Raw genomic sequence first — 72,089 nt, 5'->3', positions numbered from 1 at the left:
TTTTTTTAAATAATTTTAATTGAAAATTTTGATTACAAAAGACCTCTGGTCTCAATTGCATATTAATCTTTAAAATCCTCTGAATCAGTGTATGTATTTTAATACAAAATTGTCTAGCCTACCAAGCAGATGTCTCTTCTTGTTTGCATTTCTAACATAAATTTGAAGTGCCTTTATACATTTTAGACAATTTTGTCTGCTGACATATACTCTGGTACATCATTTTATAAAAAGATCTTTAAGTTATAACATAATCAAAATTTCAATCCTTTCAACCATATATATTCTCATTGTTCCATCTATATATTATAATCGAAATGTTCGTCCTGCATACATTCCTTTACTTGTTCTTCTGTTTTAAATTTCAATATGAGTTTATATATGTTAGCAATTGCATGTTCATCATTTGTATACAATTCTATTCCAAACTTAAAATATTAAAAACCATATACTCTTTTGTCTACTTTAAATCTTTCCAATAATTGTAGATAAGAAAGCCATTGGTAATATATTCCTCTGCTACCAGTTCTTCTTTTGATTTTATTTTGCATTTCTCTTGACACTCCCATATCTCATGATAGGTTAGCATTTGTGTTTGTAGATTATTTCTCAGCTATAAAATTCTTCTTGTGGTAAGAATCACAAAGCAGTTTTTGGCTACAACCTGGATTGTCCGTCCCATATTGTCAGCATGTCAGCTTGTATAACATCATGATTTTTAAAATCCATATTAACCTTAACTTCTCCATATCACAATATCCATGTCACCCAAATCTCAGATCTGATCTTTCGAAGTCCAAGAGCCTTCTATTTCTCAGTAACATCCACTCTTTCATCCAAACCAAACAGCAAGGTGCAAAATACAGTTTCAAAACAAGTTAAACCCAATCCTCCTTTTTCCTTTGCATTTCATAACATCTTATATTTAACTCATGGGTTTTTCCCCCTGCCACACAAATGTGTGTATATGTAAGTGTGTGTATGTACATGTCATGTGTGCATATATGTTCATATACACATGTGTATACATATATGTGTATATACACACATGTCTCTGTATAAACATATATACATAACTCTCTCTCTCTCTCATCTACCTATCTATCTATCTATCCATCCATCCATCCATCCATCCATCCATCCATCCATCCATCCATCTATCTATCTATCTATCTATCTATCTATCTATCTATCTATCTATCATCTTCTCCCTCTGCCAGGGTTTGAATACATAAGTTGTCAAAACAAATATTGTCTGAAACAAAAACATCATTCTAGGCAAAACATTCCTGTGCTGGATCTGTGACACGATCAAGGATGATAAACCATTGAACAGGGGTTTTACTTTTGTAGAATTATTTAAAGTATCATAATTGCTCTTCAGCTTTGCGGTCTTTATTCCATAGCCTGGAATTCTGTGGGAGCTATCACAATAATCAAAGAGTATAATATTACAGGCTGGATATAAAAATATCTTTTTAATGACTAGTAAATTAAGGAACTGTCTTGACCTGAATGTAGACCAAACTGAAGATTTACTTTCGTTCATTTATTTTTTAATTAAGTGAAAGAAAGGAAAGAAAAGACTAAATTGTCACCACATTGTTCTGTTCACTGAATTCTCCAGAGCTTAAAATGATGGCTGATTAGATAAAATTTGTAGCATTGTGCAGCAGTACAAGTGTTTACACTTGCATCTTATACAGTCTCTCTCTCTTTCACTCGCTTTCTTTCTGTATAAGCATGAGGGATTATCACAGACTTCTGTGTTCTATTTAATCCTAGGGCAAACTGCACAATATGTTAAATACATAGCAAGCAGTTGTCCCCTTCGTGATTTTGTTCTTTTAAAGAAAGAGAAAGCCATCTCAGGATCACAACCTTCAAAACCCTTTCCTGCCTCTCCCGATGGGGGAAATACCATTAAAACTGTAGTGTAAGCCCTACATTAAAACAATGAATGAAAGAAAATTCTGATCTCCAAAAACTACTATCTGTCCAGGAAATAACAGTCCCATAATCTCTATCTTGAATCTCTATGCTCTTTGTTTATATAGGGCTTTATCATTATATTTTACAGAGTATTTTTAAGAAAAGGAGAAAGTGGATCATATTTTATTGCATTTTGAATTTTATAAGAGTTTTCATTAGGAACTTATCTGGCCTATGTCAAAATCCAAACCTGGGAGAGATATTGAGTATGTGAAAAATTTACTTGCTGATGAAAATCCTAAGATTACAGTGGCAAAAACAAGCAGATTTTTAATTTAATGACTATAAAAATAATAGGGCGGGGTTTTAAGTGTATTATGCAATATTTATTAACTATTTCACTTGTGAAACTGTTTTGTCTAATGCCAAATCTAGATTATATTTACAACTTGCTTTGGGCCTTTTTGGCCGTTAATAACATTGAATTGAAGGAAAGAAAAGGAAAGGAGGGGAGGGGAGGGGAAGGAAGGGAAGGGAAAGACCTGTAAAAAGGACAACAGCAAAGAAAGGGAAAAAAAAGAAAAGAATTTTCTAGCATCTACAACTAGATTAAATTTTCTAATATTTCATTGAGCCTATTTAAATAATTAAATGTACTATATCATTTTAAAAGCTGCAAATCATTGTTAAAATTGAAGTAATATATGTTTAGCAATATCAATAGCTAATACAGTGTAAATTACAACATGATATTAAGAGTTACAATAATTTCTATGTAAGCAGTTAAACACTCTAGGTAAAGAGAAACCCACATTTTTGATGTAGTACAAGTCCATAGATAGAGTGATAATCCAAAAATGATTTCCAGATAAATTCGTTTCTGTATCAGATTTACTTTTATTTTGGACATTTAATGCTCCCAGATCTTAATTAGCCACTGCTGTATAAGGAGCTATGAATACCTTTCCAGTGTATTATTCTTGTAGCAGTTTTCATATGTCAAACTAATTCAGAATTATTTGTGAGAATGCAAGGCTCAGTAATATTTAATTAAAACATAACTGGTTTGAAATGAAATTCAGCTTTTAAAATTTGTTTCATTTTATTGTAATTTTTTCCTCCGAATTTGTTTCAACTTTACAACTTTGTCACTAAATATGGATACACCAGTTTTTACAGAATGAATTGATCAATACTGGAATATATACCAGTAAAACATCTTATAATAGTATCTTTAATAATATTTGATGGGATTTTTATTTTCTACTTCCATTGAAATTCTTATTGTTGCATATAGATTTTTTTGCATCTAAATTTTGCATAATTTACAGAAACAAACCGTGTTTATAATTTACAACAATAATTTTGAATAGTGTCCAAACGCAAACTAGAAGCTAAGGAAATTACTTAATAAGGCAGCCATAATATCAGATTCAAACAGAATATTCCCAAGAGCTTTAAAATTTATTATTATTTATTAAAATTATTATTTTATTCTCTTGTCTTAAAAGTTCAATAATTGTTTTGCTCAACATGATATCCGAGCCCAAGTGAAATTATTCATTAAAAGCATTGGCTGTAATTAAGAAAGTCTTTTTCCTTTATTTCTTTTCCATCTTTGCTCTTTTTTCTGCATTACCTATGCCAATTTGTATAAACTTCTAACAGAGATGTCATTAATAATGTACTTTTGCCATGGGAATAATACAGTGATCCCAGGATGGCCCTGGGAAACATGGTAGTGCCAGAGTTTATTACAAAACTGACCACTTGGTCAGTATTTGTTTCATGTATCATATGGAGCATTTCACTTTCTCCACTTTTAGGAGTTAATCCAGAATAAGAGTTGACATCAACATCCATATGGGCAACTTTAACAGCTGCATAAACCAGCTGTCCAGCTGCTGAACTTGAATGCCATCATGAGCAAATTTTCATGGGTGTGTTTTTGACGGGTCATGAGATAGGCATAACTTATTTCTTGAGTGTACTGTTAGGTGTACATTTACTTCCTTATGAATCCTATGCCCGGCAGGGCACAATCGGATCAGATTTGTAACAGTAATAGACACAGAGTTTCTACTGACCTTGGGAAAAATAATTACTGCAAAGTAAATGTATATGATTTGGTCTTTTGCCTGATACTCAATGTGTTATTAGTTTAGCAAAATGCATTTCCTAAACTAAATATTTTCCCCAAATCTGTACTCCATACGTTTGAAAAGATATTGAGTCATTTTTTAAGTAAAACTAATGCTAAATGTAGTTTAAGTAATAAATAAATAAACAAGTTTGGGGAACAGAAGTAAAACCACTCTACTTTGAAATGTATGCTATACATACATACTCACTTCCAAAGTTGTTTCAACTAATCAGAAATAGTTTAGATTTTTATTGCTGGCACAAAGACCAAACATTTAACAGAAAACATTAGAGAAGAGTTGTAATGTTACAATTTTATTTATCTGATGTAAAGATATCTAGGATTACCGGTACCAAGAAATTCTATTGTTATATTTGAAGTATTTGTTGGTTCTTTTCTTTCTGCAGGTCATCTAAGGCATGGTTTCTTTTTATCAGAACCAGAAAAATATGAGCATAGGCTCTGAAAAGAAGGTGCTTCATTGTCAACAGTCATAGCCAGCAGAAACATCCTGCAACCTTTGCAAATCCTGAACAAGCTAAGGAAGACCAGACCTGGCTTAAATTTGGGTGGGAGATTTTCAGCAAAACTCAGGCTTGTAGACTAAACAAAGAAGTTGAAAAAAAAATCCCCAAAAGAATGCAGTGGTAAACCAATTCATGTGCCAAGAAAACCACATGAGCATATCCATATATATTCACTGTCACTGCACGTGACCTTATTCAGCTGACTTACCTGACCTCAAAAATACTAAGCAAGTTGGACTTGGTTAATTCTTGGATGGAAGATCCACCAGGGAATCCCAGGGCTATAGGTTAGACTAGAAGGTCAGAATACATTCCGAAAAGAAATAATGGCTAACTATGTCTGTATTGTTGCCTAGAAAACAATATGCCTGTTTACTTACAAGGAACCAAGCCCAACTTGAGGGAAACTCAACTATTTACTTGATCTACATTGTCAACATGAATTCAAATCTATATGAAAACAGATCTTTTTTGTTTTAAAACTGAAAAAAAGAAGATATTTCTATGTTGGAAGTCCTCATCTGTGCATATCTGTAGGCTTTCAGAGTTCAGAGAGTAGGATTCTTCAATGTTGAACAAAAGAAGGGATTTTCTCCCTCTCTGCTTGAGAAAAGGCAGAAGAGACAAAACAACAACAATCCTCAAAAGTCCAATTGATGGATAAGTGGGAAAAAAAAACCTGGAATGGCCACAAATACAATGGCAATAATGAGAGATCATTTTGTCTGTCCATTCCTTGTGCCCCTTGAGAAGAACTCAATAATTTTTCAGTTCCTATACTCAAAAGCATATGATAAAATATTTTTGTCACTTTGTTTTGGTGTGTTAGCTCAGCTAAGACATACTATACGCTAAAGCAGCTTCACATCATGTTTTGCAAGGCTTCATTGTTGCCAATGTATTTTAATACCCATCCTTATTATTAGGCACTTCTTATTGATCTACATCAATAGCATGGGGTAGGCAATTAATTTTCCTAAGGGACACATGAGAAACAGGGACTGTTGCGGAGAGCTGCCATGGCTGCCCTGCCCCCAGCACTGATGCCACCTTGCCCCCAATATCTGATGCTGCGCTGATGCCCCATCTTCCATTGACACCACTCAGCCCCCCCTGCTGACATCACACCAATGCCCCACCCACTGCTGCTGATGCCATGCCCTGGTGTTGCCAATGTCCTTCCCCCACCCCCACCAATGCCACAGGCTGGACTGGGACTCCCATAGGCAAGATGTGACCCACGGGCTATAAAATGCCCAGGTCTGATCTATAGGAACATTTGCTAAACAATCACAACTAAAAAATGTTATCCCCACATGCCCAGCCCAATCAGGGATATATTATTTTTCATAGCTTTCCAGGAGGATCTCAATTTAAAGGGAACTTGAGTTCTCTTTGTTTTTGTCCCACCCAGCCTATGATGGAGTTTAAGGGATATCACAAACAAATAAACAAATAAATAAACAAATAAATAAACAAACAAATAAATAAATAAATAAATAAATAAATAAATAAATAAATAAATAAATTGGGAAACTATTTTTTAAAAGGAAGCTTTTACGAAACTTGTATATTAAGTTACATAATCTCTATTTTTTAAATGCCAGAACCCTATCGTTACTTATCACCTATGCCTAAAATTGAGGGAAAAGATAACATAAAATGATTTCTTTTAAACTGAACGTAATGTTTACACTTACCTTGCTTTATAGGTCTAAAGCAGGGGTTTTTGTCTTCAAAATTTTAGTATAATAGAAATCTGGAGCCAGTGGTGGGATTCAAATTTTTTTTACTACCGGTTCTGTGGACGTGGCTTGGTGGTCATGGCTTGGTGGGTATGGCAGAGGAAGGATACTGTAAAATCTCCATTCCCTTCCCACTCCAGGGGAAGGTTACTGCAAAATCCCCATTTCCTCTCGATCAGCTGGGACTTGGGAGGCAGAGAATAGATGGGGGCAGGGCCAGTCAGAGGTGGTATTTACTGGTTCTCCAAACTACTCAAAATTTCCACTACCAGTTCTCCAGAACTGGTCAGAACCTGCTGAATACCACCTTTGTCTGGAACCCCTTCTCAAAAAATTTACTTCAAGAACTCAATTCAACAACCAGAGAGAAGCACAGCTGAACAATTAATCAGTGGAACAGCTTGCAATCAGAAGATGTGGGTACCCCATCACTGGAGGTTTTAAAGAAGAGATTGGACAACAATTTATCTGAAATGGTATAGGGTTTCCTGCTTGAGCAGGAGGTTGGACTGGAAGACCTGCAAGGTCCCTTACATCTCTGTTATGATATTTATTTTTCTCCACCCCTTGCAGTAGAATGCATCTCAGACACATGGAAGGAGTTGGCCTAAACACAAACATCCCCTGGATGGGATGGGGCTGCTGAATGCCAGCTAACAAACCCCTCCCTTGCCATTACACATTAGAAAAATCACCATGGATACTTCTGGCTGCATTTGAATGAATTTTTTCTTTTGTTTTGTTTCTGATCAGGCTTCCTCATGGAGCCTGATCAAAAAACACAAATTGAAAATCCTGTTGTAGAATGTTGACTTTGCAACCAGTCATATCCACGACAAATCTTAAAGGCAGTTGATAGCTTTTCCTGTATTATCACCAAAATGGCTTCCTTTGCTCGAGATTAGAGCTGAGTTATCACTAGCACTACAGGCATCCTTGATTTATGACCATTTATTTAATGACCATTTGAAGTTATGATGGCAGAAAAAAGGACTTATGGCCGTTTTTCACACTCATGACTGTTGCAACATCCCCACAATCACGTGAACAAAATTTGGGTGCTTGGCAGCTAGCATGTATTTATGATGGTTGCTGCATCCTGGGATTACGTTGTCATTGTTTGTGGCCATCCCAGCTGGTGTTTGATAAGTAGTCACTGGGAAAGCCAGATTTGCTTAATGACCATGTGATTTAAAAGCTGCAGCAAAAAAGGCATACCATTGGATTAATAATTGTACAGGTAATCCCTGGGTTATGAGTGTTCCCTTAGCGAACATTCGAAGTTATGTGATAAGCGCCCCATAGTGTTTACAAACAAGTTTCCTTCTGGGCCTTCTTTCTCAATGCCGAACTGCTTGAGGAAAGCTTCAGGGATGAAAAAGGAAGAAGCAGACAAAGAAATAGGCTGGAGAGGAGAAAGATCTTCATCAGGTAAGTCATCCGGTACAGCAGGATGTGGGGGGAGCAATTGTGGGGACCTTGGGGGAGGGGGGAGAAAGAGGTATCTGTGGATTGGGGGAGGCCTTGGGTGGTCTGAAGCAGGTGGCCTGTTCCATCACTAGGCACCCCATGGCTTTCCCCCACCCCAAGATTACTCACGTGCACTCTACGAGCAATGCATTTGATTAGCGAATGTGTGGGCAAAAGGAGGGAGTGATCATGTTCATTGTATGAGATTCACTCCTATGAATCCTCATGTATCAAATGGAATAGGCAGGCTCTATTATATGCGTAACTCAAGGACTACCTTAGGGACAGAAATTCCTAACTGTGATCATAAATTGAGGATTACCTGTAATAAATAAGAACCTGATTTTCTTTTATAATCTTTGTGTTTCTCCACAACCATAATTCTTAAAATTTCTCTCAAAAATGATTGATTGATTTGTTACCAGAATTTGATCAGATTTTCTATCTGTTTCCCTAACAATTCTAGATCCATATGGTTTAGATCCTTAATAATTACCATATTTTTACAAGATAATTGCTCTTGTACTTTCTTCAGAAGCTGTTCTGACCTAGGCTTCCTGATATAGTAAAAAGCACACCATTAGTCCCAAACCCCCCTTTTTTATTTTAACGGCTGTGAATTCCTTTCATTCACAGCACCTGCTGAATCACCAAGAGTTTATATATAGTCCAACAGAAGTCTGCCACAGTCCTTCGGATAAGGCTGGTAAACATCCACCTTTATCTTCTTTGACATGCTGCCAAAGACCTAATTGGCAATTATCTTGGCAAGGCCACACAGAAACACAGCGTCAAAAACAGAGCTTCTAAGTACAAACCAACACCATCCACAACGTTGCTTCCTGCAAAGGCCCACATGCCTTTGCTTTTCCTTTATGTCTTATGGGAGGGCCAATCATCTCCAAGCCTTACTCCTGAGTCGTCAGGAGTTAACTGTTCTTGCCTTCTGGAAGCTCTGCACATGCGTGCACTGGGAACAGGCTCCCCCTGTTCCTCTGCCTCTCTGATGTCTGACTCTGGAGGCTCCAGAGCAGGGGTGAAATGCTCTCGGTTTGGACCGGATCGCCCAATCCGGTAGCGATGGCGGAGAACCAGTAGCAAAAATCCCTGCACCCCCCCAATGCCCAGCATCAGAGGCTGTTTTTTTTTCCTTTTAAAAGCATTTTTTCTACAACCTCTTCAGCTGAAAATGCTTTTAAAAGTAAAAAAAAAAAAAGCCTCTGATGATCTCAGGGCTCAGCTGGGATTGTCAGAGGCTTTTCAAAGCATTTTTTTCTGCAACCCCATTGGCCAAAGAGGTTGTAGGAAAAAAAATGCCTTTAAAAGCCTCTGGCGATCCCAGCTGAGTTGCCTGATCATCAGAAGCGTCTAAAAGCACTTTTTTCTGCAACCTCTTAAGGTTGTAGAAAAAATGCTTTTAAAAGTAAAAAAAAAAAGTTGGCCATGCCCACCCAGTCACATTACTGCCCCCACCACAGAACTGGTAGTAACAAATTTTAGATTTCACCCCTGCTCCGGAGCCTGCACATAACTCCCAGATGGCCCTGGCCCCATCTCTGCCTCTAACGCAGAGCCCTCATCTGAGCCTTCCCCAGACTCCAGGACTGGCCCATGTTCCTCCCCAGCCTCCTCACTGTCTGACTCTGCTGCCAGCTCCACAGGATGCCAGCGGACCACAACAGAAGCCTCCAAGTGCAGTTTGATTCATCTTTTGCTATAAACCCCCCTGAGAAGAGAGGTTGTTTTAATTAAGCGTTTGAGGTTTGCAAACCCTTTGCCCATGTTTGCATTGTAGGTCTACATCTCCATTTTCAAAAGTGGAACCCCATCCTTGCACACACACACACACACACACACACACACAATGGGCCAGTGAATGTGTGCTTGGATATTTAATTGAACATCTGGTCATAAATCTGCCAGGGTGGAAATCTACCCTGCAAAGCAGAAAGTAAAATGAATTTCAGGAGTTCAAACATATAAGAGGAGATGTCCAGTCAGAAACTCCAAAAGGGAATCACATATTATGATAAGCTATAATGGTTTGTGCAAACCCAGACAGTTCTACTTTGTTATCTCAGTTAAGCAAACCATAGCTCAATACAGTGTATAAGCTCATTTCAAAGTGTGCTCCTAAAGCTATTCTGAAAGCATATTGTTTGTGTAGATTTCCCCCTGATATATTAGAAAACTCTTGGGAATTGAACTGCAGTATTCTTTAAAAAAAAAAAAAAAAAGATTGCAAAATATTAAGGTGTGAATAGATATGGCGCTAACTTGTTCATTTCAATAGAAAATCCCTAAGCATATTTTACCCTAGCTTACGTATTCATTCTAACTCATTGTCCCAGAAAAAAAGTATGATTTTCAGTGCCAAGTCATTTATGAAGAATATCGAAGTGGCCTTAGTATAAGTGCTCTTCAGAAAGACAGAATCAGAACAGAGTTACAACCCAAATCATGCAACCTATAAGAAGACTCATGAGTTATTCAATGTCTTAGAACATTCTTTAGAATAAACACAGTTCTGAAATCAGAGTTTCACCTTCCTTAAGCTTCTTTTTCATATATGACTTTTGAAAAGAAAATCAATAAGCGGTGTGAATGTGATGCTAATCAATAACTAACATTTGCTGCAAGCTACCTCATACAAATTTCAATGAATATCACTGCCCTCTGTTCTTCAACTTCTCATGGATAAAGAGCAGAAGCATTTCAAAACGAAGTTTCTCACTTATAGACTTGCTTTGCTTTGGTTCGATACCTTCTTTAGCTTTAAATGCACATGTGTGCTTCCCTTATGCTCACATTTCAGTGGGAAGCTATTTAGAAGCTAAACCAAAAAAATAAAAAAAAATAAAAAAAAATGGCACACTGCGACCAGATGGGATTTTGTGAGTCAAAGTTCAGAAAGCATCCAGCTGCTTTGGGATTTCTGATAACAGATGATATTGTGGCAAGGACTTCCTTACCTATGATTAGCCATGCATCTAAAATTGGAGTGCGTGTATTTTTCTTTATGTCATGGGTGAACTTTTATCACTCCTTGGGTACATATTATTCATCCTTGTGCTGACGCTGACCATAACTTTTGAATGATTCTGGTATTCCATCTGAATAACTGTTAGATCATTCACTTGAGTCCTGCTCATGAAATTTTATTCATCTAAACTTGGAGCTCTGTGGGGGTCAGTCACGGAGACTCCACAACTCAGCACCTGTGGAGTCGATGTCTGATTCATTTCTTTCAAATGTTACGACATTGTCACAACAGAACCCAGAAAATAGCTCCCCTTTTCTCCTACCTCCATTTACTCACTTACTGACCATGGGACAAGCATGTAGATGTGCTAATATCATGCTGCCAATACTCTTACCATGAGACTTATGGCTTTGAGGAAGACTGGAGAAGGAGTTTCTTGGAGGCCAAAAATGCAAGGCTGATACCTGTCCTTTATTCTGTGCTTGGAAATGACTATGAGCAAACAAGTTGCCCAATACACTACAGGATTCAGTGGTTCACAGGTCAGTGTTTTTGGGCAACCCAAACAATGTCTTAGAAGGTTGCATAAATCACAAAATTGTAATTTAGTTTGTGGTTTATTTATTTGAACATCAGATATTATAGGTAGCATTTCCTATTGTGGATTAGATGGTTGTGGGAATGCAGTCAATATGTTCTAAATGTTAGGTATTTATTTGTAATGTCTTGAGTTATCCACAACTTTCTTCTGCTTTTCAAGTTCCTGCTCCATTTGTTACCAATGAACTTCTATTTCTTAGAATCTGTTTTGGAAAAGTCTCCTTTATTCTATCCTGTCCTTCATTTCCTTTACCTACAGCTTTTCTCAGTCATTTTCCCATTCCTTCAAAATGTTTGAATAGCTTTTGGGTTCTATATTCTCAGATTCTCTGGAAGAGTTTTGCTTGTCAATCCCATTGTCTAAAGAAGCATCCTGCAAACTGGCATACCTTAGACATTGAGTCTGCTTATTTCAGAATTCCCATTATACCTACTAACCCTGTGTTAGAATTTTGGGAGTTGTCATTCCAGCACATTTGAGAAAAAAACCCCAAAACCAAAACAAGATTGTGGAAGACTGGCCTATGTACTGAGAATGAGAAAGCTTAAAAATATATATGAAATTTTCTATATTTCTGTCAGTTTGACAAACATGATGTCCATAGTGAGCTGGGAAACCAGAGGTGGGTTTCAGCAGGTTCTGACCAGTTCTGGAGAACCGGTAGCAGAAATTTTGAGTAGATCGGAGAACCGGTAAATACCAACTCTGACTGGCCCTACCACCATCTATTCTCTGCCTCCCAAGTCCCAGCTGATCAGGAGGAAATGGGGATTTTGCAGTAACCTTCCCCTGGAGTGGGGAAGGAATGGAGGTTTTACAGTATCCTTCCCCTGCCACGCCCACCAAACCACATCCACCGAGCCATGCCACGTCCACCAAGCCACACCCACAGAACCGGTAGTTAAATTTTTGAATCCCACCACTGTGGGAAACCAACTTTATGGATACATTGTCACTAAAGATAAATTGCAAGGAAGAAGGAAGAAGAGGAGGAGGAGCTATTTTTGCAGAGGTACCCCTACAAAGATACATTATGCAATGCTGGGCATTTTTAAAGGAAGCTTGCATACTTAGTGATCAACTGAATCCTTGAAAAAGAGATGGCTTTATTTTAGATACTTTAAGTAAGTCATAAAACCAATGGTTTATTCTGTTAGAGCAGAAAGATTGAAAGGGATTGAAAATATATATAAAAGTAATAAATAAGAGTAACAGGAATAAATACTCTTGGGCTATTTTTATTGTAATGTTTATATCAAACGTTTTATTAGGTAGATTCAGAAAACAGGCTTGCAATAGAGAAATGAGAAATTAAGTTTTGAACTCAAGCTAAAGCCCCTATTTTTTTTATATATCAATGTTTTGCGTAGATTTGTTTGGTGCTGCAGACCATTCATGCTTCTATGACATGCATCCAAAATGATCTTAAGGATGCTAATAAACCATCATTAATCTCTTTCAAATGTCTAAAATTCTGATTCTTTGTAACTCTTGCAAGTGAAAGAGTTTTCTTCAGTCTACATTTTTACTGTAGATGAAATGCATGTTCAGGAGAGGTCAGGGTTTCTCTCTGTGTGTCTCTTCTCTCTCTGCATTTAATGGAAGAGACAGCCTGTCCCATCTGCCCAGCCTAATTTCACTCAGCCAACTCACTGAAAAGTCTGGAGTGCATTTTTATAGTTTGCTACATTCAAGGATTTGCTGGGATAAAATCCTTCACAGGACAAGTAAAATAGCACCATGGTAATCAGTAATCTGGTTTTATTTTGTTTTGTTTACTTTTTTTCTTTTATGGAAAACCAGAAAGCTACACTGAGGAGGCTAGAAAACCCACTGACAACAAATCTAAAGTAGAGAGAATATGTGGTGATTGGCTGATGTCCTCCAGGTTCATTTGTGGAACAATTCAAGGTGAGCAATGACTGGCTGAAGATGCTCCTTGCAAGCTACAGATTCCTATATTGGAGATACTGCATGGTGAAGATGAAATTGACGCTACTTGTAAGGAATGCTGGAGATGATTTGCAGATGGATTGGATGGATGATGGTGTGGTAGAGCATGCTGCCTTCACCAATTGTGGTAGATGAGTTTGGGATGGAGAGAAGCTTTCCAGAAGAAAACAAAATATCCAGAACCAAAAACACAAATCAAAGATACAAAATAAAATGCCTTGCAGCATTTATTTCCTGTGGATTGATGGACCTTCCTTTTGGATATTTCCTGAGATTCATTCGTGAGTGTGGGTGTGTGGCTGTTCTGAGTAGGACCATAAATCTTTTACCTAAAAAGTATCTACTAATGGCACATCTACTAATGTCAATTTGTGACAGACTGACTCTCCAGGCATTCTAGGACTAACCAGAGATAAAGGTAACTGTGTGACAGAGGGTTGATAAAAGATGTTAAAAGATTTCCTACAGTCTCTCTTTTTGCTACTGGTTTCTACTAATTTCCATTTATCTCTATTCTCTGAACTACAGCAAGAATGAAAGCACCTTTGGTTTTAATCTGATTTTTGGAGGCTGATGCTTATAGTCAGTATAAAAGAAACAAATGTGGTGACATCTGGGGGAGGAAATGATGACTCTAGATGATGAACTTTCCTAAAGTCACATGGAATTATTGTGGAAAGTGTCAGATTTCCAGGAAAAAAAAAAAAGGGGGGTGGGGGGAGGCACTACATAATTTTCTTGAACCAAGTTTGTAGCTCTGGAAAAATAGCTCTGCCTTTCTGGACCACTTTCTTTTCCTTACTTTTCCTTGACTTTCCTTACCAAGTCAAGGAAAGAGAAGGCAAACTCCCTTCTCTTTCCTTGACTTGCCTTTCATTAGTGAGACATTCAGTAAGAAAATATTTATTTCTCCTATTCTGTCCCTCATCTCCATTGCTTAATAACAATGCATCAGAATATAGCAGGACCTCAAAAGAGAGAGTATACTCAAAATAACAGGACTGACATCTCCACGGTATTAATGTCTGCCATACTAGTCTTAAATACATGAATCTCCTTCACTCCCCTCCCCTCCCCTCTCTCCCAAATATGCTTTATTTGAAGAGTGGGCACAATAATAGAAGTATTTGTGGTGACTGGGAGTGCTTTGGTTCCTACCATTTTGCCCCTGTACATACTATTTGCAATGTAGATTAGTAGCTACATTTTCCTGGTACACAACAATGTAGAAAAGACACAGACTATCTTGAAAGATCTGTATTGAAGAAGCAGAAATCATGGATATTTTACCAGGATCTCAAATGGATGAAGCCTGAAAATATTAAATACATACATATTCTAGCCTTGAGCTAAATTGTTTTTCACAAAGCATCTCCCATCTTAACAATAATAACAAGCCACAAAGCCACTCTGCAAGTCATGGCTAAACTGTCTGTTAAAATAATTTGGCCTGGAGCAAGAAGAAAGCTCTTTGGCCTTCTGTGACTTCCTCGATGTAGAATCTTCCCTGGACTTCCCAGCGATTTAGCAGGAATTGTAGTTTAAAAAACAGAAAAGATGTGGGCTTTATTGCTTTCATTCATCATCATTAACTCATGCCATGTGGCGTAGAGAAAGGAATGACATATTTCTGCAATTAGATTCAGTACTTTGCATGAAAAAAATGAGCTGTTATAGCAAACACTGCTTTGTGAAACAAGAACTAAGTGCAAAGGAAAGCAAAGGCTCTGATACAGGCATTTAAATTAATTTTTTTTAAAAAATGAAAACATATTTTAAGCGTAGGATCAGTTTAAAGAAAGCAATGTGGCAATATTTATAAAGTTGGGGGAAGGAAAAGCCAATCACATTTGGTTTCTAAAGGGATTGTCTCAAACATATAACACACACTTCCTTCAGTTGGATTGTGAAGACTTGCATTGCCACGAAATACATATTTGCATTATGCACCTTTATTCTTCTGCTTTGTTTCCCATTCTCTGGTGATCAGGCTAACAAAAATAAAGTGACAAAGAAATCCAAACTCCCCCATCTTAGAATGATGAAGTTAGTGTTCCTTTTCATTGGGTTAAACAGCAGCTTGAATTTCCTCTGTGTATGGTTGATGAGAAAAGAAAGAGGAATACAAAAGAGATGGAGAAGGAGAAAGAGGGTGTCATAGAAAGGATAGAGATAATGCAGGAAAGACAGTGAGAGATGGAGTGGAGGAGAAAAGGAGTAACAAACCTGTACAGAGCTATGAAAAAAATCCAGTTTCAGAATTTTGACTCTGGTTCTGCCAGGAATTAGTGGTTCCTGGTTGTCTTTTGTTTTTACTAGGAACAGAGTTCCTCACTTCTTTAGCCCCACAGTTATCATTCCATTCCCTAACTTAATATTATAGTTTAGAAATAATTTATTTCCCTGCAATTCCCCCAAATCTCCTGAAGGTGCATCAGGCATGTAGAATTTCCATAGGTACTGTATAAATGATTTCTCATTTATCTCAGAGGATGGCTCTGAAGACATGCTTCCAATTATGTAGACGGAGCTATCTCCTTTATTAGAAATTGGGAAAGAACAATGAGTAAGGGGTGATGAGACTATGGGACCACCAAAATAATAAAATAGGAAGAAATGAGATATTTTAGTTTCTGCCTCTCATCCATCCATCTTCTTTTTCTCCATAGTGATTATGGAGTATTGTATCCCATATTACACGGGGATGAAGACAAGAATTGTTGAAAATACACCACTTCTATCTCCATTCTCCTGAAGAACCTCACCACATAGACCTAATTATATGCTTTATTTTGGCTAAGGCTATGCATGCTTTTTCTCCCAGTAGATGACATAGCAGAGGAAAGCTTGCTGTTAGCTTGTCACATAAAATTTTATTTTCTTTGTTATATTATGCCATATAAAAAGGAAAGGCAAAATGCCATGACATGTGATATTCTCAGATGGACTAAGCATCAAACATTTTGAGCAGAAGCTTCCCACTGTCTGCCATTTGTTTTTCCTCCCGTATATTTATGATACATGGATAAATTACGAACATGATTTTTCCCCTCTTGATAATATTTCTGTTTCTCTTCTTCAGGGTTTTCTCAACCCCCTCCCCCCCATTCTTCCTGGTTGTACAATTACATGTGCTCATTCATCTCTCATTAGTTCCTGTTCAGTGGAGGAGACTTGGCAGAGCTCTTTATATAGCATTCATAATATCCTTATCCACAATCAGAATTCTCACTGACAACAAAGAGTCCCTTCCCTTGTGCATTCATTCCTTTATTCTTTTCTGAACAAATCACTCACAAGTTCCCTAAAGTGAGAGTGTGACAAATTTGCCATTAAAAATGTCCTTTTTAAAATTCAACTGTGTGTGTAGATTTGTTAAAATTCAGATTTGTGTGTATATTTTTGGCATTAGTCTGATCATTTAAAGGAGCTCCCCAATTATTTCTTACACAGTTATTGCAATGATCTCATGTTTTGCCTTCATAATTATGCTCAACTGAGTTTGGTAATTCATTTTTTGATCATGATAAAGTAACTTTTTAATCTAATCAAATATTCACTTATAGATATATTGCAATTATTATTATACTTACAGTGTGCACATGCATGTGTGTGTTTGTGTATGTGCAACACACCTATACACAGATAATATTCCAGATATTAGGTCCCATAAGCCAATAGACAATCTAAAGGAGATCAGCACATTAGAATTTGTCAACACCAGAGAAAATGTTGCTATACTTACAGTAGCTATGTTCAAAGTTCCTGAGTCAAATCAGTAAAGAAGTGTTTAGAATAAAATGGCAATCAATTTGAACATTTAATGTAATTTATACATTGTACATTTGTACATTGTCTATGGGCACATATGGTTCATACACACTTGAGTGCAAAAGTAATCCATGAAGTCTGGTCTCTGAACCTTTCCTCACAGTGTATAATTTTTTTGATGGGAACTGAGATTTTTATATATAAACATTTATATATTTAGAATCTACTTATGCAAATCTGTCCAAGATAGTATGGTCAGATCAGACATTGGTTCAGGAAACCCCTTGTTTACAAATGTATAACTCTAATGTTCATTAAAGATTATACATACAGTGTGGAAGGAAGTTTGCATAGAAAAGTCTGGAAGATGTGGACTTTTCCTTCCCATATTTTAGAAGAATCTAACTGAAAAAGATTTCTTCCCACCTTCCAGTTTTCTTGGATGGAAGAAAGAAATTGTGTGGAATTTGAGAAGCAATTTCTGGATGATGAAGTCCTTTCTGGTTAGGTAAGATTTATCATCTTTCTAGAACCAGCAGTATTTTTGCTCTCTCTGTACTTTATTCTCCTGCCAGACAGCTACTGATCTAAAGATCTCCAGCAGAAACAAGATGAAGTAAGAGTTCCTGCTGGAGCTGGCATGTGCATATATGAATGGAGTCTTTCAGCAGAAAGAAGGAAGACTTGAATTCAAGAAAGACAACAGTGTGGAGCAGCAAAGGAGTAACTGAGGCATCAAGAGTTCAAGGGAAAGACAACCCTAACCCAACCATAAGCTGGAAAAGAAATCTCCAAGAGCTAGAAGCAAGCACTAGCAAATAATCAATATAATAAGAGACTAGGGAAATGAAAAGCCTGAAAGTGGAGAAGCAAGAGAGACTGGAATGAGCATAAGGTAAAGGTAAAGATTCCCCCACACATACATGCTAGTCATTCCCGTCTCTAGGGGGCGGTGCTCATTTCCGTTTCGAAGCCAAAGAGCCAGCGCTGTCTCAATGCCGGCCACATGGTCATGTGGTCATGTGGCCGGCATGACTAAATGCCAAAGGCATACAGAGTGCTGTTACCTTCCCACCAAAGTGGTCCCTATTTTTCTACTTGCATTTCAAACTGCTAGGTTGGCAGAAGCTGGGACAAGTAATGGGGGCTCACTCCGTTACGCGGCTCTAGGGATTTGAACTGCTGAACTGCCAACCTTCTGATCGACAAGCTCAGCATCTTAGCCACTGAGCCACCACGTCCATAGCAGCACTCAAAAGACCAAGCCTCCCATTTTGGAAGAGTCTGTGATTGTTAGACATTTGTATACCCAAACAGAAAAGAGGAGAAGGAAAGAAGCATTAAGTTCAATACATACATAAAGCTAAAGAAAAGTACTAAACACCCTGTAAATAAGTTAGTGGAATAATCAGACTAAGTTTAGAAAGCAGAATAAGACATGCATAGGAATCAAAAATAGTTAGACTTAAGGCTTCAGATTTGTAAAACCGAGTTCTACTTTTCTAATTGGTAAGCAATGGACATATTCTATAGAGGACGAAACAAAGTCTTATTCGTCATCTTTTTCTACCATCCAAAACCCAAGCTATGACATGCAGGTTAAGAAGAAAGCTTGTATACCTGGCTCAAAAACAGCACATTTATGCAAATGAGAAAACAGACTTGCCTATGAAAACTCATCAGCTATTTTTCAACTATTATAGCTGTTTGTTCATTATATATTAGATTCCATTTAACCCAGATACAGTATATTAGTTGCAGGTCTCTTTCCTTCAGAATAATAGAAAAAAAGTCATAGGCCAACACCCAGTTATAGTAAGCTACTATGCTACCACAACATACTTTGGTATAGCACAAAGTATGGGGGTCTGCAACCTTAAACACTCAAAGAACCATTTGGACCCATTTCTCACAGAAAAGAAAACACAGGAACTACAAAACCTGGGTGGGCACTGCCAACTTGATGTCACTCACTTCCACCAGTCACATGATACCCCCCCCCCCAGCTATGCCTACCCAGCAGGTTATTAGGGCAGAGAACCGGTTGTTCTCTGGGAACCACAAAACCCTTTTGATCTCTCTCTCTCTCTCTCTCTCTCTCTCTCTCTCTCTCTCTCTCTCTCTCCCTCCCTCCCTCCCTCCCTCCCTCCCTCCTCCCTCTCTCTGTATCTCTCTGTCTCTGCCCTGTCCACTTCTCCATCCCCTGCCATTGCCCTTATCTTCTCAGGCCAGGTGGGGAGTAACTGGGAGGGGAGGGCGAGGGGCAGGGACAGCCAGTGATTGGGATCATCTGACAGGGAGCCACAGCGGAGGGCCCAAAGAGCCGCATGCGGCTCCGGAGCTACAGGTTGCTGACACCTGGTATAGCACAATACCTACATGCATCTGGCCCCTTGAAAATGGAGGAGAGTTGCTAATCTTCAAGCTACACTAGCTCTTGACAACTGAAAGATCCATAAGCAAATTTTAAATGTGCTTGCTCTTGTCTCACTTTTCAATAGCAAATCATATAGCAAACCATATGAAGAAATTCTTCAATCATTAGTGGTAGAAATGTGACAACAGATCCATAATTTTTGCTGTAGTGACCAACCTTAAAGATTAAGTACCAACATTTTACCCTACTCCATAGCAGAAGATCATCAATCGATATTGGGCATTTTTGCAGGATATATTAAACATGACCATGTTCTGTATAATTTAATCACAGGTGGCAGATCACAGGTGGCATAGGTTGAAAATGCAGAGCAGTCATCAATTGTGTTTAGCTTGAATCAGAACTTAAACCAAGCTTTTAAAGCTAACCACTTGAAAGGTCTTAATTAAATTAAATTAAATTAATTAAATCATCTGATACCTGTCTGACAAATCCATGCTGATTTCTAGTAATGACTGCTTGGCAAGGTATGTCTGTTTGTCTCTATGTGTGTGTGAGATACACACACACACACACACACACACACACACACACACACACACACACAGAGGGGGGCGGGCTATAGCTCATTCTAGGATTTTCTTGTGCATTATAGTTCTCCTTTCCCTTCAGTATGAAGATATGGAGAACATTCCCCCTCCTTCAGTTATCTAGTTTCTTCTGGATAATTTACAGAAACTTGATTAAATCATCCTGAAGTTCCTTCAGTGACCTAGGACTGGGCAGCTGAACTTATTCAACATTATATTTTAAATGTATTTATTTGATAGATATTGAATGTTTCGTTCAGGAACTCAACAATTAATTTTAATCATGTTAATAATAAAAACAAGAACATGGAATCCTGTTCCCTCACTCTGTACTTTATAACTGCAAGATAAACGATATCATTGAACAGTTTTGCCTTTCAGAGTTATCTTTTGCATTTTCACTGAGCACCTGTAGTTGTCTAATAAAGTTGTCTAAGAAAAATGTGTGCATGAAATTGTCTTAAGTGAGATTGCCTGTAATAAATAAACCATTTTACACCTATCTATTAGCATCAGAAGTATCTTTATTTTCTCCCAAATATGTGAAAGGATTACATCTTTTTTTTTTTTTTTTTTGGTGGAAAATAATATTAAACCAACAGTATGTGGTTTGTCTTACCCTTATGGTAAAAGCCACCAAGCACTGTTTAACCAGGTGGGAGAAAGGATCAAGCTAGTCTTGCAGGACCCTGGATAGCTCCAAGCTTCAAGGACATCCAGAGATGAACTTGCATAATTCTGGGATAGAACTGTTCTGATTCCGGATCAATTTTTTCCCTGATTGAATTTTAGACAACTGGAGACACTTTTTACTCATTTACGGCAGCGTGGACATCAATGACCCACTTTGTGTTCATAAATGCTTCCAAATTTATTTTCTCTTTCATTTAGAATATCCCACTTTCTGTTTTTTTTTTCTTACCAACTAATAATAAAACTAAAGAAATAAACCAAGAAAACATTGTTTTCCTAAAAACCAAAACACCCCCAACTCAGAGCCTACAGTAATTCAGTTTTAAGTTTTCATGTCCTATTAGCTATGTAGCTAAAATCCCAACACCATGCACAAAAATGTCATTTATACCCCTAACCTAAGTTTACCAGGACCAATAACCAACAGTAGTTTTGTTCTCTATCCCTTCCCTTTCTCTAGCCAATCCCTTTATCAAGTGACAAAAATTGGTGGCCAGCAGCAATATAGTTCAACTGTGTAGAAATTGTTACTTGATTTGGCCTGAATCTCTTATTGTTCAGCTGCATTGGATGACCAGCAGTTTTAGTCCTATAAATGGAAGAAAATCTCTCCCTATTCCATTTACACCATATATAATTTTCCTGAACTCAATCAATTCTGGGTCACCCACCACCTTTTAAAAGGTATAAAAAAGACATTTCAAAGCTGCTGTTAGGTCATATTAAAAGCTGTATTATAAATTGAAAGTCTAAAGCATTCTTCGTTAGAAGTTAGAATTGTTATGAATATGGGCCAGTTCTAAACTGAAGGGATGAACTGATACATGACTAAAGGGATGGACATAAATAGCTAAATAATGAACATTCAGAATATATCTAAATATAGTAATTGTTTGACTAACTGAATTCTAGTTGTTATATTTTGCTTAAATAAAAAGGCTTGCATTCCTTATGTAAAAATTATTAGTCAAGCAGGATTGTTAATGTTTTATTTTATTTATTTATTTGTTGAGTATGTATTAGATAATATATATAAGTATAAGCATGAATTGAATACATAAAATGAATACAATTAAAGGGAACATTAGGACAGTAGGCATGCTGGTGCTCTTACAGACCTCTTAGGAATGGGGTGAGGTCAACAGTAGACAGTCTTAGGTTAAAATTTTGGGGGTTTTAGAATGAAACCACAGAGTCAGGTAGTGCATTCCAGGCATTGACCACTCTGTTGCTGAAGTCATACTTTCTGCAATCGAGTTTGGAGCGGTTCACTTTAAGTTTGTATCTATTGTGTGCGCGTGTATTGTTGTAGTTGAAGCTGAAGTAGTCATTGACAGGTAGGACATTGTTGCTGAACTACAACTAGTAATTCTCATGATTGTCCATGCTGTCTTGGGCTACTGAGATTTGTAGTTCGGCAACATCTGGAACAATGCGTTTCTCATCCCTGCTGTAACAAGTGTCAGACGGTTTGTTAATTTTTAGCCTTCAAAGCCAAGCAAGATGCAGTAAGGGTTGCATTGATCTCTTTCTGTGTTTAATAGAATAAGACAGGGTGTGCAATGCCATCCTACTCACATTTAACCCCCCCCTTTTAAGAAATATTGATACTTTAGATCAATATTTATTTATCTAAAGTAGATCAATAAATCTACTTTATTGATTGATATTTCTAGAAGCAAGTGAAATTAAATGTAAAGGTTTAATAGATAGTCTTGTTCCAATAATGACAGGAAGAATTTCAGTACCAATTGTAAAGTTCAGTGAAATTGTTGAGTAGCTATATACTATAACTTGGTTTTCCTCCATTATATCTCCCTCTGTAGATCCATGTCAGAGTGCGGGTTTATTTGTCTATCAACATCCTAGGCTGATGCTACAATGAGGTGGCTAATTTGTAAAGAGGCTCAGTACTCTTGATCTGTCAGCTTTCCTCTCACTATGAAATTAGTAGTAAAATAAGAAGAATGGATCCTACAGTGACATCATGACACATTTCTGGCTCTGAGACTATTTGCTCTGGCATATATCTCTTAACCGCCTTCTGGGGTGTAGGCCATTGAAATGAGGTCTAGCAGTTCTAGCTACATTGCAAACAATTTTGCTTGGTAAAGCTGAATCTACATTATAAAAGAAGTAAGCATTTTCAAATTGTTTAGGATCAAAAAAGAGGGGGTAATTTGGCAAGAGCAATAGAAAATCTACTGTGTATTTGCAGGAGAACAATGAGCATAATGCAGGTTGCTCTGTCCGTCTTCAGAATACTAGGATAGCAATAGCAATAGCACTTAGACTTATATACCGCTTCAAAGTGCTTTTACAGCCCTCTCTAAGCGGTTTACAATGTCAACATATTGCCCCCAACAATCTGGGTCCTCATTTTACCAACCTTGGAAGGATGGAAGGCTGAGTCAACCTTCAGCATGGTGAGACCCGAACTGCCAAACTGCTGGCAGCCTGTGATCAGCAGAAGTAGCCTGCAGTACTGCACTCTAACCACTGCGCCACCGCGGGTCATACAGTGGTTATCAGGTTAAACTTTTCCAGAGAATATTGAAAAAAACTGAATCTTCTTGTCTTGACAGGAATTTGCATTAATGCCTTAACTAGTCACAAAACTTTTCAACTTTGCTTGGAAAGTTTTACAAATATCCAAAGAACACCCCCCCCCCAGTCATTTCCCATCTTCTTGTTTGAGAAAGGATCCTCAGAAAAACAGTGCAATGCCCCACACTCCTGTTTTCTTTCCCCCTTTTGTTGAAGTTTGCTTTTCATGTTAGCTGTTTGCTTGAATAAGCTATTTATTTATGTATTATTGTGCTTGGTAATTATTTTCCTTTTTTTTTTTTTACCTTTCTGTTATTCATTAAAAAAGAAATTAAATAATTAATTTAAAGCACTTCTAGACCTCCACATCTTTAGATGGTGCAGATGACAGATGAAGTATGTCTATTTGGCTAACGCTAGAAAGCATGTCTTTGTTAACCATCCCATACCTCCATTGGCATCCCAATTGCCATAGCATAAGCTTTTACTTTTTAATCATGCTTTGATTAGTTTGCTCCATTGTTCATTGTTTGCATGTGCACTGAACACACAGGCTTTTTAATTGGCTATCTGAAATGAATTACTGACGGCGATTTGGCTACATTATATTCGGTTCTGTAATCAAACAAATTCTTCTGTCAAAGAAACAAACAAAAAATAAAGGATCAGTGTTATTGTTAATTGTCCTACTTGATGAATTAAACAGAGTATTATTCACCCTTTCTAATTAGGCTATCAAGAATAACATACATAACACTTCAAGAATGGACTATTCTTTTATTCACAGCTGTTAGCAAACACTGTACATCTGATTTGTGATTAAGATACAAAGAAAGAACAATTACAGTCAGATTAATTAAACAAACAAAAAGGATCTAGGGACCAAGGGCAAGAAATAAGATGGGCGTTGTATTAAGCTTCAGGAAGGGAAGACTGATCTAGTGCACCGGCTGGCACCAAGCAGAATGCAAATGCTACTTAAGCTGAAATGTGCAGTTTTAAGATGCCTCTTAAGTATCATTTACACTTTCTGTCCAGAGTGTAATTCTGATCCCTTGAATGATCAACTTTGGTTTCCTTTTTTTTTCCAGGTAAATTTCTAGCCAAATACGAAATTACCATATTTAGCATACATTTTATTTTAATTATATTTTGTTTTAACTATATTTAACAAACTATATTTATTTGCTGTTTAAATCATGAGCTCTCTGGTTGTGTGTGAATACACATATTCACAGAGTTGCAGGTCAGGGGAATGGGTGGTGAATATATGCAATCAATTAAAAATATTTTTATTATAATAATATTATTAAGTGTGGAATAAGATAGCAACATTACAACCTCACCTTTTTACTTTTGCATACTATTTACATACATATACTATTCTTAATATATATTAATATGTAAAAAGTAGGGAACTGTTTTAGGAATGGTGAAGAAATAACAATGTTGCATACTTGCCTGGAACAGTTTCTTCGAACAAGTTTTTGTTTGAAGCAAAGTGGATTTGAAACAACATAAATGTCTAGGGTAGAGATTGTCTGGAATTGTTGAGCAATAACCCCTTCTCACAAGAGAGAGAGGAGGGAGGGAGGGAGAGAGAGAGGGAGAGAGGGAGGGAGGGAGGGGAAGAGATAGATAGATAGATAGAGAGAGATGGAAATCTATTCACACCCAAATTGAAGATATTTATTCAAAATGGACAGTATATTAATTGGTGTAGAAATCCAAATGGCCTCTACATGACCAGATCTAATAGAAGAAAATTCATCACCTTTCCAGGGACAGCCATCTGCAGGACTTGCTGCTTTAGTCCAAATGAAACAAACATCATTGTATCATCACAATGCTCCTTTCATACATGCAGACAAGGCCATCACAATGCACATACAAAAAAGACAGAGCTTACGGCACGGCAATGCAATGCTGTTGCCATTGTTTACTCTTCTCCAGTCTCTGGGCAAGTGAGTCAACCGTTTAATTGTTCTTACTGTTAGAATTGAGAACACAATTCTTTTTTCTCCAACTCAACTTTTATTTTAACTTAAACCCATCATTTTGCATGCTGCACCCTGGGATGATATAGAAGAACGGGGTTTGTTTGTTTTTTGTATGTTATCTTTTTGTGTAATTGCATACTATCATATCTTTTTAAAAATAATTTTTAAAAATAATTTGTATATTTTTAGGCACTTGGTATGTACTGTCATAACCTCTCTCAATCTTTTCTTAAACCAAACCTTCCTTTTTTCAGAGTTTTTACCCCCATAATAAGTTTGTTACAGTTGCAGATTTTCTGAATACCTTTTAAAAGTGTTGCCCCAACTGGACATGATAGCCAACATTGCATAAATTTGAATTATTGCTGACTCATTTCCAGTATACAAATCACTGAATCAACTGTGATGATGAATTTTTCACAAATATTACTACCAAACTAGGTGTAACCTGTTCCTATAATTGGATTGTTGCTTCCCAAGAGAAGAACTTTTCATTTGTCTCTCTTAAATTTCATTCTGTTACTTCCAGCCCCTTCCTGTAAGCTATCAAAATTATCTTGAATTTCCTTACAGTATTTTGAAGGTAGGAGCAATCCTATTTAATTGTGTGTCTTACACACGTTTGGAAAAAAAAAATCCCTCTATCTCTTCATCCAGTCTATTAATAAAAACATTTAACACCATAGATAAATTTCCTCATATTTCATTTCAGGTGGGTTCAGAGATTTAAATTCATTCATAACAATGATATTCCCTAAACTTAATTTCATTAGCCTTAAGCTTCCATTCTATCCCTTCATTCTGTTCTTTACAATTACCTGGATGAACTCATACCTTCTTAATATAGAGGACTGAGGGAAAGTAATTATTGAATAGGTCTGTATTTTAATTGTAACCAATTAGCATTTTGCCATCTTTATTGAATAACTGGTATAATGTTTCAATTCATCTTTTTATTTTGAAGAAAAATATCTGAAGACGTCCCCTTATTGTTCTTAGCATACTTAATTAACCTCAGCCCATTCTGAGCATTATATTTTTGAACACATACGCTATAATTCTGACCTATCAGTATATTCTTCGTTGCTGATCTGTTCCTCTTGCCAACTCTTATTTGAATTATAGCAATATTTTTGTGCAGCTGCACTGACTTCGTCTGCTGTTTCTCCTTTTTTTAACCTCTTTCTAATTCTTTGTTCCTGTGCTTTTTATAACTTCTTTTTCAGGAATTCCACCCATCTTGAATTTCTTCTTCTATGAAAGTTCACCATTGTGAAAACGTATTGATTAAGATATTCAATTTTTCTCAGTGTCTCTTTAAATCAAGAACCCTAGTATTTCATGGTCACCCTCAATGCTTCTGCTACTCCCACTGCATCAATGAAGTTTTTCTTTCTGGTTAATATTAGATCAAGGATGGCTGATTGTCTTCCATTCTCTGAAGAGAAAGTTGTCAGCAAGGCCAGTCAGGGATTTTCTGGAAGGACTAGGCTTGGCGGAGTTTGTCTTCTACCATATATAATTAAAATAATCTATCACTACTACTCTGTGTCTATTTGACAGGTCTGCAATTTGCTTGTTCATTTCTCTGTGTTTGGGTGGAAGATAGTTGACACTAATCATATTGCTTTAACTTGCTGTTCCACTTATTTTGACCCAGATGCTCTTTACAATATTGTCAAATCCATTCACTTGGATTTCTGACCAGGTGTGGATACAACTACGACATGTAGTGCAACTGCTTTTGAACACATTATATTTCTTGATTGCTATACTCTAATTATAGGAAAACATCCCACAAGTTTTCAATTATACAGTACATATCAAATGATATTCGCCTTCCTCTGCTAAGAGTTGAGACTTAGCTTGGTTATTTCTCATACTCTGAGCATGAGTGTATAATCTTTCTGATTTCATTGAGTGGTTTAATACACCTTATAATAGCAATATTGCAATTCCTTATAAAGTGGTCAAGCCTGTATCTGAGGTAACTGTATCAGGGTTTTCATCTCCAACTATAATATGATTCAGTCTACCATTTTTTTCAATGCTTATATTTGTGTGCCAGCAATCCATCATACAAACAGTGGGTCCAGAAATCAAAACCTTGACAGCACTGTTTCTAGAGTAAGGCTTTCATTTGCAAAATTCTTTCCTTTTCTAGTCTTCCTTAATGAGCTCTAGGGATAGATGAAAATACCAGCTTGGTTTATTAGTTAAGGTAACCAGCTAGAAAAAAAAAAGGAGACTGCGAATTCTAGTCCTGCCTTAAAATGAAAGCCAGCTGGGTGACTTTGGGCCAGTCCCTGTCTTTCAGTCCAACTGACCTCACAAGGTTATTGTTGTAGAGAAAATAGAAGAAGAAATGAATATTTAGGTATATTTGCCATCTTGAATTATTTATAAAAATAATAAGGGCAGGATATAAAATAAATAACTAAATAAACATGGCATTTGAACCCCCCAGGCTATTGAGCTTTGTGATGTAGATGGTATGCTTCTAATTGCATTTGGCAATATGATTCATCCTACATTATAACAGTCAGTGGGCTTCATAAGTTTTCAAAGTTGTTCCGTCACATTTCTCATCCATCCTTCTCACAGAAAGCATGCTTCAGGAACCAATAGTCCGATCACCATGTGCTTGTTTTAGTTCCTCATACTACTGAACCTTCAAATGTTACACTTCTTCTCTTTGTGTTTTTGCATGGGGTAACTTCAAAAATCTACCATCTGCACCCCAAATTCTTTAAGGGATCTGCTGTATCTCTTTTTGTTCCTCCTAACTTTCAGTGCTGTGAATGCCACAAATCAGTATCAGATACAGAATATTTCTATATTCTATATTCCTTGTTCTAAGGGCTGCTTTGTTAGGCCAATAGATAAGGATCTTTTTAAAAAACAAAACAAAACTGAAGTGCTATCACTTGTTGCTCCCGTTCTCTTACCTTCTCTTTAAGCATTACTACAAATTTACACTTGTCATAAATGCAAACAGACAAACATGCCACAAGTATTGCAAGTCATAGCATGCTAACTCATCTTCACTTATGTTCCCAAGGCACCACCAATAGAAAGAATTTTATTTCTTCCTGTTCCCTTCTCATATTTTCAAGGTTAGTGAATTTTCACCACAGTAAAAGAGAATGTTTAAACTCCTATCAAATTCTGCTGCCAAATTTTTCTTGGTTTTCCTCTATTCACTTACTCACTGAATCTCAGTCAATTAAAAGTGCAATCAGTTGATGTGTCTTGGCCAGGTAGTGTCCTGGTATAGCTCAGTGGTGGGATGCTTCCGGTTCGGTCCGGTTCTTGCGAACCGGTAGTAATGGTGGTGGGAGGCTCTGCCCACCCAGCCCAATGTCATCACTGATGATCTGTGCATGTGCAGAAGTGCGCAAACATGCTCCTGTTGTGAACTGGTAGTAAAGGTAAGTGGAACCAACCCCTAGTATAACTAGGTAATGGCAAAAGCTAACTTTATTTTTGCTAAAATCTCAGTATCCAGTGGAAAAATGGATCTTTTGAATAGTTTTGTAGTTTTGCATAAATTCTTTTACCACTTTTGTATTTAACAGCAATATGTTTATATTACTTCCAAAAACCATAAATCTGGCACATATAATACCCCCAGTGTTCTGTAATTTTGATCTGGGAGATCTGGGTTCAATTTCCCATTCAGCCACAAAATTTACAGACTTTTTATCTGTCATTCTCTCTTTCAGCCCCATTGATCTCCCAGATTACTGTTGTGGCATACAGCTGAAGAAACCCCCATAAGATGCTTTGAGCTCCTCAAGTAAAGGCAGGATATTTCAATCAATCAATCAATCAATCAATCAATCAATCAATCAATCAATCACTTAATCAATCAACTAACCAGTGAGGTCACCCAAAATTATAAACAATAACTTCATCAATGGAGTATCAATGGAAAGTGACTAAATTCACTTTTCAAAAGCTAAATTAAAAAAGTGTGTCTTGAAAGTTTTTCCGGCAGCAGAAAGAAAAAGAGAGGAGAAAAATTGCTTTCAGCAGAAACTCCATTAAATTTTATGCTGAATATCTATCTATCTATCTATAGTATGCCCCTTATTTAGCATATGCAAGTTGACTCAGATGTTCTGTTATGTAAACTGTGGTATTAGGTGCAGTTAAAATTATTCCTATGCATCAACTCTTTCATTAATTGTTGGTTGCTATTAATTAGATAGTATAGGGACACAGTGGCTCAGTGGCTAAGACATTGAGCTTGTCAATCGAAAGGTCAGCAGTTCAGCAGTTCGAATCCCTAGTGCCACATAATGGGGTGAGCTCACATTACTTGTCCCAGCTTCTGCCAACCTAGCAGTTCGAAAGCACGTAAAAAATGCAAGTAGAAAAATAGGGACCACCTTTGGTGGGAAGGTAACAGCGTTCCGTGCGTCTTTGGCATTTAGTCATGCCAGCCACATGGCCACAGAGATGTCTTCGGACAGCGCTGGCTCTTTGGCTTTGAAATGGAGATGAGGACTGCCCCCTAGAGTCGGGAATGACTAGCAGAGATATGTGAGGGGAACCTTTACCTTTATATATGAGCTTCACAGAGAAGTTGACTTTCATTAAAAAAAAAATAGGGGACCTAAAGCTTCCTTTCTGAACATAATGCCCTCTGAATATATTGGATTGGCTGTGAATTTTGGGAGTGGATATTCAATTTTTTTGTAGTGTGCCAGACCATGGAGAGCTGGCCTTGGGAGAAGTTAGGTGAGTTTATGATAAAAGTTGTCTCCTGGTACCTGTCTAATATATGCACTCATGGAAAAACTTAACATTCAGTTAAGTTATAAGTAATTCAGACAGCATAGTGATACATTATATCTCCAGTTTTTGATCCTGTGTTCTGCTGGGTGTGTTTTTTACTTCCTGTGGCTAAGGCTGTTTCTACTAATGGGTGAAGAAATGGAATATTATACCATTTAACAGTGTCGGTTACATTAATCACTGAAAATTCTTTTAATGTGTCAGAAGTAACTGTCAGACTGGACATACTGAATCTATTTAAACTAAAGCATGCCATTTTTTATCTATAGTGCACTCTAATTCACATAAAAGGGTCAAGAAAATGTGATTAAGTGACAGTTTTAAAATGTACTATAATATTAAATAGCTTGATTAAGTGACAACTATAAAATATAATGCAATATTAAGTATCTCGCTAAGGCCCCAAAAGAACTTTAAAATATTTTAAATGATTGGGAAATTTTGTAACCCATTGAGCGTTCCAAGGGAATAATTTGAATAAATAAAAACATGTGACCCCTCCCTCCCAAGGTTGTATTAGCTTGTGATAATTTGCCAGATATGTATGATCATGGAATGAGCAATGTTTAAGCTAATTTAAGTGTTTTCTTTTCCCTCATCCCAGCTGAAGTAACTTCAAGTATGCAAAATTTTGAGCTATATATATTTATATCTTCTTCTTTCATTTCTCCTTATACCAATTTCCTTTTGCAATGTCCTTCTTTCACTGAGATACACAATTTGTCCATCTAACTCTGTATCGATTTTTCTCAATCTGATAAACTGGGACTAAAATTCTTTTCCGAGGGCAGCCTCATGCCAGGTTAAACCATATTTTCTTGAAGCAAAACTGGGTATTATCAGACTGCTTGAGAATTTCTTCTGAATTTCTTTTGCTTGTGTTTGAGATAGGTTACTTGTTAGAGCTGGTATGGCATGTTTTTCTTGGTGTAGGACTCTGGAAGTTGAGTCCTGGCAACTGGACCTCTTTTCTTATTGGTTCACTGATTATCCAAGTAGCTTGTTCAGTGTGAACATTTACGTTCCAATGATTCTCTTCCTACTCACAAAATGAGCCTATCCAAATTAGAAACCTCCCTGGAAGACATATATGGGATCCCCCTTAATCAGCTTGGTCAGACTGAAAAAGCTCAGACTAAGAAGTTCAGTCCAGGCAACTCTACCTGGATGACTGAAAATCTTCATTGACATCTTGTTATTAGAAGATTTCCCATAATTTTCTTTCCTTAGGAATTAACCGAAGTGGGAAAACTAGAAAGGTAATTTGGCACTGAAATACATCTGACCTCCTTGTAATTAAATAAATTCAAGAACCATCCCATCCTGCCCAGTGAAATTCAGTGAAATTCTCTTTTCTTTTCTAACAAATTCTAAACAATATCCTTTTTTATCCCATCAAAAAAAAAAAAAGGGGGGGGATCTTTTTGATCCCATCAAGCCCAAAAAAAGCCCAGAATGGTATAGAAATGATATAGGTTGTCCTGCCATGGTCAGGGAGTTGGACTCCAAAGTCCCATCCAACCAGATTACTCTATGTTATATGTTCTTTTATCAAAATAAAGGAGAACTCAATGAGGGAGACAAATGCAAAATTGTCTATCAATTATCTAATGGAGCGAGAGCATAATTAATCAGATATAACACCTCGGAATAATTGGTGCAGAAATGTATTTCCCAAGGTAGCAGTGTTGGTTTCTTCAGGATGTTGAGTCAACTTGTATTAATCACATCATAAAATTAGTGCCAATTTATCTTCACAACTTTCAGATTTGTTACAGGTTCCCTTGCCTATCATTCACATTTGGTGCTTCAAATAAAGACAAGAATACTAGCTAAAGTTGGGAGAAAGGTGACCCAAACCAACACATACACAAAGAGATAAGCCTCATAGGATAAGAAAGAAGAAAAATGAAAAACTAGTATCAGCTACCAAAGACAAATTATTCAAACAAATAGATATTAGAACATTGCTGGAGCCCCATTCACAGTTATGACCATTTTTCATATCATTTGAGTCATAGTGTGGTTTGAGCCAATTCATAACAAGAGATACAAATGCTCTGTAATATAAAGTGTGGTAAAGTGTGATCACAATTTGTCTAATAATTATAATTGTGGTTGTGCTGCTTGCAGGAAATGAGATTTAATGCATATTAAATTTAGAACAATGCCCATTCATAACTTGCTAGTTTCCCTCACCGGTGTCTTGGTTTCTTAGGGAAACTTCCTTGAAATGTAGTAATTTAAATGTATTTTAAAATGTATTTTCAAAGTACTAATTTTGATTCCATAAATTAGTGTCATTGGAAGGCTGAAGATGTCTTGAATCTGACCATTGTCTGTGTGATATATATGTACATTCATTTCACCAGTCAGTAATCAAATAGACTGACATTCATTTTTTAATACCTCAAGAACAAACAACACCTATTTGAGCAGGAGCATGACAGAAGACATGAATATATATGCATTAGAGGCTTTTCAAAGTATTGTTTTTAATTGTTATGTCAGGCTTGCAAGGTAGATTTCAACTATAATGCCCAAATTGCAAACACAGAGCTGAAGTGGAATGACTAATAGATGGCATAAGGCAGCCTGCTGATTTCTGGCTGGTTTGAAGTTTTTGCCTAAGGATCTCTACATTCAGAGCTATCAACTAACACCCTAATAAAAACTGATTGCTTTATGTTCTCACATATACTTATTCTCATATATTCTTCAGTATTGAGTATACTGTATTCTCAATCTACTTTTTCTAAATACTTTTCCATCAGCAAAATGGACTAAATATAATCTTGGTCAGTCTTCCCCATCTTGGTGCCCTACAAATAAATTGAACTTTACCTTCCAGAATAGTACTGTGTTTCCCCGAAAATAAGATCCTGTCTTATATTTTTTTGAACCCTGAAATAAGCGCTTGGCCTTATTGCCATGCACTCAAAAGCCCGATTAGGCTTATTAACAGGGGATGTCTTATTTTGGGGAAAATAGGGTAGGTTGCTGAGAACTATGTAGAATAGAATAGAATAGAATAGAATAGAATAGAATAGAATAGAATAGAATAGAATAGAATAGAATAGAATAGAATAGAATTCTTTATTGGCCAAGTGTGATTGGACACACAAGTTGTAGGAGGCTTAGCTGTTGTTGGTGTGTCTGAGATGGGGATTGTGAAGATGGGGATTGTGGAGATGTAGCTGTCTTGCAAGACAGCATCAGGTGGTGAAAGGCTTATCTTGTCATAAGCAGTCTTACAATCTTCCCTTACTGGTCTTTGCATTGAGATACTTTTCTATGCTCAGTGCAAAGGATTCAAAGCCAATTAGGTACACATAATTTTGGTGAACCAGTTCGTGCAACATTTTAGCTAGTCAGTCAATAAAAATAGTATTATTTTGGTAAGTAGAGAGAAATGTGCTAATTCTGGAAGGTTTTATTACTGAATGAAGTAAAATAAAAGATTAAAAGCAAACACACACACACACACACACACACACACACACACATAGATGGCATAAGGCAACCTGGTGAATTTAGGAGTATGCATAGAATGGATCCCACTTGATTAAAAGCGTCCATGAAAGAGACCTAAAACAAGATGGATCGACGACATCAGCAGGTATTGCAGGTCCAGTTGGCAAAAGAATGCTCAGGACCTTAATGGTTGGAAACATGCAGAAGAGGCCTTCATCCTGCAGTGGACAGACAATGGCTAAAATGATGATAAACCTGTAGTCTTATGAGAGATACAATATCAAGGGTATTTTAGACAATTTATCAACATCTTACATATCTTATCCATATAGATTCCGTTATACATCTTAAATGACACACCACAATTGCCAGGTTTCCAAGGGAATCATCATTGTGTCATTGTTGAGATAAACACTGAGAACAGCAGTATCAAATCCTGGCCTCTGCACCAAAAAAATCCTGGAGATACATCCATCTGTCTTAGCAAATGAAGATGGGAATAGGTATTAATGTTGTGATGCTTAATGCATACAAAAGCTAAAGTCTGCATTTTTGTGTCGTTTTCATCCTGTCTTAACTCCAAATTCTTTACTCAAGATTGACCAAAATAAGCAGTTGATAAACAAAGCAGACAATAAAATGCCAGATGTTCCCTCAGCATGCAAACTGGGTTTAGAATGTTCTTTTCAATAAATGTATATCTTGCATCTTTACTATATGTGCAACATACTGGTAAGCCATTTAACTTGATTTTTATGAGGCAGAAATCTACATGTATGCCAGGATCTTACAACTCAGACAGAAGGTTTCCCCTCCCTCCATGCTCCCAGTTACATGAACATACCCATCTCATCCTCATTTTTCCACTAGCACATAAATTCCCCCATCAATGCTCTGTACAGTGAATGCATTGTAAAGGGAAGAAGCCAGGCTGTTTTTCCTGCCTGCCCCATCCTTGATGATAGTTTTTTTTTTTTTAACTTTCTTGAAAGAGAGAGAACAGTCTCTTGGGCTGCCTTCACTTTGCATCCATTGTTTTAATGTAGCTCTTTTCAAAATAGAAGGGCAGCCTTTTATGTTGTTTGCTATTTGGCTTTTTGACAATGGCATATATGCAGGACTTCTGTTTATGGGCTATTGCAGCACAAGTAAGTAGAACATCCGAAGAATTGATATACTAGATTTTCATTTGGACTAACACCCAAACAGAAGTAAACAGGAAATAGTTTGAGCTACTAAGCCCTCTTTTTAAAAATAAGAAATAATTTTTTCTGGTAACTTCTTTCTTAAAGGAAATAATTTCTTGACCATTATTTTTATATGATAATTGATTCTTTATAAAACATATATATATATATATATATATATATATATATATATATATATATATATATATATATATATATATATATATCCTAATATAAATATATTTATGTTTATAATAAATTACAATAGTGCATTTTCCTAACAACACTTTGAAACCAACTTTGAAATAGTCATTCTGTATAAATAGCCCCCACCCAATCTTCAATTATTTACTGCAAGGGACATTCCTTTCCCTCCCCCTCCCCCCTTTATGTATATATTCACAGATATGTGTTTAATTTGGCTCTGAAATCTCCTTAGAAATGAAGAGTTTTTAGTTAGGGTCCAAATGAAATGTCATGTTCTGAGTTTATTTTCAGGAGGCTCTTATGACTAATGAAGTTAGTCCGATTCTTAGAGATGCATGGAGGGAAAATACAAATATCAAGGTGGGATTATGTATTGGGAGGAGAATAAACAATGAACTCAAATAAAAATAAAATCAGGATGTTTAATGATTACCACCTTGACAGGAGCCATTCACAGAACTGTTGCATTACTAATTTGAACTTGTAAGTTGGAGCATAGTGTGAACTAACGCCTCTTCTCTCCAGAAGTTCACACTTGATGGCTGACTTCACTTAGCACATTTGAGGGAGCTGAAATCCAGTTAGGTAAGTTTGTGGTTCAGCATATTGTGGGAACTCACCCTTTAGCTCAGCATATGGTGTGAACAAGGTCATTGTGTTTTTGGTATGCGGCATGTTACATTGTGATTTGCTAACCCAGATTTAGCAATTAGTGTGTTGTGTATTATTATGGGAAAGAAGCTGATGTCAGTCCTATAGATCAGACTAAGAAACCAATGCCGTATAGGTCTAAATCTATTTTTTATTACAACAGATGTAGCGGCAAAATCTTTCATGTCCAAATCTGCATCTATCCTGCCTCACTTTAGTTTTGTGTGAATGAGGGAGGGACCTACTTAAGATATTGGATCTTTGTCCTGCTTCTCTGATTGTTGCTTGGTAATGGATCTTCCCACTGTCCTTCAAGGCCATTCTCTATGTCCTCTGCAACTGCCCATGTATGTAGCCACCATGAAACTGTTCAAGTGAGCAGTAAATAAGACATTTGAAGAGGATTAGAGACAATTGCACTGGGAATTTAATTTATGATGATAGGAAACCTTAGCTACCACTGTCTATGGAGATTCTCAGTTATCCAGGTCATGGTTGTCTCAAAGGTGTTTTCAAAAGCCAAATGGACTTTCTTTGTTTTTCCTTGAAGATGTTTTGCTTCTCATCCTAGGAATGTGTAACTTTTTTTTTTTAATTTGATTTATATGCCGCCCTTCTCTGGAGACTCAGGGCGGCTTACAATGCGTTAAGCAATAGCCTTCATACTTTTGTATATTTATACAAAGTCAGCTTATTGCTCCCACAAACTGGGTCCTCATTTAACCTACCTTAGAAAGGATGGAAGGCTGAGTCAACCTTGAGCCTGGTAAGATTTGAACTTGCAGTAATTGCAGGCAGCTGTGTTAATAACAGGGTGCATTAAACCACTGTACTACCAAATAACTGAATTATTTTCCCAGAAATAAACTCTCCTTCCCTCTTCCCTCTAGAGCTCAAGAGGTTAACTACACCCACAGTTCAGCCAGATTTGTACTCATATTTAGGTAATAATGTAGTTCAAACTGAGAGACAAAGAGTATCACATATGTTTCTCAGCCAACACCTTTCTTGCCCCTCCCTAGGTGGCTATTTCATGGGCAGCTCTGAAGCTGTTGCCTGGCATGGCATCTCACTGTGATTCTCAGGACAATGGGGGGTGGAAGACGCTTCTGATTCAGAAGTTGCTACAATTGCACTCCCAGATTTCTCCTCCTCATGATCTTTGTAGAAAACTAAGCTGAAAATATGGACAATGCTAAACACTAGTAAATGGCCAAGGAAATATTAATGTCTTATTTTGGTGAAGAGATCATGAAGCCTCATCCACATCTTATATTACATTTCCCAGATTTAATATTCCCCCCTGCCCATAGAACCACAGGAGAAGATAACTGCATTAGGTAAACATACTTTAATGCAGTTGAAATAATGAAGTATCTTCCATTTGTGGGTGGTTATCTAAAATCTATTTTGGATTTCTTTTTCTTTGTTGTCTATTTTTAGTACATCTCTATGGAGAGGAACACCTTGACACATATCCACACATGCCATTAGAAAAATGAGCAATCATATTATTAATACGAACCAACAGCTTTTCATCTCTCTGTCTGTCTGTCTCTTTTGTTTTCCCCTGAAACATAGAGCAAGTCATCCCCGGGATGTGCATTTGTGGGATGAGAGTTGAAATTTACTTTGGAAACTGAGAATCACTTTATATTACATTAAAATGCAATCTGATACTGAACTGGGCTACTTGACACAGATCAACACAACGGCAGAACACAATGGAATTTCTACTCTCCTGAATTATGATGAAAACACTGAGAGCTTTCAGTAATTGAGAGAATGCTCAAGTTTCATTCATGGAAAAATAAAAATACGACAATATAATTATTCAATTCAGTTCAATTGTTATCATTATATTAAGCACACCTCATAATCCATCTAGAAATGTGTTTCAGTTCCACAGATCATGGATGTAAAATACATTAAAATGTATTTAAATTTCTTTTACTAAAATCAAAATGCATTAAATGTCTTCATCTTTGGCTAGATTATGAATTTAGCTTGGAATATGATTTTATTTAATAATTTGTGAATATGAAAAATGGTACCCAAATAAAAATGGTTTGATTTCAATCCATTGTACATTGATCATTGTTTGTTTTAAAATTCATTTGGAAATGTTACAATATGCTTTTTTTTTTTTTACCTTGAATGCTAAATTAGTGAAATACATTACTTTTTAAAATAACAGCTCATGCAAATACAAACTAATCAAAGTCATAGAATTTCAAGAACTATCTAATTAATAAAGATAAATGTTCCCCTTGCACATATGTGCTAGTCGTTCCTGATTCTAGGGGGCAGTGCTCTTCTCTGTTCCAAAGCACTCTGTTTCAAGTGCTGTCTGAAGATGTCTCCGTGGTCATGTGGCTGGCATGACTAAACACCAAAGGCATACAGAATGCTGTTACCTTCCCACCAAAGGTGGTCCCAATTTTTCTACTTGCATTTTTTACGTGCTTTCGAACTGCTAGGTTGGCAGAAGCTGGGACAAGTAACGGGAGCTCACCCCATTATGTGGCACTAGGGATTTGAACTGCTGAACTGCCGACCTTTCGATCGACAAGCTCAATGTCTTAGCCACTGAACCACTGCATCCCTACTATCTAATTAATAGCAACCAGCAATTAATGAAAGAGTTGATGCATAGGAATAATTTTAACTGCACCTAATACCACAGTTTACGTAATAGAACATCTGAGTCAACTTGCGTATGCTAAATAGAGGGGCTTTTTAACATTAAATTTTGGTTAATTGTTGGATCTATTCATTTTTCATCTTCTTTTTTTAAAAACAATTTTTATTGGTTTTTTTCTTTTCTCCTCTCCCACTTTAACCCACATCTTTCTTTTCTTTTCTTTTCTTTTTTGAACAGAGTGTTGGTCGTTTCTTATCTTATACAATTAGTCAAATTCAAATACATTTTACTCAATTACAATTTTTGTCAATATCATCTTCCCCCCTTTCCTTTTTTTTTTGAATATACCTCAGTATTTCTATACTTGCATATATAAACACCTTCTTCATTTATCCCTAAATTCTAACTTTGCTAGTTGTACATATTTATCCTCTTTTATTCTTTAACAATTCATTCTTTTTCCTAATATATTTATATTTGTTTATTCAGAGCTGCCTTTCTTCTACTTCATCTTCTTCTTTTTTTATTGTACAGCAATCTTTCTCCTCAAACCTAGCCTCTCTCTCTTCTCCTTCCAACTTTCTTTCCTGACCTTCTTCTTCTCTTCTCTACTTCCCCTTCCCTTCTCCTTCTCCTCCTTTCTTCCCCACTGCATGTTCATCTTGATATGCGCATGCTGGACTATGATTGTGGGTTTTTTCTCCCCATTTAGACTTTCAGAAAGTTAAACATCACAATGATTTTAATTTCCTATCAGATTGTCTCAACACCTAGGAACCCTCTCTGTGTTACAGAACAAAGAAGTGATTTGTATGTCTCTCTACATTGTAGAAAGCACTCATATCTCAAAAGCCAATCTGATGCCATGGATATTAAAAAATAATTATCTGAACAGAGCAAGTTGTTTGCTTGGGAAGTGTTTCTTTTAACACTAATGAATGCAATGCTGATGTTCCCAGATGAAGAGAAAAGTCTCTGTGCGCATTGTAATTGTATGCTTGGGACTGAACCATTTTTAGATTTAGATGACAGTGTTATTGTGGGTTCCAATATACTGCCTACAGTAGTCACACATGGCTGAGTTGAGAATCTGAACTGCTTGTGGAGCTGGAACATGCTGGAATATGAAGCATGCCAATGCTAGTATCAATTAGACAATGACCCAGAAATTCTTGGAAGAATGGTTTTTCAGCTCTTTTCAGCCTCCAGGGCATCTAACCCTTCACTGATTCCTCTGTTGGAAGCTGGAATAACTGGAAAATGAGCCAGTGGAAGATTTCAGCAGACAACAAAAACATTAATTACCATCCCTAAGAGAAACAAATCGCTCAGTTAAACAAATGGATAAGCAAAGCTCTTGGCCAGCTAACAAAGCACAGATTTCAGCTGAGACAATGATTAGGTTTAATATCCTTTCCTGGACCAAACTCTCATTTAGACAGATATACTAGCATTTTGGGTTTCATAAAAAGGATTGCATTTTGCAACAATATTTTAATGACATCTAGCTACTTTGCTTGGCCTCAAATTCTTCATGACTCCCTAGGTCAAGAGGCCACCATTAGCAGGTTGACCCTTCCTGTCCTTTCTGAGTCTTATGAAGAAGGTTTAATTTGCAGCTGCAATTATTGCATATTAAGATATTGATTCCCTAAGAAACATTCTAACATTCCTTTAGCATTTCGGAATCAACCACATCCAGACTTTACGTGAATTGTGGAGCCCCTACATTCTAAAACAATCCAAAACACAAAAGCCTATTTCTATTTTTTTGAATGCTAAAATATCCAAAAATAGAATGTGTTCTTTAATTTCCTGGATACAGAACAAACATTGTTTAAATTTCAGTGAAGCAAGAAACATCTATATGCAAAGATGGTACAAAACATCAAGATTTTTTTTTAATGCAACTTTATAACTTTCATGCAGTGATTGATGATTATGTTCATTTATTCCAGGTTTTAGCTAGCAGAAGTTTCCTTTCCTCTGAGAATTTTCCTCCAGAAGAAATAAATTTCTATTTTTTACTGCAGTGTCTCTGAGTTAGGCTCAATGTGGTCAGCTGTGGGCATTGGAGCAAGCAAGGCATTTGTTGCTCCATTACATGTTAGTGATTTCAGCACTGCAAGTCCCAGAGGTATGAAATGGCTTTACTTTCTCCTAGAAGCGACATTTTTTGACATACATAGCCCAGGCTGAAGCACAATTTTTAGTTCCTAGTTGCAAATTTATTGTGCACTTGGTTTAAGATAATATTTTCAAGGACATCAAAATAAAGTGCCAACTTCTAATGGAATCATCATCATTAGCTTGAATCAAGCCATCGCAGGATAAAGGCCTCTGCACTGAAATTATAGATAGTAATCCAGGATCCCACAAGGGGTGCTAACTACTTAATCAGATGGGACCCAGAGAATGTCTGTCCTGACAAGCAGAAACAATTGGAGCCAGAAATAACCTGAGCCTATGTCCCACAGACTTTATACTGTAGATGGCAACTGGCACCTTCAGGAAACTGCTGTTTGGTCTTCAGCACCCTTCCTCCTACCACAGTAAATGGCAGTAGGTAACAGGGCAGCTTTTTACTGATATCAACATGGATGATGAGATAATTGGCAGTGTCTATGCCATCTTTTTCACAAATGTATGGTCCAATATTGTTTCAGGAGTTCTTATGCATCATTCCTCATGCTTTGTTGTCATCCCAAGCTGGTTGCTATTCTCTTGGACCTAAGGAGCCAGATGTAGTTACATGCCTTTCTAGTAATGTGATTAACATACTTTTTTATTACTATTATTTCTTTGGCACTAAATTGCTATAGCTCTTCCAACTGTAACTTAGGAACTAATTTCCATTTCTTCAAACAGTGCTGGTAAATGTTGAAACAATTCTCTAATTTCTGAAACCCAACCTCTCCGCTTTACCATGTTTTGTCTCCCTAAAAGTTTTGAGCTAGCTAGTTAATATCACAGTTCTCAGGATGCTTTTCTGTCAAGTTTATTGTTTTAAAATTACAGAAGAGAATATTTTGTGCATGTATATGCAAGACCAATTCAACCATTATGAGTTAATTTTCGATTATTTGGTTTCTTTCTGATTGAAACCAAATTAGACTAAACATGGAAAAGCTCAATTTCTTCTTTTTGTAGTAGCGTTGTTCTGAAAAAGGAAGGGTGCGTGTAACTTATTGATTCAGAGGAAATCCAGGATGTTCTGGATTTTAATGTAGTTCCATTTGTTTTGTTTTTCTTAGCTTTTTTCTTCATGAAAAGAACCTTTGTTCAGAAGGCATGGGAAGGATGAGCTATTGAGCTCTCTTCCTTCATGGCTCATTGAACAAAGAAAAACCAGTTCCCTTCTTACCTGTGGATATGCAAGAGGGTAAAAACATTTAGTTGACAAATAATTAAGATATGGATACAGTAACTAGAATTTTACAGACAAATCAATCAACAATCCAAAGGAATGTTCAGAAGAAATATCCAATTAGCCAATTTCTAGATGACTTAGATATAGAATTCTGTGTTATTCATAAAATAAAATATCATCAGCAGCAGCTGTCTCATGGTAGTTATACATTCAGTGGAATTTCTGACCATTTTAAAGTATAGACTAATTGAGGCATTTTGTTGCATTTGTCCCTTATGTATCCACAGCCAATGCTTATCAATAACCAACACTCCATATTGTGAGAGTGTCACCTACTACAGTCATTAGAGAAAGCAAGGTGTGAGCAAACAAGGTCCAAACAATGGATCTTGAATGGAGGCTATGTTCTGATATTCTGGATCAAGTAGCCCAGTTACAAAATCTCACAATTACTGCTTGTTTAAGGGCACAAAAGACCCAACCCATTGCCTGCACAACTTTCCCATTTATATGATATAGAAACTCAATCCATACAGATATGTTTCTGGGAACATGGAGATCTGATCCCATGAAATGAAGGAGGATAATATCAGTGCTTGGTTCAAAAATGTAAAGTATGGGATATCAATAGCTTAATTCAGAAGTTCATCTCCATGTGCCTAGAATTGTGTGGTAGAGAATGTATCTATTGGCCATGTATTCTCCTTGTAGCTCAGTAGTAGGCAATTCTATAGCTTTGAGGGCCATGCCTTGGAAGGTGAAAAAGTGAGGTGGAGCTATCACCAAAGGGACAGAATTTTCAGTCATTTTGTTCACAAATTTCAGTGTTGGGATATAAAGGGATTTGCCACAATCCTCAAATCATAGTCCTCATTTTAGTGGTAACTTCTGCAGGGGAGGGTCTTCTTCAGTTGGTTCCCTGTATTGTTTCAAATCATGATTTTTGGAATTCTGTACTTCTATGGAAGCAGTGAGATACTGAAGATGACCATAGCAGAAAAAGGAGCTGGTGAATTGATTAGCTCCTCAGATTCCTTTCTGGAGCAAGGAGATTACCAGGATTGCCCACAAGCACTCCATACAATGGCTCCCAGTGAGGAGTTTATAAGAAAGCAGCCTCCAGCAGGTTTTAGATATATGGGAGCCAGGGGAAAGTCATATTGCTTAAGCCAGTTCGGTTCATTCACTTCCTCTCTTAATCACTTTTGGAATGGCTCGTACAGTGCTTTTTGGATACTAAGAATGTTCAGAAGGATACGTTTCATTACACTGGGTAATTCTCCTTCTATCTTTAGTGAAATAAGTGTCAAGCCCGATATCAGATTGATGCTTATTTCAGTCGATAGATAGATGACTATCTGCTCCAGCATTTTGTTTGATGTTTCAACATGAGTCTGCCCAGGCGAGGATCAGAGGGGCCAAGAATAAGTTTATTAAGTTTAAGAACTTTTTAAAAATTCTGAAATAAACAGCAAAAAGATGATTAGAATATTGATTTTGGGAAGTTATAAACAGATTAAGGAGCTAGATGAACTTGCAATAAGATCTTGAAATGAATTATCATAAATCAATTTTCAGGATACCATTTGAAAGGATTAAAGATCAAGATTCTTAACAGTAAATGGAAGAAATACAAAGTGGATTTATTTGATCAAGATTTATAGTAATTTATATATCTCCCTTCTTAAAGCAACTATAGGTGGCTTAAAAACTTTAAAAAGATAAATAATGTATATGTATGTATGCACATTGTTATTTCTGATAGTTCTTAATGGCTTTTTGTTGACTAGATCTGACAATGGCAAATCTAAAGATTTGTTTATAGATAAGAAGATATGGGAAGAAGAGCTTTTTATTGTATTTTTTAAGAAAGTGTTAAGTCACTGTGTTAAAAGTGTGACACTGTGTAAGGCAAGGAATATGAGTGATTTACTTGATTAAGGATATATATTATATGTATATGTGTATATGCATATGCATATGTGTATATATATAAATTTATATTTGCTGATAAAGAAATAAAGGGAGACTACTATAGTTCAAATCTGAATAAGGTTATGGCTAGCTGATGAGAGCTAAATAGCTTGAAATAGATCTATACTAGTCTCCCTTTATTTCTTTATCAGCAAATATAAATTTGATACAATATAGTTTGTCGATTGCCTGATGGCTCCTGGATTGGAGCTGAAAGGCGAAAGGGGAGCAATATGGTCCCTTCCATATTGGGACTTTTGCTAATTAGGACTGAATAACAATGCTTTATAATTTGTTTGTAGATAAGAAATGAGATATGGGAAGAAGAAATCTTTTGTTGAACTGTCATAGAAGGTGTAAATTACTGAAATTGTACTTATCTGGATCAAGTGCAGATTTCTCTGCCCTTTTTATTTTTACTCTTTTATTTTTCTTAGTTTGCATTGTTTTTTATCTTTATATTTTAAAACTTTAATAAAAAACATTGTTAAAATGATTTTCTGAATTCTAAGTCACTTAGGAAGCCTTGAGGAAAAAGCGATCTCTCTATAGCATAGGTTGAGCTCCTGAATTTCAGAAGGCCAAGACTAAGGAGCTAAAGCTTTAGTTTGCTCCTCCTCTACAGCCCTAAACATATATGTTGATGCATATGTGAACTTGATGTTTTAAACAATATTCAGTGGGGGAAATGCAACGTCACAGAATAAGCTTGTTCATTTGCCTGTTAGGAATCATGAAATGAGAATCTAATGTCAGTGTCTTGTTATTTGGGCTTAACCATGAGTTCCTGTTCTCCCTTCTCTAAATCTAGTTATGACAGGCAATTGGTTCACTTTTTCAGAACTGTGTTTAAAATAGCATCATGTATAATAGACTCAGTTCATACCTTCCCACTTTGTAATAATACAGATAATAAAGGTCTATCGAAACTTTATAGCAGGGGTGGGATTTAGCTGGTTCAGACCAGTTTGGGCAAACTGGTAGTTATGGCCAGTGGCTGGGCCTGCCCACCCACCCCAGCGCTATCCCGTCTTATACAATTGCCGTATTTTTGACGCAGTGTGCATGTGCGCAAGGCGCACGCATGAGCGAAGCTATCTGTCCTATACAATCACCATGTTTTTGATGGCAGCACGCATGTGCACAAGATGTGTGCATGAGCAAAGCTATCCCGTCCTATACAATCACCATGTTTTTGACACAGTACGCATGTGCGCACACGCTCACATTTTTGATTCTGCGAGAACCAGTTGTTAAATTATGTGAAGCCACCTCTGCTTTAGACAGTTTTTCCCAATCTTCTAACTGACTCTTTTTTGTTCAAGACCCACACTTAAAATTTAGTATTATTTTGACTGCCAAGGGCAGTTACAGTTGAGGATTGAGGAACTCAATTTTGAATGAGACTGAAATTCCCTAGAAGAACAGTTGTGTAATTTAGAAGTGCTTCTTGACCTTCAGCTGTCACTGGAATCAGAGATAATTGTAATGCCAAGGAGCACATCTGTTCAAGTATGGTCACTCAGTGCACCAACCATGACTCTTCCTTAGCTGGCCAAACTTAACAATGGTTATTCAACTCTTGGTTACATCAGTCTTTGAGTACTGCAATGTGTTTTACACTTGAAAATATCCAAAAATTGCAACTGGTGCAAAAGCCCTGGATTCCAGAAACAGAGGTCATATGATGCCTATTCTGAAAGATCTGCAAATTGCCCACAGGAACAAGGTCTTGATTTTGACCATTAAAGACCTATAAAGTTTAATGCTTGACCAGCTGAGGGACTGCCTTTCCCACTTTGAATGTCCTTGGTTGCCTAGATCACTCGGTGAAGTATTTTTGAAGATTCCCTGCTTCAAAAACTAAGCTATCTAGTATGCTGGAGAAGGTCTTTCCCTTTATGGCCCCTAGGCTATAAAACACACTCCTCAAAGAAGTGCTCTTGCCTGCTCTCCCAGTAGATAGGAAAATGGTGCAAAAATAATTTCTTCTACCAAGCTTTTAATCATTAGTTGAACTGATTTTTAAGGGCACTGATTTTAATTTTGCCTTGATTTTCCTTGTACTGTTTTATAATTTGTGTATTTAATTGCTCCAAGTTGCTTTGAGTGTCAGAAAAATGGTGAGTATATTTAATAATTAAATGATTGATGATTGAATGTGCCTAGGAGGTCATGACTATGAATGGAATTTGTAACTAGTTTTTCTTTTTTTCTTCCCCCTCTCTCTCTTTCTAATTTGGAAAGATACATGGATATGCACCAAGACAAATTCTTTGTGTGTCCAATCACTGTTGGCCAATAAAAAAATTCTATATTTTGTGAGACTCAATATCCTTTTTATGAGAGGCAATTTCCTTTCATTTCAGTGGCAAAATCTTAGTGTGCCCCACCCAGAAGAGGGAGGGCCTTTACAACATATGGTTATAGGGAATTATACAACCTGTGAGTTTTTGGGGTCCAGCCCTGCTTTGAGGAAACACAGTCTTCTTTCTCCCATCTTGCTAGGCCCTTTGGGTCCTCCAGACATATTCTTTCAAGTTCTGGAATGTATTACTTAATTCTGGATAGAAAATATGTTATATCCTTTTCTCCAAAATTTCATGTAATGACAAAGACAAAGAAATGCTACAACTTCTTGATTGAGGGTACCAAAAATGTAAGGAGCCAGGAAAAGGGAGATTTATGGCAGGATAATTTTTGCACCCAATCTTCTTTTATTCTTCAAATTTCTAATTAATGCTTAATCAACTCTTATAAAATACCACTCAATAATGCTGAATTCCTTAATTTTCAGCTCATGTAACATTCCTCTGTCATGTTAGAAACCCTCATATGCTATTTCCTGTTCTCTTTGGGGTGTTGAATCTGACAAGATTTTCCATTCGCCATCTGCTCATTAAAATGTCAAGTGTTTTTAAGTGTGAATGAAAAACTGATCTCGGGTTTTTTTAGTATTCCTCTCTTGAAAAAAAATGGCTAGTTTATTTTTTTTCTTTTTAAATGATGGTGTGAGGTAACTGTCCTTAAATTCCTTTCTTTGACCATATCTGATCTCCACCTCAAAAACTTAACCTCAAAGCATTTACTCAACCAAATGCCACAAAGCTACACTGAATTTTCCCACACCATGTATGCTACACCCAATTTATCCCTAACATCTACTGGTAGGAGTTGATACGAAATGTTTTTACTGGGCTTTGGTGCATTGGATATTGCTTACTCTTTGGATGGGGTATCTATCTATCTATCTATCTATCTATCTATCTATCTATCTATCTATCATCTATCATCTATTTATTTGTAACTTAGCTTTTAAAATGTTGTTAGCTCCCTCCCCCAAGCCATGATAACAAAACAGCTAGCTATATTATTTAAAGAAACACACAAGACAGCTCCTCATCCCAAAATAGCACAATTGCATCTCATTGCAATTGCATCTCATCAACTCCAATTTTCAGAGACCTTCAATTTAGGAGCATGATCTCTTCTTGGTGTACCTAACAGAGAAGTAGCTTCCAGATTCTTGGGGGTCAGTTTCACCACTAGCATTTTTCCTCCATTAATTGCTGCATCAATACGTACAATATGACAAACAAACGTGGAGAAATATGCTTTTGGTCTGGCCTGAAAAACTTGGAAATAAAGCCACTTGATCAGGACCCATATTTATTTATTTTTTTTATTTTAGCACTTGGTGCATTCAGCAGCATATAGTTGAGGCAATGAAGTATAACTTGTATATTATACTTTTCTTATGCCTCCTTAAACCACATTCTGTTCTTAATTTTTGCTACTATTGTTTGTGTTTCTTGATTATAGCCAAGGTCTTACGTTAGCTGACTCTTTTAGACTGCTGTAGTTTTTGAATAATAACTTTATTTCAGTCTAATATTGCGTGGTTTACTTCAGACCAGATTCCCACCCCAAAAATGCTGTGGCTTTGGCACTATATTTGTTAAAATTTTGTGTCTTCCAAATGTGCTGGAAATAAAATTCTCAGAATCTCTATTTGTTGGCTATGATAGATAATGCTCTTGAAAATTATAATCCACATATATCAGGAAGACACCAAGCTGAGAAAGATTATTATAAACATCCTTCCTTCCTGCCTGCAAGCCATGTTTTAGCTCATACATTAGCCTCAAGCACTACCATAATACTCCTTCTCATTGATGATCAGGGAGTCATTCTCAAAACTTCATTTATTGGTTGGAAATGCGGAGTTTCAAAAATCAAAGTAGGCTGATATGAGTTGGCTAGGACTGAACTACCTTTTTGTGCTTTAATATGCTTTATAATTGTACTTTTCCCTTGGATGTGCAAATATGCATACAGAAGTGAAAGAGCCAATAGTACAATCACGAAACACCCAGATTTGAGATATTTTAGCTTCCTCATCTGACTCAGTTTTTAATTCCAGTCATGCTACTCAGTGTCGACTTTCTTCTACATGAAACATGATTCAATCCATTTTCATATTTAGAATGATAGAAGAGATGATCATTTCCACGGTTTAATATTTCACAAAGTGATCCATCTATGGGGAGTTTCAGTTTCTGTTTTCTTTAAAATGCCTGTCAACTATTATATCATCTAACATCTCCTCTCTACCCCTAGAGATATTTCCCAATTTTATGTCTCTAAGAACATAGCATTTCAAATGGCACTTTGTGCTTTAGCCAATATCATATTCAGCTTGCAAGCTCACAACTTGTTTGGTTCCTGCTCTTTCCCCCACCCCCCTGAACCCACATTCAAGTCAAACACTCAGTGCAATGAAATTCAGTTTTCTTCTGATTTGCTTGATTGTATAAAATATCTTTAGAATGGTGTTGTTACTTTAGTTTCCAGGGCTGAGAAAGCCAAATGACACTTTCACAATTTCCATGGATCAGACATGTGCTCTTCCACTCTTTATAGGACTACTTGACACCATAATCCAAATAATTTCTTCTTGTATTTTTACTTGAGTGCCTGGTATATTTAGGAACAGGACTACAAAAGTAGCAAGAACATATCTGTAATCTACATTGTTTTAATATGAGTTTTCATGTTTTTAAAGAGGTACAGCACTGGAATGTAATTGCCTTATTACATATAGCTGGTAGTCTATCTCTTATTCTGACATACAGGTAGTCCTTGACTTACAACAGTTCATTTAGTGACTGTTTGAAGTTACAACTGCACTGAAAAAAGTGACTTATGACCATTTTTCACACTTACAATCATTGCAGCATCCCCATGGTCACATGATCAAAAATCAAATGCTTGGCAACTGCCTTGTGTTTATGACTGTTGCGGTGTGGTGCGATTCTCCCTTTGGCAACCTTTTGACAGGCAAAGTCAATGAGGAAGCTAGATTAATTGAACAACTGTGCTATTAATTTAACAGCTGCAGTAATTCACTTAACAACTGTGGCAAGAAAGGTCGTAAAATGGGGCAAAATTCTCTTAATTTAGCAACAGAAATGTTGGTCTTAATTATGGACGTAAGTTGGGAACTACCTGTATTAAATATATCTGTATAATTACACATACAAAACAAGAGCTGTGATGGCACAGTGGTTAGAATGCAGTATTGCAGGCTACTTCTGCTGACTGCCCAGAAGTTTGGCAGTTCAAATCTCACTGGCTCAAGGTTGACTCAGCCTTCCATCCTTCTGAGGTTGTTAAAATGAGGCCCCAAATTGTTGCTGACCCTGTAAACCACTTAGAGAGGGCTGTAAAGCACTATGACGTGGTATATAAGTCTAAGTGCTATTGCTTTGTTACCACTTTCTATAATGTCCTATGTGAGGAGCAGAAAGGCCTATCTAACTTTTGTGTATTCCAATACTGTATGATTATCGTTTTTCTTTTTTCTTTTTTCTTTGCATTGTTCCTTATGTTAAAGTAGGAATAATACTTTACAATGACATTGTGGTCTTACCTTTCTTGCCTTTCAGACTCCGTCAGTCTTGAGATCAGTCTTAAATCTGAGCTCACAGAAGGTGCCTTATCAATTCTGAAACTTGAACCTAAAATGGGGTGAATGCCAGCTGGGTTCGGTTGCACGGTCTTTTGGATTCAGAAGCAATAAACACACAGTACAAGTAATCAAGGGTTACTACTGCGTCTTGGTGGCGCAGCAGACTAAAGTGCTGTTAAATATCACCAGCTGCCTGCAATTACTGCAAGTTCAAATCTCACCAGGCTCTAGGTTGACTCAGCCTTCCATCCTTTCGAGGTAGGTAAAATGAGGACCCGGATTGTGGGGGCAATAAGCTGACTTTGTATAAAAAAGAACACCGCTTGGGGGGGGGGGCAAAGCCCTACTAAGCAAGTATATACAAAAGTATGAAGGCTATTGCTTAATGCATTGTAAGCCGCCCTGAGTCTCCAGAGAAGGGCGGCATATAAATTGAACCAATAAATAAATAAATATTCCAAAGCAGTATAAGAAAATAACACAAGAGAGTAATAAAAGAATATTCAGGGATACTGAAGAATATAATGTAACCCAAAACAGCAATCATATACAAGAATACTGTATATTGACTTTGTATAAAAAGAACACCGCTTAGGGGCCCCCGAAAGCCCTACTAAGCAGATATATACAAAAGTACGAAGGCTATTGCTTAACGCATTGTAAGCTGCTCTGAGTCTCCAGAGAAGGGCGGCATATAAATCGAATCAATCAATCAATCAATAAAAAAATACTGAAGAATACAAAAAGACAAAGAAAGAACAACCTTCTGTCTCTTCTGCCAGTCAGGAACCCTTCAAAGTCAGCCATCTGCCCTTTTTTGGCACTGGACTAACTTCATTTTTAGAGGGTAATTATCCCCTAAGAAAGGGACACGGTAGCTCAGTGGCTAAGATGCTGAGTTTGTCAATTGAAAGGTCGGCAGTTCAGCAGTTCGAATCTCTAGTGCCGCATAACGGGGTGAGCTCCCGTTACTTGTCCCAGCTTCTGCCAACCTAACAGTTCAGAAGCATATAAAAAAATGCAAGTAGAAAAATAGGGACTCCCTTTGGTGGGAAGGTAACAGCATTCCATGCGCCTTTGGCATTTAGTCATGCCAGCCACATGACCATCTTTGGACAGCGCTGGCTCTTCGGAGATGAGCACCACCCCCTAGAGTCAGGAACGACTAGTACATATGTGCCAGAGGAACCTTTACCTTTACCTTATCCCCTAAGAGGCTACCCAAACCAAGTAGGGTCCTCATTTCCCCAAATGTACTTTCCTACTTTAAATGTGTCTTCAAGTATTCTGCTGACTAGAAAAGCAATTGCATATAGACAAATGGAAATGGACGGAGCGGGTTAAAGCAGCAGTTGGAATCTATCTGTGCTCTCACAGGTACAGTATTGGAGCACTAGTGTTCTGTACCAGGAGTTAGTAACTTTCTTGAAACCAGGAGTCAAGATTTATTTATTTTACCTTTGAAACATTGGAGCTCATTTTTGTTGTTTAGTCACTAAGTCATATCCGAGTCTTTGCAATCTTGCAGAACATGGCATGTCAGGCCCCCTCTCCTCCACTGTCTCCCGGAGTCTGCCCAAACTTATGTCCGCTGTGTCGATGACACTATCTATGGAGCTCATAAGGGAGAGAAAATAACAGCACTTGCATGGGTAAAAACACAAATGCTGATGCTTACATACTTGCAGCAAACATTAGGACACAAAGACATAATGGCAATATTTGTTTAGCACTCCTTGATCTCTTAGCGGTTTTTTTTTTTTTTTGTGACACCATCAATCATGGTATTCTTCAGAGATGGCTGAGAAAGTTAAAAGTGGGAAGCACAGTTTTTCAGTGGTTCTTCTCCAAGGTCAGTTTTATATGATGATAGTAGAAAGGGAGCAGTCTAGTCCTGGGCTTTGCTGGGTGCTGCAAGTCTCAATTTTGCCTTTGTTCCTATTTAACATCTACATGAAATTGTGAGATCATCTATTAGCACAAGTTTATACATGGTGACACTCAGTTTTATGTCTCCCCCTCAGACTGTCCAATTGATGCTATGAAGGTTCTTTCCTAGTACCTGGAGCTTGTATGGTTTAGATAGGAAAGAAACAGCTTTGATTCAACCAGCCTCGATGGGTTTAAACTTTCCCCTCAATCTAGGGATTTGCCCTCTTTAATTTATACAACTCCAGTTAGAGTTAGTACAATGTAAGGGTCCTCCTGGATTCAAAAGCAGGTGGCAGCCATGACCAGGAGACCCTTTGCAGAAATAGATCTTGTGCATCAGTTGTGCTTTTTCCTAGATTGATAAGCACTGCTTACATGTCTCAATCACTTCACAATTAGACCATTGCAATACATTTTACATGAGGCTGCCCTTAAAGAGCATTCAGAAGCTTCAACATTGGTAGGGTATGGCTATGTAATACTCCTATTGTGTAAACTGTACTAGTTCCAGTAGGTTCCAGGTTTCAGTTGTCATCTCTAAAGCCCGTCATGTCACGGGGATGGGTCACTTGTAGGACTGCCTATAACTGATAGCTTCTGCCATCCCATTAGCTCTGGTAGGATGAGCAAAGTTTAGATCTTCTCACTAAGTGTAATCCGGTAGGCCTTAGAAGCATGCCTTATTTCTTATGCCATCTGCATCATGAAACATCTTCTCCCAGATGGATAGCCCAAACCCTGTTAGCCTTCAGAAAAGCAACAAAGACTTAGCTTTTCCTCCAGGTATTGCAGCCAGAAGGTTAATAACGCTGGCATGTTGTCTTTGATCTGTGGATATGAATTTTATTGGGACTTCAGCTTTGTCTTTTTTGCTTTAATAGTTTTGATAAATGTATTTTGTTTTTTATTTTTATTTGCTTCCCACAATTCTTTTTAGTAGCTGGGAGGCCATATAATTTTTTTCAATAAACAAACAAACTACCGTGTTTTTCCGAAAATAAGACCCTGTCTTATATTTTTCTGAACCCTGAAATAAGCGCTTGGCTTTATTGCCATGGGCTCAAAAGCCTGATTGGGCTTATTATCAGGGGATGTCTTATTTTGGGGGAAACAGGGTAATCTTAGGATATTCATTTTGCCTCTAAATTGGAAAAATCATTCTGATTTGAGGTCCATCTGTGTGTGTTTGTGTTAAAAAATGACTTGTGTTCCCATTCAATCCCTATAAGCACTTAAATATTCTATTACATAAAAGCAGGTACACCCAAAGCACCTGAGGGTAGGACAAGAAGAAATGGGTGGAAACTAATCAAGGAGAGAAGCAACTGAGAACTAAGGAGAAATTTCCTGACAGTTAGAACAAATAATCAGTGGAACAACTTGCCTCCAGAAGTTGCGAATGCTTCAACACTAGAAGTTTTTAAGAAGATGTTGGATAACCATTTGTTTGAAGTGGTGTAGGGTTTCCTGTCTAAGCAGGGGGTTGGACTAGAAGACCTCCAAAGTCCCTTCCAACTCTGTCATTCTATTCTATTCTATTCTATTCTATTCTATTCTATTCTATTCTATTCTATTCTATTCTATTCTATTCTATTCTATTCTATTCTATTCTATTCTATTCTATTCTACTCTACTCTACTCCATTCCATTCCATTCCATTCCATTCCATTCCATTCCATTCCATTCTATTCTATTCTATTCTATTCTATTCTATTCTATTCTATTCTATTCTATTCTATTCTAAATATTGCAAACTGATCCATTTTAGAGGATACTCTGGAGGATTTATATGTTGTTCATCCTTTCCTGTATAGTTCTAGGTTGCTCATATATTATTATTATTTATTGGTTAATCTTTAGTGAGATTCACAGCCTTTGAGGCTGGTTAATAGCTCAGCAGCTCGAGTCCTAACCAAGGACCTAGGAACTGTTAAGGTATCGTCAGAGGATGTAAGCTGTTCTGAGTAAGGTGGTTTTTTGTAGAGTCAAAATGTTCAAGTCCGGCAAATTTAGAATTTCTAAATAGCGGGGTAGCCCTTTGGGTATTGCTCCGAGGGCTTCAATTACAATCGGGACAACACACTATTTCTTTTTCCACAGTCGCTCAACTTCAATTTGTAAGTCCCGGTACTTTGTGATTTTTTTCTTGCTGCTTATCTTCAATTCGTGCATCACCAGGTATTGCAATGTCAATGAACCATACTTTTTTCTTTTCAACTATTGTTATGTCAGGTGTGTTGTGGATCAAGTGCCTGTCAGTCTGAATCCTAAAGTCCCACAAGATCTTGAGTTTCTCATTCTCTAAAACTTTCTCAACCTGATGTTCCCAGTGGTTTTTGCTGTACTCAAATCCAAACTTCTGGCACAATTTCCAGTGAATGATTTTAGCAACACGGTCATGGCATTGTAGGTAGTCAGTTTGTGAAATTTTGCTGCACCCACTGATCAGGTGGTCAACTGTCTCTTCTTTTTCATTGCAGAGGCGGCATTTGCTGTTGGTGGTAACATGTTAAATTTTTGCCTTCATACAGTTTGTGGCTAGGGCTTGTTCTTGAGCTGCCAAAATAAAGCTTTCTGTTTCTTTTTTCAGCACTCCTGATCTTAACCAGTTCCAAGTTAGTTTCTGGTCAGCTTTGTATTATTATTATTATTATTATTATTATTATTATTATTATTATTATTATTATTATTATTATTTATTGGTTAATCTTTAGTGAGATTCATAGCCTTTGAGGCTGGTTAATAGCTCAGCAGCTCGAGTCCTAACCAAGGTGGTTATTATTATTATTATTATTATTATTATTATTATTATTATTATTATTATTATTATTATTATTATTATTTCAATTTATATACCGCCCTTCTCCTATTGGACTCAGGGCGGTGCATAGCCAAGGATAAAAAACATACCAATACAAAATATAAAATCAATTAAAAGAATTATACAGCTTTGGCCCACAATTTAAAACAATCCAATTAAAACCCAGTTTACACTTAAAAAGCTAAAAAGAGCTAAAAAAGGGGGGGGGGAGGTTCACGCCAGCCCTGCTTGATGGAAAAGAAAAGTTTTTAGGGCATGGCGAAAGGCCCGGAGATCTGGTATCCTTCATATCTCTGGGGGCAAATCGTTCCAGAGGGCAGGAGCTGCCACAGAGAAGGCCCTACCCCTGGGGGTCGCCAGCCGACATTGCCTGGCTGATGGCACCCTGAGGAGTCCCTCTCTGTGGGAGCGTACTGGTCAGGGGGGAGGCTATTGGCGGCAGAAGGCGGTCTCGCAAATACCCAGGTCCGATGCCATGGAGTTCTTTAAAGGTGGTGACCAACACCTTGAAGCGCACCCGAAAGACCACTGGAAGCCAATGCAGCTCACACAGAAGAGGCATCACATGGGAGCGCCCTCTTGCTCCCATAATCCCCCACGCGGCCGCATTCTGCACCAGTTGGAGCCTCCGGGTGCTCTTCAAGGGGAGCCCCATGTAGAGAGTATTAAATCATAACACAAATCCAGAAGTGAACACAGGCATTATCAGCTTGATACAATGTGTCTAGTTTCTAGGTTTTTCTACATACCTTCATCTCTAGTGTCACCAAATAAGTAGTCTTGTTCAGATCATGTCCTGTAGTGCACCTGCAGAATGGCACTTAGTATGCAGCATCTTTTTTTCAGTAGTTTTTATAAGGCAAGAGCTTTATGACTTTGAACTTACTTTGTCATTGGATCTCCTCATTTTAAATATTAGATCTCAGTCAGAGGTGTTATTCAGCAGGTTCTGACCAGTTCTGGAGAACTGGTAGTGGAAATTTTGAGTAGTTCGGAGAACCGGTAAATGCCACCTCTGACTGACCCCGCCCCATCTATTCTCTGCCTCCTGAGTCCCAGCTGATCAGGAGGAAATGGGGATTTTGCAGTATCCTTCCCCTGCCACGCCCACCAAACCACGCCCACCAAGCCATGCCACGCCCACCAAGCCACATCCACAGAACCAGTAGTAAAAAATTTTGAAACCCACCACTGATCTCAGCCTTTGAATATGTATTGCACTCTTATAGATGCTGAAGTCTTATAACATCTGCATTTTCAACTTCTGTTAATTTTTATTGAAGAGATCTTTTTTACATAGTATAACAGTACAATGGAAAAAACAATACAGGTTTCAAGAAAAAAAGTTAAGTGATAAGTAAATAAGAAAGAAAGGAGAAAAGAAAGAAAAAAATAATAATGAAACAGTTTTCAATCTTTACACCAGTTATAAATATCTTCATATTTTATTCCAACATCTGCATTTTTAAAAGAAAAAAAATGGGGGGGGACTCAGATGTGGCTTGTGACATTTCTTATTAGTTATGGTGGTAGCATGCATTTTATGGCATATTGTAGAATAAAATTAAACATTTCTGATTTTAATAGGAAGTCATATTGTTTTAATGATCTCTCTGTGTTATATATTTTGTAAGAGTTTATTTTATCCTCACCCCTAATGAATTTACAACAAAAGAATTTTGAAAAACAATGTTTTCTAATAAGGCACTGAGAAATGGCACTAAGTGTAATGACCTTTAAATGGACACATGAACCGAAAATTTATAAAATGAACCTTCATTTAAACTGCTTTGAAATATTGACTTGGCTCCACTAAGAACTGGCCTTGACATCCCCAAAAGTATTCTTAATAAAGAGCCTTTCCTTTCCCTGATTATCCTTATTATTATAAGCATGAATGGTGTTGAGTCCCTTAGCAGTCAAGAATCCTGATGTGACTGCAGGAGACCTAACAGGTTGTTTTAATAAAATTAAATCAGCATATTGAACTGTGATGAATATGTCTTCTGATTTGCTGGCTGAAGTCCTGCCTATACTTAATTAGGAATGACATTATAGTTTGAGAGTAAATCCCATTGAACCCAGTGGAAAATACTTCTGAGTAACAATGTCTAGAATCACTATAAGCATCTTGGAATCAATAGGTGTCAAGCATTCAATATGGACAAAGTTGAAACCTTCTTCGTATTTTAATAGTAACTTTGAGTCCTCCTCAAAATACCGCCAAGGTGGGAAACCATTGATCCTCACTCAATTACATAGGAATTTGCCCTATTGCTGAGAATGTAAGATCACATAAAAAGTTCCCAGTTCTTTAATGATGATCCCAGGGCAGGCAATCTTTTCTCACCAAGAAGGGTGTATTTTCAGTCATTCTTGCTGATGACCAAAACTTGCAGGGTACCTAGATTTAATTTATAATATCAACCATAAAGTCTCATTTCACTGTTCCAACTCTGATTGAGCTTTGGAGGTTTAGTGCACCCATTTTTCCCTTAAAAATTTCAATATTTTTTTTCCCCATCATACATTTGGTAATTTCCCATCAAATTCCAGCAGTGTGATCTTCAGGGAGTGTAAGATGCTAACTGAAAATGGAATTGGGGATCATGAGTTGAAAGCCACAGAAGACAGGAAAACTTGCCTGATATTACATTTCTAGCACTCAGCCACTTCATACAGCCAAAGATTCTGGATTGATGGGAGATGTAGTCCCACAACACCTGGATGGGTCACAGGTTCACCACTCTTATCTACAGTTTGTTTCTTCATACAACTGTACACACAAAGGTGGCTGAGGATTAACTGTGGCTGTTTATATGTAGAAGAAAAGACTTTGTGAACCAGCCATTATTTTTAAAGTAAATTTGCTTAAGATTTAGATATAGCAAATACAGTGGAATTAAAAAAATGTGGGTTGAATTTTTTTTTAAAAGGAGGATTTGTAGTTCTTTTAATGTTTTACTTTTATGTTTGCTTCTTTAGAATTTATCTTTGTTCGGAACAGTTTAAAAGCCCAAGAAATTATTCCTTTCAGTTCAGGTATGTTGAACTACTTTGTTATTTTGTCCTTATATGCTGGATGAAGAAGAAAAAGGAAATATTCTCCTTTGAAATGTTCAGAATAAGATGCCTTTTAAAAGAAGGAACTTTTTTTTTTTTTGCAAAAGGCAGTCTTGCTGATATTACTGCAGATATTAATGTGGAACTGGAAAATCTAGAATCCCCTTTTGGAAACTGTTAAACTTTCTTAGTTATGCAATTAAAAGAGAATGACATTTCAATATGTTTCTTTGTGCCATGGTCTTGCTATCTAAATACTGCGTGTAGGTCAGAGTAAAGCCTCTGAACATAATGAAGACATGGGGCAAATGGAATGCAGTTCTCTGAATACTATATATCCTTTGTAATTTGTTCTTTGTTCCAGTCCAATAAGCAGAGAAGTGAGAAAATTCAGTATAATAAGAGATAAAGTGGCTTTTTATGTATCACATGTCACATAGTTGACGTGACCCTTCAAATCCATTGGTTACCCAGGTTCAGTGAATCCAGTACCCACTGAATATTTGTGTTGATGGTACAGCATTTTGATTATGCCCCCCCCCCTTTTTTTTTTTGCAAATCAAAAAGCAACCTAAATGCAATTCCCTTCCCCCCGCCCAAGGGAAATTTGTGATTGATTCAAAAACAAATGTACAGATTACCTTTTAAATATTAGCGAGGTCCCCCACTTTTTTTGGTGTCACCCTTGAACTTAGATGCTCTCCAAGAGTCTGTTCACAGGTTTCATTTTTTTAGATGTAGATCTCTTGAGCATGTGCCATAGCATGGCAAAGGTTCTCAGAGAGAGCCAAAAGAAATATTTTGTCTGGTTGGGATTTTCAATAGGAGCTTCTTTTACAATTAGGGTGACACATAATAATCCTTGTGGCCACTGGGATATAAACCTGATAAGTGGCTGGACTTCCAAGACATTGGAAGACACGTTGATAGAAACCTCCAAATGACTTTCAATTTCCAAGCAGGAGATTTTTTATCAGGCCGGCAGGCTCTTCTCAAGGCTCTCTCTCTCTCTCTCTCTCTCTCTCTCTCTCTCTCTCTCTCTCTCTCTCTCTCTCTCTCTCTCTCTGTGTGTGTGTGTGTGTGTGTGTGTGTGTATGTGTGTGCATGTATATATAGCCTTGAGAAATAATCTCCTGTAATGCCCCAGATTTACACTGGCCCAGGGGGCTACTGTACAATAGAATCCCGAAGGGGCACATTAAACTGAACTAAGACTCCTTTAAGGCAGAGCAAAATGTGCAGAACTGTGATGTGACTCCAGGAACTCATCTCCCTGGTTGAAAGGAAGGAAGGAGGTGGGGTGGAGGGATGGGCAGAGAGACTGCACTGCATATTTACATAAAATTCCCTTAAGAATATCTGTCATGCCAGAGATTAAACCAAATGTCTCTCCCCAGTTTAATGTTATGCCTTAAGGCAGGCTGGGCCCAATAGGTTTCCTTGCTCTCCTCCAAATCAGAGATTATGAGCACGGAGAGTTTTAAATCTTGCCCTTATTCTCCGTAAGGTACAGCTACTAAATCACTGACTTGTGGAGACTATCAAGAGTCTGCCTTTAGCCCCCTTCTCCTCCCTGGATTTTGAGTTTCTTACAAAATGTGCATTTGGAAAGGAAAAAAGATTCTGTCTCTCCCTGCAGGATTTTAAATTTCAGTCTCCATATTAGCACCATTGTTCTTCACTGGTAAATGATTCCAGATACATGGTGATTTTTTTTCAGGTAATTGAGTAAAATAAATAGTGCACAAGAGTGAACAACGGGTATCAGCCTTCCTTAATGCTGCATCGGTTTTGTGAATGACTAGCAACCTTTTCATTCCATTCAGTCAATTTCCAGAGCTTTCCAAAATCATATCAAGGGGGTGGGGGAGGGAATTATTTATTACTTATTTATTACATTTGTATGCCATCCATCCCATGGTTTGAAGTGGCTCAAAAAATGCCCCGTTAGAAAATGTTTCACTTTTCTTAACAGAATGAATTGCAAAGTAGGTGTGTGTTAAGCACCCACTAGCCTCAACAAATTTATTTTGAAATTTAAAAGGAAAAAAAAAATCAGAATTCAAAATAAACAGGGCAAATATTTTGGTCACTGTCTCTCTCAGTGTCCTGCCCCTTGCAATCTCTGGAACCCCAAAAGCAGAATTTAAAAGTGAAGCTACTGGTATGAGGTCAGTGCCAGTCTGTGTTGAGGGAATATCCCATCTTCTTGAAACTCCCTCTCTCTCTCCCTCTCTCCCTCCCTCCCTCTCTCTCTCTCATTCACACATACACACACACACACAGAGACGTTTTTTTACATGTCTTTCTACCCTACCCTTTCTATAATCAAGGGGGTGTGATGGGCTCCCTGACAACACAAGCAGCCAGATTGAAAAATCTATTTTATCTAATAATTATTTAATTATTTATTTGTACCCTACTGTAGGCTACTTCTGCTGACTGCTGGCTGACAGAAGTTGGGCACTGGCTCAAGGTTTTATTCAGCCTTCCATCCTTCTGAGGTCGGTAAAATGAGGACCCGGATTGTTGGGGGCAATATGCTGATTCTGTAAACCGCTTAGAGAGGGCTGTAAAAGCACTATGAAGCGGTATATAAGTCTAAATGCTATTGCTATTGCTATTTAATGCTTCTTCTGTGGTACAAAATGTCTTCCTATGTGGATATTAAGTCAATGTCTACATTGCATTAATGATTTTCAGTTAAGTTTCTTTCAGATGAATATCCTTCACTTGTTCTTAATCTAGCATCTCTCCTAAAAGTAGGCAGGTATATATAGAAGTGGAGAATACAGAAATTTTTCAGACCCAAAAGAGAAGCTTCAACTAGTGCAAGGGTGTCAAACTCACGGCGTCACGGCATCATCACATGATGTATCGGGACTTTTTCCCCTTTGCTAAATTGGGCGTGGGCATGCACTAATGGATCCAGGAGACACATTTCGGCTGAAAATCTAACTAAAGTTGCTAGTCCTCCTCTAGGCTTCCGTCTTCTTTGCTAGGCATTGCTATACAAATTAATACAAATTCCATCCCAATTTTTTATATAGAGAGAGGAAAGAAAGAAATAAACAAAAAAGCTATATGTGCAATAAGAGAAAAAGTAGAAAAAGAGAAAGATACCAAGAAGTAGCTTCCAATACTCTTCGCAGCAATTACAAGTGCAATTATATTTTAACCCCACTCTCTAAAGTTACATTTCTTCTTTCTATAATCTGCCCTATCTAAATATCAAAATCATAAATTACAAGTTCATTTCCCCCTTTCTTTTACATGTAGTTCTGTTGTAGTTTCATTTTCAATATCTTTAATGACAAATAACAGCCTGCCTATTGAGAGTTAAGAAGATGACTTGAGGGTGAGAAGCAAGATTGTTGTCAAAGTGACAATGAGCTAAACATGGCTTAAATCCAAAGAATTAAGGTTTGTGAAAGCTCTCAGGCAGACCCTTCCTTAATTCACATCAGTATGGAAGAGGGGAGGCAAAATCAGACTTGCCTGATTCTTTTACTATCTAAATAGTAAAGGAAGGGAGGGCCTACTCAGGGTGCCGTCAGCTAGACAATGTCGGCTGGTGACCCCCAGAATTAGAGCTTTCTCTGTGGGGTCTCCCATCCTTTGGAATCAACTCCCCCTGAGGCTCAGGTTGGCCCCTGACCTTCGCACCTTCCGCCGTGAATTAAAAACATAGCTGTTCAAATTGCCCAGCCTGGACTGATGGGGTTTGGATTATTTTAATATGTTTAACATGTGTTTAATATGTATTTTAACATGTTTTATCTGGTTTGATTTTAATTGTTGTGAGCCGCCCTGAGTCCTATGGAGATAGGGCGACATACAAATCAAATAAATAATAATAATAATAGTAATAGTAATAGTAATAGTAATAATAATAATAATAATAATAATAATAATAATAATAATAATAATAATAAAATAAATAAAAGTAGGTTTTAATCTTCTATGGAGTCTGTTTATGGATATGGTCTATCTCATGAAACTGACATTGTCTGACTGCAGATAGGACATTTCCCTTTAAATAGAAGGACTTCCAGCTGACATCACAGCGACATCGGACATGAGGAGGGGTCTCTGCACTCCCGCGCCAAGTTCTCCACATTGGAGGGCTCCGAAAGGAGCTAAAGCCACCCTGTAGAGGTGGTGAAGAAAAGATAGGTGCTCTGCAATTTGCAGAGAGCCACAACTCTTCCGCTCAGCTCAGGGCTTCTTCCCTCTTATCCACAACGAGGAGAAGAGGCAGCCATCATGGCTGCTGTGAAGCTGGGACATCCGAGGCAACAAAGAAAGTGCAGGAGCAATGTAGATGGACAGTGACTGGAGCTGGGTGAGAAGATTCCTTTTTTGTTTAGACCGTAACTTTAAAAGGAAAAAAAAAGAGAGAGAGAGAACATCCAGGAAAAGAGACCCTTAGAATTGTTTATTAAAACAGCGAACAATTATATAGAGAAAAATCTTGGACCTGAAAGAAAGGAACTAAAGACTTTTTAAAACATAGAAAATTGGACTTCCAAACTGGGCAGGTGTTGTTTTGGAAAGGTATTTTAAAATGCTGGAACTAACTACTTGAATAATTGACTTTGCTTCTACAAATTGAATTAAAATTGAATTAAATAGCTTGTTACATTTGAAACAACGCTGAAATTTAAGCTGAGGATGTCACCTACTGATGAATGGAAAATATACCATACCACTACAAGCCTGGGAAAGTTTTTGATAAGAGAAATAAACAAGATTCATCTGGAGGACTGTGGTAATACCTACTGTTCTATAATTATATTCTTTATGATTACTGGAGACTCAACTGTGGAAATAAGGAAAATTCTTAAGTAAAGTAAAGTGACTTCTAACTTTTGGAAAGCTTCCTGGACTATCTAAATGGAACTGATTGAATAATCCTGGAATATAAAGAGCAATGAGTATTGTACTTTCTGAGGAACAACATTAGGCTTGAATATATTGTTTTTGGACTATTGAGTAAGAGTGGGATTTACTGAAATAAGACAAGGTGCTCCATCAGAGGGAAATAAATGAAATTTCAAAAGAAATGGTGTTGATGTTCCAAAGCATTAAGGACACTATGACAAAGAATTACAGGGAGATAAACAACTTATTGCATGGCATAAATGGGAAAATAGAAAATACCCTGCAACTGATAATGAATGAAGACCAAAAATTCCAGGAAAGAGAGGAAACAACAGAAAAAATGGAGGAAAAGACAGAACAGAAAAATCAGCCAATAAAACAAGAAGATGAGAAGGAGAAGATAATAAAGATAATAATGACTGATGAAATAAACCAAGCTTGATTAATGTAACAAATATTATTAATATTATTATTGCCATTTGTCCCAAAATGAATGATACCCAGATGCTGCACTGTTCATGTATTGATGTTGATGTATATTTTAAAAATTTAAAAAAAATGGGAAAAAAGAAGTTCTGAGATATAAATCTTTAAAAGATTATTTCTATATAACATTATTTGTTTCCTTTCTCCCATAATTTCACATTCTGTTGTTGCTGTCATATAGTTTGCTCAATTTCTCAGTGCCTTTAATCTCTTCTAGTAAACTGAGAATAGTTGCTCATAGTTTTATATCCAGCTGTTTTTATGTATCTCTGCTCTCTTCTTCATGTATCTATGCTTCATGAAGGCCTTTAACGCTTTGAAGGGAATTATACAAAGTTGGATTGTGCTACCAGTTTGATTCACCCTTCAGCTTTAAAAAAAAAATGTTTTAAGGGCTCTAGAAATATTTGTCAAAATGAACAAAACTCTTTTCTAAAATAGGTGTTTTTAACTAATGTTCAACATAATGGCCCACAGTTGAATGAGCTTTTAGCTTGTTCTCTAACCTCAGGAAACATAGGCCTGCTCCTACTTTTTTTGGGGGGTGGGTGGGTTGGGTCCCTTCAAGTCATGATTGACTCCTTGTGACTAGCTGGACTAGTTCCTGAGGTTTTCTTGACAAGATTTCATAAATGATTTGTCCTTGCCTTCTTCTTAGAGATGAAAGAGAGGGACTAGCCCAAGGTCACCAGATGGCTTTGTGGTGAATGGGGGCTAGAATTCTTGTGCCTTAGCTGCTACACCAAACTTGTTCTCTATATCCTGCTTAATGAAACTTTATTTACCTTGATTTCCCCTTGTTTAAATAGTTGTAACCTCCCTTTTTGTCCTAAACAAAGCTTCAAGTAGTACATTAACACAAAAGTAAAGAGCAAAACAGATGGATCTCCAAGAGAAGATTAGATTAGAATCTCCATGAGAAAAGAATCAAGTATCAAACCTAAGTTAAGTATAATGTCTCAATGACCCTCCAGAAGCTGAGCAGGGAAGATACCAATTAGATCTATCCCATGAGGAAATGTCACTTAAAATGCTGCCATGAAAATGTCCTAGCCTGTATTTAATTTTTAGCCATGGCTTCCTATATTCCAATCATCATCTTGCTTCAAAATAAATCTCAGCATAAAGAAATGACCAGTCAGGATCAATTCAATAGTAAAATAAATATTGTATCAATCTTATGAAAGGCTTTAGTAAGTTATATGTCAATATTGTAAGATTCAGCCTGCAAGAGCCTTTTAATTCATTTTATTTGTGTTCTTTATCTAAGAAAATATCATTGTTTATGCATTATATAATTTTAGACGCTTTGTTTTTATGTAATGTTCTTAAAAAGATATGTAAACTTTGCTTCTTTAAATAACAATTATAGAACATCAAATTCCAAGGTAAAGACATTTTACAATTAGCATAAAACACATATGTACCAAAACAATAAACAATAAGAAAATAAAAATAAAATGTATTTAATGCAAAATGGATTGACTCTTTTAAAAAAGAAAACCAAAATGCATTAAAAGGGCATCTATCCTCCAACTTACTGCCATAACAATTGGTCTTTACAATCTTTGAAATATTAATTAGATTGGGAGCTCTATGAATCTCCCTATAGTTCTCAGAATAATCTTGCTTGTGATAGTAACCACTGGAGCATCTTCATCTCCACTTTCCCAGAAGATACAGTTTGTCCCATTTGTATGCAAAGTTGTGCAGCAATTTTGGATTGCAAGCAGTTACAAAAGTAGGCAAATCACTGGCATGCATTCCAAGCCCTCACCAAAAACACTCCAAAGAAAATAAGACTTTGCCTGAGCAAACGTAGTCCAAACAGAATCTATATATGGGTAGAAGAGTCCAGAAAGAATCCAGAAATGTAGATGTGATTAATCTATTCAGAGTTCAAGGCACCAAGATTCAAGAAGTCCACAAGATTTATGGATCTAAGAGCACATTGCTGAGGTTGGAATAGCTGTTCTGACTGGAGAAGTCAACAGCTGGTGATTGCTTTAGTATGATCGACTATAAGCCAATGAAGGCCACTGCCACTCTCAAGGACCTGAGAAAAGCATCTCTGCTCAGCTATCTGGACTTCTCTGAGGCTGTGATTTGGAATCAAGATCTTTGAGAGTTTTTCCTACATCTGCTTCTGTTGATCACTGTTGATCAGCAAATCAGGTCTAGCATATGACTATTCATACATGTAGTGCCTAAGATTACCTGGAACCATCTACAGTTGCCATGAAGGGAACAACATCCCAAAACTCACCAGATCTAACCTCACCAGGATGGAGATTGGAGTCCCCAAAGATAAAGGCTCCAACACCAGCTGAGCTATGAGATCCAGGGGCTCAAGAAAGATTGCTGATAGTGAGCAAGGTGGATGTTATACCAACAATTGCCCTTACTTACTTCAAGGTCTAACAGATCATGCAAGTATTCGGTCTAAATGTGCTTTGTTATCTATCTAGCGCAGTGATGGTGAACCTTTTTGGCACCGAGTGCCCAAGCCAGAACGTGCATGCATGTGCGTGCATGCACGTGCCAGAAACCCAAAGACCAGCTGGTCGGTGCTGCTGCCCATGCCGATCAGCTGGTCTTCGGGTTTCCAGCACGTGCATGCATTCCAGCCAGCTGGTCTTCGTTTGCACCGGAGCACTGGAAACCTGAAGACCAGGTGGCCAGCGTGCACTTGTCTGTTTTTTGGTCATTTTTGGCTGTTTTGGGGGCCGTTTTCAGGCTGTTTTGGGGCCATTTTCAGGGCGTTTTTCAGGCCAGTTTCAGGGCTCCAGCACCCACAAAGACCAGTTGGCCACGACACATGTGCTCACAGAGAGGGCTCTGCGTGCCACCTCAGGCACGCGTGCCATAGGTTCGCCATCACGGATCTAGCGTATCAATGTTGTGACACCCTATTAATTTAATCAATTGTTGGTATGGAAAAAAAATACAGATGGTTTGGCCTTACCTATTGTAACATACAATGCTTGTATATTAAAAGAATAACATCTGGACTTTAGTTCATGTATTCCCTCCTCTGCACTGAAACAATGGAGATCAGATTTGACAGGATGAAAGGGCTGCTTAGATTGCTTGGAATCAACAGCTTTTCCAGAGCATGAACTGGCACCATCCTGCATTGTACTATTCTTAGGATATTACAAAGCCTGGAATATAGTGGAAATTCTACCAAAGCCTATACAAACAGAATTTTTTTGATTGAAGATATCACTTTCTTTAAAAAGAGAGACAGAAAATATTCCGTCTATCTGAAAAGATGAGGATGTGTTTGAATATTTTCTCTGCCCTACATAAGAAAGATTGTCTTTTTCAAGATGCTTGTATATCATGCATTGGATGAATCAATTTTATTTGCAGGGGTCTCAATTATATCAGGGAACTGTACAACTCAGGAGACCATTAAAACTTCTTACCAATTAGGAGCTATTTAAAACCCACTGGGTTACATCACTTGTTGATGTAAATGATCAGATTTACTTCAAGAACTTGATTTCGATTTCATTATTAATATTCTACCCCAAAGAGTAGAAGACTCCAACACCAGCTGAGCTATGAGATCCAGAGGCTCAAGAAAGATTGCTAATAGGGAGCCAGATGGATGTTATACTAGCAATTTCCCTTGCTTACCTCGAGGTAACAGATAATGCAAGTATTATATGAGATCATGAGGTCTCAGTCTCATGATCAATACCCTGAATGGAAAAGAATGGGCAGCATTTCACCAGATCAGTCCTCCTTCTTCACACATTTAAATATATGAGATCAGCATAAGAACCTGGAAGATTAGGAGTTAAGTCTCCATACTAGTTGGCATAGTGATAAACACCATTTCTCAGTGCCATGTTCCCAGTCAGAAACATAGGGCACATGGCGGGACAGAGGCTTAATGATGCTGGAACTGCCAGTCAAAATGGTCTGCACTCCAGCAGTTTGAGCCTAGCTCTGTGAGACAGAGTGAGCTTCCTTCACTTGATCCCTAACTCCTTCTCACTCAGCAGTTCAAAAGCATGCAATATTGCGAATAGATAAATGGGTACCACTTTGGTGGGAAACCCCTAGCTGTGTTCGTGTGTGTGGAGAGTGGAAGCTGGTGCTAGTCTTGGCTGGGCTTGAGGCATCACAACAGTTGGCAAGGTGAGGTGATACAGGCAGAGAGCCAGCAACCCGAGCACCACAAGTTAATTGGTGTAAAGATCATTCGCCCCCTGCATTGCACCAAGGATAGGTGTGTAAGAGCAGAACAAAATGATTTAGCATTCTAAGTTGTCAGGACTGCATTGAGTGTCTACCATGTGCAGATTTCCCCGACATTGTGTGCCATATGCTAAATAAATATAAAAAGTCAAAAACATGAAGTCCCCCAACAGTCCCAAGGTTTAAATTCTAGGCCTCTTCTTGTATTTTTAAGTTAAAGGACATTTGGCTGCATTTTTCTGAAGCCTTAATATTTTTGCTCAGCTGTCTCTTGTTTGGAGCAGGAAAAGAAAAACTTTCTGGCATGAGAATCAGTGGCACTTACCGTATCTCACCAGCTCTAAGTTTGACCCCATGGCTCTTTCTATCTTTATCTCCCACACCACTTTTGGAGATAGAAGTGTTTGGTCCAGGAATATCTGCCTCTCTCTCCCTTTATCCATTGGAGGCAATCAAAGTCCCCACTTCCCCACCCCAGCTATACATTTTAGATGGGATGAAATGTTCATTTCTTTTCTGGCTTCAGTAAGAAAAGTTTGCTCACAATTTTCTGCCCTTCACATCTTCCAACCCTTTCTTCTCCTTGGTTGTGATCTGACTGAACAGCTGTTTTTTATCTGGTTGGAGTTGGAGAGAATCTCTCTTTATAGTCTTTTCTACCCTTGTCAGACACTCCCAAGAATTCTTCCTCTAGTCCCTATTTATATACACTGCAATATCTCAGTCCCCCATTTCTTGACCCTCAGAGTCTAAACTATTAGTTGAAGTCTGAACATGATTTCGTCTTGTATGGATACAATTACTCCAAATGAAACTCATTTGCTGGTTCTTATGATTTGTTTCTTGGGTGTTGTTCCAATTCATTAGATATTCCTGAATGTCCAAAAAGCATGGCTACATCTTGGGAAAATGTAAGGGAGGATGTAACTTCAGTTTGGGTGGAAACTGAAGACAAAAGGCAACTCGGGATATGTTATAGTGATCCAGCTTCTTAAGGGATATAGTGATAAGAAACCCTATGTGACCTGCAACAGCAATGCTCTCCTGGCAGTGTTGGTCAGCAGAATATTTGTAGGAGGCTTTGCAATTAGCACCTTTGAGAAGTTGGTGTGCAGTCTGCAATTCTTGAAGAAAACACCTCTTGCACAATTGCTTTCTCTGAGTAATTATAAGTAAACTCAGTTATATACCAAAGATTAAGCCAATTGTCTTGTTACTAGATAACATAACAATGATGGTGTTGCTCCAAAGTAGTATTTTTTCCCCTTTGATTCACCATCCAATTGTGAATGATTGGCAAAGTCGTACATCTAAACATATGGTATAGTTTTCCAAAATATATACCATGAGTTCTTGGTCTCTATCCAAGTCATTTGGAAATCATTTGGAAAATCATGGTTCTAGAAAACATGAATGATTGAACAGGTAAGCCATCTCCATTTTCACTTCATAACGACTGTCCTATCTCCAATTTTCCTCTTCTGTGGAAGGTTATTGAGAAAGTGGTAAGAAGGGAAAATACAAGTTGTAGGGGGATGAGGATATGGATTATTTTAATTTTTAGCAGGCAGGATTCAGGTCTGGGCAGAAATTACTGTCATAGATGTGGGATCTCTCAGCAATCTTCTATATTGACAAGCAAAGAGACATTCTGGCCCACTTGTGAGGGTTGGAAGTTGGAGACACCATTTTGTGGTGGTTCTACCTGGAAATTGATGGTTTCCACTGATGGTAGCAATGGTGAAGGGTCTACATCCCAGCATTTCATCGGTGGATGCCCCACAGGACATAGGACCCCACTGATCCTATTACCAATCCTGTTTAATAATTGGCAGAAAACATTTACTGTTCAGAGTGAGGTATATCAATATGCTGATGATATCCAGCTAGGGATCTGTATCTCAAGCCAAAGGGAGAGGTGATAGAGCTTCTGAGGAAAAACAGGCTCAAGACAAGACTTTGCTCAGATCCAGTTGCAGCTTTACCTAGATTAGGAGGGATTGATGATGATCACTCATGTCTCAGTCATCTTGTGACTGGATTCCTATAACTCAATCTATGTAGAGCTGCTCTTTCACAGCATATTCTTGGAGGGAACCTCCTTCCACTGGAACATCTTCCACCCAGAAGGCAAGGATGACCACTACTCTTACAACATTATGGCGAAGATAGGACTTTTTCAGAAGGCCTTCAGAGGCTGGATTCATATTTTGTACACTAAGCTAAATTGTTGAGGATTGTGGTGGTTAATAAATCAAATAAACCAATAAATATTGCTTAGCGAACTTCATTCCAAGCTTCAGTCTCTTTCCCTTAGCTCCACATTCCCAGGCAGACACAAGAAGATCATTTTGTGTGAAGGCCAAAGCTGGCAAGGTAGGAAGAGAGGAACTGGGAATAGACAAAAACACTGTGTAAGTGGTGAAGATACTTTCAACAGCCTGGTCTGACAGACAGGTTACTAGGAGTCTATTATGATGTAAAGGCAGAAAAATAAACCCAGTTTTTAAACTTTGGGATACCCAAAGCTATTTTCTTAAGATTTTAGAATCTCTGTCATAATTAAGGCACTTTTGTGTGTGTTTATGTATGTGCCTTTGAGTCAATGTTGACTTTTGGCGACTGCCTAGACAAGTCCTTGAAGTTTTCTTGACAAGGTTTTTCAGAGGTAGTTGTGCCTTCTTCCTAGCGCTGAGAGAAGTGATTGGCCCAAGGTTACCTAGGCAGGACTAGAACCCATAGTTTCCTGGGTTCTAGCCTGGTGCCTTAACCACTACATCAGATAGGCTCTCTGGACACTACAGTAGTCCTCAACTTACAACAGTAACGGAGCCTGGAATTTCTGTTGTAAGTCATGATGGTCAAGGCACCCATGTGATTGGACCCAATTTTATGACATTTTTGTGTTGGCCATTAGGTAATGTGGCAGTCATTAAGTGAACACAACAGTCATTAAGCTAATGCCATGGTCATTAGGTGAATCCATGTATTCATATAGTGATTTTTGCCAGAAACTGGCAGAAACTGGAAACAAATGTAAATTGTGGTCATGTGACCATGGAATACTGCAAAGGGCCATAAAGGTTAGCCAGTTGTCAAATGCCCGAAATGCAGTCATGTGACCACATGTGGGTATGCAGCCATTGGAATCCACAACCAAGTTATAAGTAACTTTTTGGGAACGGGGTCTGTCATAACTTCGAACGGTCACTCAGTAACCAGTAAAGGCGCCCTGTATCAGGGGTGAAATGCTCCTGGTTCGGACCGGATCACCCAATCTGGTAGCGATGGAGGCGGGTGGTTCGGAGAATCGGTAGCAAAAATCCCTGCCCCCCCCATGCCCAGCTGAGACGCACAATCATCTGAGGCTTTTTTTTTTACTTTTAAAAGCATTTTTTCTACAACCTCTTCAGCCGAAAAAATGCTTTTAAAAGTAAAAAAAAAAAATTGGCCACGCCCACCCAGTCACATTAACCCCACCACCACCAAACCACACCCACAGAACCGGTAGTAACAAATTTTAGATTTCACCACTGCCCTGTATTTTTCTGTAATAGCATCTATCTATTTAAGCCTTGCCTTTAATTGTAAGTAAAACCCTTTGAGTGTAAATTAAAGCTTTCAGAGAGAAAATGATTGCAACTACCCAGATGTAGGTCTGAGAGATACATATTGTAGTTTTATTGCAAAGAAATAGGGATCCATACACACAAAGAACTACACAGGGATCCTGCTTTTCTCCCTCTATCACTCAGTTAACACAAAGGTTCAAACCCTGAGCCTCTTCCTCTGGCTGTATCAATTTAACTGATTTTTGGCAATCCCTTTTTTTGTGCCCGGAAGCTCTTTGCATCTGTTCCTGGTGTGAGAATCAAGTGCTCCTTCCTTACCGGCTTCAACCCTTACTAATTGATCTCAAAGGCAAGTTTGGAGCTGTGGTGCCAAAGGGTGAAATTTGATCAGTGGTTCTTTCACATTAAGTTGTGCAAAATTCTGAGCGCTAATTAAAATCAAAGGTGATTCAATCAAAAATGTCCAGTTTTTATTAAACCTTTGAGACTACGTGTATCTCATTCTTCCCGTAGAATTTTCTAAGCCAGATATCCTTGAAGAGAGAAGGGGAAGAGAAGCTTAGACTTATTCTGCTGAATTTTGAAAGCCTGGTTTATTCTTAACAGTAGCTATCTGTGGCTATCTTACCCCAAATCATCCCCCTTTTTATCCTAATCCATCCTTAACTCTCAGGCTATTTGTTTGATTTATAGAAGAGTTCTTAATGTCTTTGTTTTGCATATCTCTAGCTCTTTCCGTTTTGCCTTTCATTCCCTCTTCATTCCTGTTTTCTTTCACCAACTTGTCAATTTCAGTCTTATCTTGTACTATGTGTGCCATCTTCACTACATGAGTAGTTTTGAGATAAATATGCTTACTTTTAAGTTGCTGCATATAATTTTGATATTGCTTCATATCATTTTGCTACCTGTGCAATAGTGATAATGCACATACTTGTCAGGTTATTTTTTTTAAAAAAAAATCCTTCTCAAGGAAGCATTACATGCATCATTCTCAGAAAAAGTTAGTGCTATCAATAAATTGTATCTACTACTGGTAGAACAATAATCTGCCATCCCAAAAATGAGTGATTGGAAATTCTGATCTTTTGTAAAAATCTTACTCTTTGAACAGTTCTTTTTTTAAAAAAAGGTTAGTTCTAAATTGAAGTGTAGCTTCCCTAATGGTTATATTTTGGGCAGTTTAGAGATTTTCTTCTGTTCTTTTTTTCATCCTAGCCATCGTTGCCATTTAAGAGGCAAAAAGAATCTATTTCAAAATATTATTGCAGTCAGCTGGTGAAAAAAAAGTGAATATGTCTATCATTCCTTCTGTTTTCATCACAATCCACCATAAATATAAAGCTGCTGCAGGCCTCAGATGCTTCTCCATTTCAGCCTGTGCTAAAATCATTTCTCAAATCAAATCATGAATAAGTTCAAATTGAATCTTGCCAGCTTTGAATCTCAAATCTGAATTGGATTTTGGCTGATTCACTTCCTTACTATATTCACAGAACAGGATTA

This window comes from Pituophis catenifer, unplaced genomic scaffold, assembly GCF_029215685.1.
Source record: "Pituophis catenifer annectens isolate HBS135680 unplaced genomic scaffold, rPitCat1.0.hap2 SCAF_1, whole genome shotgun sequence".
In the NCBI taxonomy this organism is placed as follows: Eukaryota; Metazoa; Chordata; class Lepidosauria; order Squamata; family Colubridae; genus Pituophis; species Pituophis catenifer.
Note: the sequence above shows the minus strand (reverse complement) of the source record.